We start from the raw sequence: 72,089 nt of genomic DNA on the forward strand, positions 1-72,089 counted from the left end.
TGACTCGTGACAGTTTTGCGCCAAGCTCGCCCGCCAATTCATGAAGGTATGGGGCGCTAACCTTGGGCGTGACCTATGCGAGCGCAAAAAGGCCCTCCTGCTGGCTATCCAAGCCCTGGACGCCCGTGCCGACACCTCCGGGATCTCCCCGGATGAATGGATGATGAGATATGACCTCGAAGACCAGCTCTCGACCATTTACACGGATGAGGAGGCCTACTGGAGACTGCGCGGTACCCAATGGTGGATGCTTCGCGGTGACGCTAACACCGCCTATTTCCAGGCGGTCGCTAACGGGCAGCGGCGGTGGAACTCCATCCACTGTTTGTGGGATGGAGACACGCCTCTCGTTCGCCCCTCGGCCATCCGTGCACATGTTGATAGCTTCGGTGAAGAGGTGGGGCTAGCCTTGCTCCCGACATTTGGTCGGGTAACCAGTTCGTCTTTGGTGAGGCCAATGCGGCATTGGTGACCCCTTCGCCGAAGAAGAGGTCTTTGCCACCATTAAGGGGATGAACCCCTCCTCGGCCCCGGGGCCGGATGGTCTGCCCGTAACGTTCTTCAAAACGTTCTGGCGGACCATCAAGCCGGAGGTCAGGGCCCTTTTTGAGGAGTTCTACTCGGGGTCCATGGATCTTGGGTGTCTTAACTACGGGATCGTTACCCTCATCCCCAAGGTCTCGGGTGCCTCCGATATCCACCAGTTTTGTCCTATCACAGTGATCAACGTGATATTCTCGATCCTGGCTAAAGGGTACGCCAATAGGGTGACCCTGCTTGCTGACACGGTTACCCATCCTAACCAATCCGCCTTCATCCAAGGACGATTTATTCTGGATAGGGTGTTGGTCCTCCACGAAGTCCTCCATGAGGTCCGGGTGAAACACCATCGTGCAGTCTTCCTGAAGCTCAACTTCCACAAAGCGTACGACACGGTCCACTGGCCCTTCGTGCGGGAAGTTCTGCTTCGCAAGGGCTTTGACGACCGATGGGTGACTAGAGTTATGCAGCTCGTCTCCTGCGGTCGGACCGCTGTGAACATTAACGGTGAGATCGGCCCCTACTTCTCCACCCTTTGTGGGGTCCGTCAGGGTGACCCGTTCTCGCAGTTCCTGTTCAACATGGTGGTTGATGCCCTTGCCACCATCCTTGATAAGGCCAAAGCTTGTCCTTGAGCGATGTGCCGCAGACATCTTCCAGCACTCGCCCTTGAGCGATGTGCTGAACTCATTGAAGAGCTTGTCCTTGGCGGGGGACTCACAGCCGAACTATGTACGGTTCGAACTAGAAGCTGATGACGGGGAATTTAGCTTCCCACCCACCACCCACTTCATAGCCACTGTCGAGGATTTAACCGACATGCTTGACTATGGCTCCGAAGACATCGCCAGTACGGACGACGATGCCGACAAGGAGCAAGGCCAAAGCCCGCCATTCACTGGACGACGGACGGCCTTTCTACGACGTATACATGGTGGACACACCTGAAAAAACTAACAATGATGACAAAGAGGATCCAGTTGAGGATAAACCTCCTGAGAGACAGCCCAAGCGCCAGCTTCCTCGACGCCGTTCTAAGCCACGTCGTTCCAAAGACAGCAGTACGGGCACCAGAAAAAATAATACTCCGGACGATGCCGAAAATAATGAAGACCCCATCAAGTTAACCTCCGAACAGGGGGGACGGGAAAATGGGCAAGTTAGCCCTAATGAACAGGCCATACACGGAGACTCGGAGGACAGTAATTATCTTCCGCTCCCGAGGAAGAGGAGAGCCTCGGCGACGAGGATTTCATCATGCCTGAGGAACCTCTCGAGCAGGAGCGCTTCAAACGCCGGCTAATAGCCACTGCAAGGAGCCTGAAACAGAAGCAGTTGCAGCTTCAAGCGGACCAAGATCTGCTCAATGATAGATGGACCAAAGTCCTGGCCGCCGAAGAATACGGCCTTAGTGGCCCAGCCAAAAGCTACCCGAAGCGTAGATTGCTACCTCGGTTCGATGATGAGGCGCTGGTGCCCATACCATCATCGCACAATGCGGCAGGTCAACCACAACTTGGTACGGATAAAGCGGCAACTCAATCTGAACACCAGACCGCCCCACCTCGCCGTAAAGGCAAGAATCAAACAGCTCGGGGTTGTACATACGACCTTCGACGGGACTTGGACAGTAGAGCAGGACACGCAAGATCGATCTACGGATCGAGAGGATGTGCCTTGACACGCGACGACGGCTACCTATTCGGACATGACAAACCTAGCCGCGCCCGGGCCGAAAACCACAAATGGACTCCATCGGAGGTATGTCGCGGTGTGGCCCAACATAGAGGCGCCGCACACCCTCTTTGCTTCACAGACGAAGTAATGGAGCATGAATTCCCAGACGGTTCAAACCCATGAATGTCGAATCATACGACGGAACAACGGATCCCGCGGTATGGATCGAGGACTTCCTCCTCCATATCCACATGGCCCACGGAGATGACCTTCGTGCCATCAGATACCTACCATTAAAACTCAAAGGACCAGCTTGGTACTAGTTAAACAGTCTGCCGGAAAATTCTATTGGCAGCTAGGAAGATTTGGAAGACGCCTTTCGCGACAACTTCCAAGAAACATATGTCCGACCACCGGACGCCGATGACTTAAGTCACATTGTCCAGCAGTCCGGAGAGTCAGCCAGTAAGCTCTGGACTAGGTTCTTAGTTAAAAAGAACCAAATTGTCGACTGTCCGGATGCGGAAGCCCTTGCGGCCTTCAAACACAGCATCCGGGATGAATGGCTTGCACGCCACCTCAGTCAAGAAGGACCTAAATCCATGACGGCCCTTACCGCTCTAATGACTCGCTTTTGCGCGGGAGAAGACAGCTGGCTCGCTCGTAGAAGCAACAGCGCCAGCGACTCAGGCACTTCCGAAATCTGAGACGACAATGGCAAGCCACGACGAAGCAAACACAACAGTCGCGACGATAATGAAAGATCACTCGACACAGCGGTCAATGCCGGATTCAGCAATCCCAAACCCGGTCAACGGAAAAAATCCATTCAAGGCGAACCGAGATGGACCATCCAACCTAGACAGGATATTGGACCAACCCTGCCAGATTCACGGACACCTCGATAAACCAGCTAATCATACCAACAGAAACTGTTGGGTCTTCAAGCAGGCCGGCAAGCTCAACGTCGAACACAAGGGGAGGGGGCCGCTAGGCGATAGGGATGACAGAGAGGTTCACCAACCAAATACCGGGGGTCAAAAGCAATTTCTCCCCGAGGATCGATCAATCCTGGAGCGGAAATAGTAGTTTGTCTTCCGCCGCCCACCTCATATACCCGCAAAATTTGTACCGCGCATACATCACTACGCACTTAAGATACCATGGGCATTGGCGGAAGCACCATACGGACAAGCCTGCAAGCATTCCCATAACATTTTTTTTCTACTTTCCTTTTTCTTTCTTTATTATCTCTTAAAAACAGGTGATGCAAAGGACAAACATCTAAACTGACTCCATCGGAGTTCGGATATGTACACTCACCTAAGGGGCTACTTCCGTCAAGGATTCCCCTCGTTGAGGACAAGCGGCGCAGACGTGCGACAGGAGGTCCAAAATAAACTTTTTGTAGACCACACTCTTTACTTCGAGCCTGTAATATGCCCTTTTCCTCCGCCTTCGACCCCGGGCATGTCAAATAGCCAGGGTTGAGGTCTTTTTACATATAAAGTAATCACTGGCATACAGCTTAGATCCCAGTAAACATTATCCAAATTAATCATTTGTGTCTTTTCGCAAATGAATATGGCTCCTATGGTTGTTTCATAGATATACCTCGGCATAACCTGCCAAGGGCTCGGTATGGGAACAAATGAGTTGTCAACAAAGTCCGAACAGCTTTACAGCGTACTTCGGCATCGCGAGTCTGGCCTTATATGCATCAGCTCCGAATCATGTCTTCGGTCAATGGTTGGGTTGCCCGGCTCCTGTGCTTGCTACCTTACGTTCCGCTCTATCGGCTAGGGTAGTAAAGGGAGAACTACTACGATTGTACTTCCGGTTCATCTGGTCAAGCACCTTAGTAGAGAAAGCCGAAAACCGACTGTCATGATGCTGCGAGAGCTGGTTAACCACTCGATGACTTATTGGAATCTGTCGCGATTCCCTCCGTATCACACTAAGGACCCTTTTTCAGGTCATATATGTAACGCACCATATTGGAATAAGCCGTACGCATACCAGGGGCTATATTGTAGCCCCCCTATAAAACTCCTATGGCTAAGTGAAAGTGTTAACGCCCTATAGTTTGATTGTCTGGTTCGTCGCATTATCACCTCCTTCATGGACCAAGACGTTGGGTCAAGAGTGATCAAATGCTTTTCCGAACACCCCCGTACTTTCTATGAGGGGGCTGAAGCCGACGACTGGAAAACTTTCAGATTGTATTAAAATGGCCGCACAGAAGGAACACAAGATTTCGAGCAAAATATAAAAATAGATTAACTATAAAATTGTCTTTTACAATTTTCATACACCTCACTCGAACATTATGTCTTTCGAGCATTGACCCTCTATCAAGCGGGCGGCCTCTAGAACGTCTTCAAAATAATGCTCCGGCTTTTTCAGATTGTATTAAAACGGCCGCACAGAAGGAACACAAGCTTTCGAGCAAAATATAAAAATAGATTAACTATAAAATTGTCTTTTACAATTTTCATACACCTCACTCGAACATTATGTCTTTCGAGCATTGACTCTCTATCAAGCGGGCGGCCTCTAGAACGTCTTCAAAATAATGCTCCGGTTCGTAATGGTCCTTGCCCTTGGATGGACTCTTCACCGCAACATCGATGGCCTTCATCTTCCCCAGAATGTCTTGACTCGGGCAAAGGCCATCTGTGCACCCTCAATGCACACTGACTGCTTCACAACGTCGATACGTGGCACCGCATCAACAAGCCGCTGCACCAAGCCGAAGTAGCTATCCGGAACAGGCTCAGTTGGCCACAACCTGATTACGACGTTCTTCATGGCAGCGTCGGATATCCTATGAAGCTCGGCCCATTGGGACATCTGTTCATTCAGCAACAGAGGGCGCTTCGACGCGCTAAATTGTGACCAGAAAAGCTTCTCCGTTGCATACCCCTCTCGCGCCTGGTAAAACTACGCCACATCGGAAGAACTCTTCGGCAAGTCTAAAAACTCGTCCGGAGAACTTCACACTTGGTTAAACTAAGCATAGTTCGGATCGCTGAACTTAGTCTGTAGCAAAAGGGGCTTACCAGCCGCAATCTCCCCAGCTTGCCGGATCTCCTCACGGGCTGCTCTGGATTCAGACTGCGCTTCTCTCGCCTCTCGTAAGGCCTTGTCAAGTTCAGCCGTTTTGGTTTCATTATCCTTCTCAAGAAGTTCACAGCGGCTAGCAGCATTTTTTAGTTCGAGCGCCATCGTGGATATCTTCTCCTCGTCTTGGCGCCGAGCAGCTTGTTCGGCTTTTAACTCAGCCGATGCCTTTTCGGCAGCCGCATTACTAAACCGGGCCTGCTCCTTGGCCCGGGCCTGCTCCGCCCGAAGAATTTCAACGGCGGCAGCACCATCTGCAGCCATGCATATTCCAGTATATAACTTCCAGCGTCATGCTTATATCACAAAAATGTATGTGAAGGGACTGCCCCGAATACATACCTTGCGACTCGTCAAGACGCATATTGATTAACGCAATGTCATCCCCGGCCACATCAAGCTTCCGCTGCAGCTCAGCAATATCTGTAGTCTGGGAAGTAGCTAGAGGGGAAGCAGCCTATCTTTAAGTTAATCAGATTAGTCCTTGAATATTTCTTCTTGATCCTCCGTTCGCCTCCCATGGGAAGCCAACCCGAGTCTCAGGGGCTACTAGCTATACACAGGTGCATCTTTGCAAATAAAATATAGTTGAAAACATTACATCACAAACCTCGAAGCCTCTTAGCAGGCTCATGAAGGCTTCATTCAATCTGCTCTTCGCGGACAGAATCTTCTCAACCACCGTACCCATCAAGGTACGATGTTCCCCCGAGACAGATGCTTTTCGCGGCATATCCCTTAATATATCCGGCGCCGCCGGGTCTCCGGAAGCCGTTGTAGGCGCACGACCATCCTTTGAGGGAACCCGTTCAGCCGTCTCCAGAATCATCGTTGGCTAAAAACCGAACAGTCCGGGGACTTCATTATCGTCCCCTGAATCCCGAATGATCGGAGGTCCACCTTCGGGTACTGCCTCTTTCATCCCCTGCACAGCTTGTTGATCAAGAAAAACCCTTCGAGATGACACTTCGGAGTCGTCCGCCTTATTGGGCGAGGAGGTCAGGGGAGGCGTCTCGCTTTCCATCATCTCTGGGAGGAGATCTCCCGAAGAAGAGGATTGCCCAGAAAAACTCTCTGCCGAACTGTAAAAATACACAGGCACATTACGTATCTCTTCGGTAACAGGAAAGGAGCGGGACGCTATCAAAGCACCCCGGATTCACTTACGGTTTGGTTGAGGGCTTGTCCTCATGACGGAGCTGTTCAACGGCGTCGCCTTCCAGTCCCAAGCCGCTCGACGGTGGCATCTTGCCCCTCTTAGGAGACCGCCCCTCCCAATCTTCGGAGGCGGCCCTTTTCCTCCTAAATGGAGAAGGGATACTGGCTTCTCTTTCGCCTTTTTCTTCGTGCGAGGAAATGTCGATTTCTCCGGACTCAGTATCTAATTTACCTCCAAAACGAAGGTCCTCCCGGGTCTTCTCACTCTCCGCCTTGCCCTCCCCTACCGGCGCCTGGTGCGGTGCCGGTGCCAGCATCCTTGTTAACACGGGGTCTGCTGAGTCTTCGGGAAGAGGGGCCGGACACCTAATCCGTTCCGCTTTCTTTATCCAGCCCTGGAAAAGGATGGTTTGCTCAGTGTCTTACCACAGGATATCTAATTATGAGGTGTTCGCCGGGCGAGTACTTACCGGGGTGTCCAAATGGTTACAGTCTAGGCCGATATCTTCGGTGGTGTCCGGCCATTGTTTTCGTCTCCCGGAGAATAGTTTCCACATTCCTTCGTGCGTGGTGCCGAAGAAGCGCTGAAGAGTCCGTGGCCCTTCTGGGGTAAACTCCCACAGGAGGAGAGGCCGTCGCTGGCACGGCAGGGTCCGGCGGACTAGCATTACCTGAATAATGTTGACAATATTGATATCCTTCTCAATGAGGCTTCGGATGCGACTTTGCAGAGTCCGCACCTCGTCAACTGATCCCTAGTCCAACCCTTTATTAATCCACGATGCAAGCTGAATTGGGGGTTGGATCGAAACGCAGGCGCAGCTGCCCACTTGGAACCGCGGGGCTCGGTGATATAGAACCACTCCTGCTGCCATAAGTCAGAAGATTCTTTGAAAGATCCTTTTAGCCAGATAGCGCTGGTAAGCTTGCTCGCTGAGGCACCACCGCATTCCGCCTGCTCTCCCCTCTATCATTTGTGGTTTCACATTGAAGGTCTTGAGCCACAAGCCGAAGTGTGGAGGAGTTCGGAGGAAAGCTTCGCACGTGACGATAAACGCTGAGATGAGAAGAACGGAGTTCCGGGCGAGATCGTGAAAATATAACCCGTAATAGAACATGAGCCCCGGATGAAGGGATTGAGGGCGAACCCCAATCCTTGGAGGAAGTGGGAAACGGACACGACCCTCTCGCCGGATCTGGGGGTAGGGATAACCTGCCCCTCCGTGGGAAGCCGGTGGAGGATTTCTGCGGTCAGGTATCTGGCCGCCCGACGTGATATCCTCCTCTGTGACAGAAGAAGCCACCCACCAGCCTTGACAGCTGGATCTGGACATGACTGAGGCTTACGGAGGGTGAAACCTGGGTGTTGGAACTCGAGGTAGTAAGAGTCGAGGAAGAAGCAAGCGTGGAGAAGAAAGGCGGGTCTGTGCCCCTTTATAAAGGCCGAGAATATCGAACGCCTCCTCCCGGGCCTTAAAATTTGCCTATTCCCAAGGAGTTGTACCCTAAGGACGGTTGGGTTACCCACGTCTATGTCGATAAAAGAATCCCTTAATAAGGAGGCACGATCTCTACTTGGCTAAGACGTGTCAATGACAACCGCGTTTCGGAACGTGGGGACGCAGGCGAAACAACAGTTCGAAATAATGACCGGACTGACATGATGTCATGTTGTAAAAAGTTGCCAGAGGATTGGACTTATAAATTATTACGCCCTCTGTGGAAATATATGTTGCTCGTGCTGCCAAGCCGAACTCGCTCGTCCAAAGACCATTGTGGAGTATACTGAAAGAAGGGAACCCGCCTTGCAATGCCGAAGAGAAATCTGCGCACCGGACTCCTCGTCATTGAAGCCAGGTTCGGGGCTACTGAGGGAGTCCTGAACTAAGGGGTCCTCGGGCGTCCAGCCTGTTGGCCATGGGTGGGACTGATGGGCTGTGAAGATACGAAGACCGAAGACTGCACTCGTGTCCGGATGGGACTCTCCTTGGCGTGGAAGGCAAGCTTGGCGATCAAATATGTTGATTCCTTTCTTTGTAACCGACCTTGTGTAACCCTAGATCCTCCTGGTGTCTATATAAATCGGAGGACTTAGTCCGGAAACAGAGATACTCATTACCATAGTCATACAGGCTAAACTTCTAGGGTTTAGCCATTACGATCTCGTGGTAGATCAACTCTTGTGATACTCATATCCATCAAGATCAATCAAGCAAGAAGTAAGGTATTACCTCCATAGAGAGGGCCCGAACCTGGATAAACATCATGTCCCCTGTCTCCTGTTACCATCGATCTTAGACGCACAGTTCAGGACCCCCTAGCCGAGATCCGCCGGTTTTGACACCGACAACCGGGACGTCATCAACACTCTCCTCGCCGACCTTCGATCGATGGCCTTCTGCTTGGCGCCCCCGCTCCCACCCACCCCCCCCCCCCCCCCGGCCCTTAGCACTAACCCTTGGATTCCTCTTCTCGGTGTGACTTTTGTGTGTATGTGTGTTTGAACCTTCTTGGATGTTTGGCTTGAGCAGTTGCTTTATAATATAAAGCGAGGCGGAAGCCTTAAGAAGAAGAAGAAGAAGCAGCAAATAGCATAACCTAGCAAACTGACTGGAACAGGAAGGAACGATCAATACTGACTGGACGCTATATTTATTCTGCGAATAAATTGTCCACAGGCAGAGGCAGACAAAATTAAAATAACAAGATTGACATGTGCAAAACGCAACGTCATCACCAGCAGCCAATCCAACAGACTTACTTGATGATATTTGAATTCTTGTCTTGTTGTTCTAGTACAAAATTAGTACTACTACGATAGTACAGCAAGGAAGAAGAAACTAACTCAAGGGACCTCCCATTCTCAACCAAGCTGCAATATGATGGCATCGCTCGTACAGACTATGTTGCCTACTCCGTATTATACACACCGTCCATCTTGCATCAGGAGCATTCCCCAACCATTCATTGGCCTGTGGAAACACAAGACAATGTATATGTGAAGATTGACCTCCTGCAAGAAACTACTCCTACTCCTTAGCAGGCAGGGCAGGCAGGGAACACAACAGGTTAGGACAACAATACCTCGCTGCACTACCCCTCTGCCTTCACCTTCTTATGGACATTGCTGTGTGCCATAGAGCATTGTGCCCAGACTGCACCTCAAATATCAGCGACTGGCATCTTCCAGTAATTCCAGGTGTTGTAGTCCTCCTGGAGTCACCACCATCAGGTCAAGGTACAAAACACACTGATGAAACTCAAGTCAAGAATCAGAAAACACGACAGACAGACCTGCTCCGGTGGTGACGATAGAGGAGGGAACACCCGATTCACAAGAGCATGCAGGGACATGTATGATTTTGTATTTACCCGGCGATTCACAGCAACTTCACCCTGCACCAAACCACAAATATAAACAAACAAATGCCTTCACTTACTGGACTTTATTCACACTATGCAAATGCACATGCTTTTCATTTCTTACCTTGGGATTTATTATGAAGATCTTGCCCATGGGAATCCCAACCTTGAGGTAACTAAGCTCATCAGTATCTCTATTCCCAAATCCCGCATAGAAAGGATGCGAGTCAGGAGGAAATAGTGCTTTGATATCCTGTATGTATGCAACACTTTATTACTACATACTTGTCTTTTCTTCTCGATTTTATGTGTCTTAGGGACTAGTCAGTTACTCACCGCTAGGCATGAGATCTTGAATTCATGAGGAGCTCTTCTGATAACTGCAAAACAATGTCAAACAACGGTGGTTTCAATACTTAATTCACTTGGCACAGATCAAACAAAATTCAGCAGCCTCCAGATTCTTCAGGTCCTCATCACTTCAGAAACTCAAACTTGGCACTAAAGAAAAACTGTGCTATACTAGTTTTTTAAAGTCTGTCCCTAATATAAAAGGCTAGTGCTCACCTTCTCTGTACAAAGATGGAAAGAGGCCATCAGGAGATATCACGACAGGGCCATCAGGAAGTGCTTTTCCGTCCTGAAATCCATATTGACACGTTGGTAGAATAAGATAGATCAACACTTGGCACTCATTATTAGATAATTGGGTATTCAACATATAAAGTATTATCACCACTTGTGACTTTAGGGCACAAACAGATGAACAAAGGGTGGGAGAAATTTTTAATACCTGCTTTAGGTTGAAAAGGAACTGTCTTGTTAGGTGGGCCTGTGAAATAGAGCGTGCACTTAGAAAAAGCAGGTGATATCCATTTTCCTGTGGAAGGCCATAAGAACAAACACAATTAAAAACATTTTAGGGGCAGCTTGCTGCAAAAATTCACACAGAAAAACAAACATATGCAATTCTTCAGGCATTTGGAGAATCTTCTGTGGTTGGAGAAAAGATGATATATAATGGATCAATTGCGACTGTCTTGAGCTATATCTGGGAATGAACTTTAATACTTCTGTCTTGCTGCATACCTGTATTGCAGAAAATAAATGAGCAACTCCATTTTGAGACCAGTCAACACCAACCATTGGCATGAACTGACCTAGAACATCAGACCTGCATTTATAGTTACAGTTATAAATATTTGAATGTATGGAATAAGAACAAAATGCCCCTATTTTGTAGTGAACAAAATGCATATTTGAATGTTTGGAATAAGAAAAAAACTCATGTTCTTCCCTCCCTCTTGTAGGCAGATAGGATAAGTTCCATCAACCAAAAAACAGGACGTTATTTTTCCAAACTCTTTTACTTATATAGTACTACTTTTCATTTAACACAAAATGTCGTTTTAAAACTGAAAAGGTAATAAGAAGTTAATCAAATCAAATGGAGTATTTATAAATCATTATGTTCCTGGCATTCAGGAGACAGATTCAAAAAAAATGCCAACTGGATTTGCCCAACTCACTTGGTGATAGTTCCATCAACATCTGATATGACAATGTGTGCATTCCATTCCCATAAATATATGTGAGCATCTACCTGTCAAAAAGGCGGGGAGGATGAGAAACTGCATGGGCAAATCAAGTGTGATGATGAAAGAATGGCAACTAACCTGCTGTGTCCCAAGCATAGCAGTGGAGAAGGTAAATGTCACAATGTTCCTGCCCTCTCTGAGATGAAGAGACGCAAGCTCCTCAGATGTTGGAGTGAGCGATCGCACCTTCCCCTCCATCATCTTTGCACTGCGTTTATTTCTTTCTCCATCTGACTCGCTAACAGGAATGGACAAAGTACTCGCGACTGTGCTCTCACAAACTGGCTGGATGCTGTTAATAGTCCTCGTTCTTTTGAAACTAAATGGCCAGATTCTCCAGCTGCCACCTTGTGTTGTGCTTGGCTCAACTCGCTCCACCTTTATCATACCTTGGTGTTCAAAGAGCTGTTCCTCTCTAAAAGAAACCATCCCCCGTACGACAGGTGCAGCTACATCCCAGGGAAAGTAACGGCCAGAAATCCTAGCAACTAGCTTGTCGTTTCTTATCAATGACTGCTCCATGGCACGGAACTTCTCTAAGGTTATCTTCTCAGCATCAAAGTTTTTGCGCGCAGCATCTGCTCCCATGCCTTCAGATAACAAGTGCCTGCATAGGGATAATTCTACAAAAATGACACAGCTAGCGATTATTACACTGACACATACAATATTGCAGGCAACTAACAAAAGTAAAAAAATGAAACTGGATCCAGTCCCCTGAAATTGATGAATATGAATATATCTACAAAATTCACTGCACATGCCGCAGAACAGAATTATTACTAAGATTTAAGAGATAGGCATCACATTTAATCTGCAGAACAAAATAAATATCATTAAAGCCTACTATAGCGCACAGACGTATTAGCTCATATAGTAAAACAAACTCACCCACAACAGGGTTGAACGAATTGTCTTTCAGGTCATCAGAGTGCTTGTTATCAGGCACTGGACTGTTGATGAGCTCACACAGGCCACTATTTTCTTTTGACTCACTAGTGCCTTCTAGTTCCTGCTCTGAAAAGCCAGAGTTCTTACTCTCGACTTGATCAACCCCACTATTCTCACCATTGTACAGTGAGCGACTTACTTGAAAACCATCAGATCTTTCAAGATCATTTATGTGAGGACAGAGATTTGGTGCAGATTTGGCCTCCAGATTACTATCACATAGATGCAACTCACTTCCAGGAATAGGAATAAGGATAATCTCAGGCCTTGACAAATCAGAATGTTTTTTGGATGCATTTTCGAGATCAGTGTCATTCCCTCCCTCTTCATCCGCATCACCATCAGCTTCATCATGCACTCCTTCACATGCTGTTTTATTAGCTATTATATCATCCAGGGTCTTTCTATCAGCAAAACTTGTAGTGTCACTAAATTGAAACTGAATTTCATCTACAAACTCACAGAACGGCACGATTGTTTCTGCTTTATCCCTTGGGGCACTATTTTCTTTTGACTGACTAGTGCCTTCTAGTTCCTGCTCTGGAAAGCCAGAGTTTTTACTCTTGACTGGATCAACCTCCCTGTTCTTACCATTGTACAGTGAGCGACTTACTCGAAAATCATCAGATCTTTCAAGATCGTGTATGTGAGAACGGATATTTGGTGCAGATTTGGCCTCCAGATTATTATCACATAGATGCAACCCACTTCCAGGAATAGGAACAAGGATAATCTCAGGCATTGAAAAATCAGGATTGTTTTCTGATTTATTTTCAAGATCAATGTCGTTTACTCCTTCATCTGCATCACCATCAGCTGCATTATGCACTCGTTCAATTGCTGCTTTATTAGCTATTATACCATCCATAGTCTTTCTGTCAGAAAAACTTGTAGTGTCACTAAATTGAAGCTGAATTTCATCTACAAACTTACAGGGCGGCACAATTGTTTCTGCTTTATCCCTTGGGTCCTCAGGCACAGGCACTAATTCAACTCCACTTGCGGAACTAGGTCTGTTTTCATTATCTTCCAAGTTGGCGTTTTTTGCTTCGACTGTGCTCAAATTGGAAAAATCAGAAATAATTGGTGAAAATTCATCTTCTAATTTATTATGGCAAGCAGATAAAGACACAAGTGCTTCTGCTTCGTCCCTTGGCTCGTCAGGCACAAGCTCAATGTCAACTCCACTTGCAGAACCAGATTGGTTCTCATCATGTTCTAGCTTAATATTTTCTGTGTCGACTTTGCTCAAACTGGAAAAATCAAAAACAGTTGATGAACCTTCACCTTCCACTTTGTTAGGGAAATCAGGTGTTTGGACAATGCACTCTCCGGGCTCGTCAGGCACAAGCTCAATGTCAACTCCACTTGCAGAACCAGATCGGTTCTCATCATATTCTAGCTTGATACTTTCTGTGTCGATTTTGCTCAAACTGGAAAAATCAAAAACAATTGATGAAACTTCACCTTCCACTTTATAAGGGACATAAGGTGTTTGGGCAATCCACTCTCCGGGCCTGTCAGGCACAAGCTCAATGTCAACTCCACTTGCAAAACCAGATCGGTTCTCATCATATTCTAGCTTGATATTTTCTGTATCGACTTTGCTCAAACTGGAAAAATCAAAAATAATTGATGAAACTTCACCTTCCACTTTATTAGGGAAATCAGGTGTTTGGGCAATGCACTCTCCGGTCACACTTTGAATTTTTGGTGGCTGATTGAAAGAAACATCATGTTCCCCATAGCATGTTTTAGTATTCACCGTGGAATCCTTTGCTACAGTGTCAGAATCATTTTCATGCACATAACTCAATATATCTATACCACCAGGAGCATCAGGAAATATTAGACCATGCTGACAAGCTAAATCATGAGATGAGCTGGTATTATGATCATTTGCAACAGTGTCCACAGAAATATCCATGTGATCATTGACAAGAGTACTGACAGAAATATCCTTATCAGGAAGATTAGCTTGGAAGGTTTGAGAACTAGAGTCATCAAAAACAGAAACTTCTGGAACACCCACGTTATACAAGTCTTCTTTATTGCTAGAACTATGATTTGACAGTGGCCTTTCCTTGACATATTCCTGTTCCAATCTTCCACTGGAGACTCTGGAACACTCTTCAAACTGTAGACCATCAGCCAATGAGATGCCTTCAGCATAATGAACTTCATCAGCCAAAATATTGGACACATCATATGAGCTCTCCAGAGTCTCCGAGGTACTTATAATGACCACTTTCTCTTGGCATGCCTCATGACCACAAGCAATCGATGAACCATCATGCGTTTCACTTGAAAAATATGTGGTTGTGCTAAAAGTTGGTGAATTCGCTTCAGTAAAATTTTGATTGAACTTGTCGGAATCAACAGTGACAAACTGTGAAACCACTTCACTTTTACAATCAGTAATGCCTGTTTCAATTGCATGAATTTCAAAAATGCCATTGGAAAAAACCTCCGTGTGCATTTCCCTTACTGTAACATCTTCAAGATTACCCTGCAACTCACCTTGAGTATCAACAGACTCATTGATACTTTTACCTGTATCCAAATCATTTGACAGATGTTCTGATCCTGGCCGGTCTATAGTTGACATGATCCCATCAGTCTTATGCGCACAAATGGCAACAATCTCCTCCTCGACACTAGTGGTTTGTATACAGTGCGCCTTTTCATCTCCTGAACTCCTCCTTCCTCCATGTGGGCTACCAACAGTGCTGTTCACATTCTCACAATTAGAGCCCATTGCTTTATAATGATCAAAGCTACAATCTGGCAATACCATTTTTGCGGTTTCCCCTTGATTACCGTTGCCAGCATCTCTCAGATGACTACTGGAAGGTTCATGATCAGAACTAGGAGCTTCCGAACCATGCGAGAGATTTGTCAACCACTTTGTATCAAGGAGTTCGGCTGCAATCTCCGCGCGCTCTAATGAGCACACGCTATCCACAGCAGGGGCATTATCCTTATTTGGTTTCCGTCCAAACATCCGCTCAAGTATGGTGCTCTGTCTTGAGACTGTCCTCGCAGGCATCTTCCCATCCCCAGCACTGGCCTCCATGGTTGAGATATCACAAGAAGTGCTCTTGGACTTCCTTAACTGTGCATCCTGCATCGTCACCTCCCGTTCATCCCCCAAAGATGAAGTGGACACAACAAAATCCCCTTCCGCAGTAATTGAGTCTGCATCCCTGAGAAAGTGAGCCTCACCATTGCTATCCAAGTACATGTGAAACCCGGCTTCGACACCATTCACAGCAATGTTTACCACCTTCTCCCTTGTCTTGAGAACCCCCTGGAACTTGCCAAATCGCACATACCATGGCGAGCTCTTGAAGCTGCCATCCTGCTGCTGCACAACAACTATGTCGACCGCACCACCAAATGGGTGGAATGGACCGGCGACACTGTACAAGACCTTTCCGACGGCATACATTTTGCCCACAATCTGGGAGCTTTTGCGCGGCACGGATCATCAGACCATGAAACACTGGAACCTCTAGCATGGGAATTCCGGGCGACCACGACCATCCATCTCAAAGAACAATCTTTTCACTCAATTAACAATCAGGAGAAATTATCAAGAATATGCACCTCCTAACCCTTATTGATTTCACCTCAAAACTCCAACCAGTTCTTCAAGAAATCGGGAACTTCCCAATGCCCCAATTCGGGATTGTCCCTGTCTACCTTGTGTCCCTGCTGAGAATCCGAACTTTACGACAATCCAACAAGCTAATGCCGCGGGATAAAATAAACAAACCACCTTGGCAGGATCGAAGCGACACCGCCCAAAAATACCTCTGATTTCGCCCCAGATTCGACGAATAAGAACACCCTGAAGAGATCAAATCTCATGGGTAATCTGAACCAGAGAAACAACAAACCAAGCTCACAAATCAGAGCTCGAAAAGAAAGGATCTGTCCACGATCCAAGCAAGAACCAAGATAACCGAGGAGGCTCGACAGAACTCACAGGGATTTGTGTATTAGGGATGGCTGATTACGGAGGTTCGTTAGAAGGAATTCGAGCGGGCGTGGGAGAGTATATCCCAGGATTAAATGATGCCGGAGAAGGGATAATTACACCCTTCACCGGCATAGAATTGTGTATCCTGATGACGTCGCCACTTTACTTATTTATATTAGGGAAACGCTTTATAGTCCGATCCCACGCCTCGTGTCAGACCTCTCAAAATCCAACGCTTCAAAATCCAACGCCTTGGAAGCAAAGCTATATATGAACCCCTACATTACCACAACCTTAGCAAGGGTAACGCCCATCGACGCTGCCTTCGCCGCCACCGCCGCCGACTACATGGATCATCTCATTGGTGAGTACGTCGACGGGAAGCGTCTCCCCGTAGATGGGGAGATCCTACTAATTTCTACGACGCGATGATGCTGATCTATGAAGGCGGTGATTCTCAACACTGTTGTGATCTTGATCCACCAAGATCAACAACAATGGAAGTGCACACATGCGCCGACGGTCGTAAGCGAGAGTTTGATGGTCAATCCCCTCGGTGAGCGGCCATGTGAGATCGATCATCTCACAATATCGACCTCCAACACTGCATCACTCTCTCCATAGCGCCGGCAACGACCGCCACCTACTTGAAGTCGTTCCAATTTTCGTCGGCATCATTTCATCATATGTGGCATGTTTCCAACTTATATATAATATGTTTCCGTGTATATGTGTGATTGATTCGTTCCTCCACACAACTACGCCCAATGCATCAATAGTACTTGGTTCACGCTTCAAGAATTATCAAATTATGTTTCCAATGGCTCACGAACACATGAAATGCATCAATATCTCATGTGACATGTTTCAATCATCATAAAATTGTGCTTTTAAATACAACCACACACGCTTGATAGCAGAAACTATAAAGTATGGTTTGTAGTGTCGAAAGCATGTTTATCTTAAGATGGAAGGAAGCACATGATTTAGGGAGCTGAGTGAAAATCCTATATATAGAAGCAACGGGATTAAAAAAAGTTTGCGAATATACTGGAAGCAAAATTAATTTGCAGTGCTTGAGATAGAAGTAAACTTTCGTTGCATTGGAGGTAGTGTCGACAAATACCAGAAACCACATATAGTGAAAATTATTGGGATAAAATAATTAATTTATTTCCCTAAAAGCTGTTATAATTAGTTTCAAGAAATTAGCAATTGTGAGTGATTACCGGAGGCAATCAATCGGTCAAACCCCACATATATGGTGGTTGGTTTTAAATTTGGAACCTTCCACGTTTTGTGGGTTGCATGCAACCATGCATAATCCACCACTCATCTAGCCTGAATCCAACGGCCTCCCACTAGTCTGATAGGTAGGAATTATCAGTAGTCGGATGCCTAGTGTTGCCCTATATTACTTCTTGGATTGGATTGGTCATTCTTTTTTTTACCCTTTGTGTATTGATGCTACAGATTTTTCCTTAATTTGTAGCGTCCTACCGTATTTGGCAGCTACTCCCTCTCCCCAAATATAAGACCTGATTACATTCAACCTTATTACATTGGATGTAATAAGGTCTTATATTTTAGGAGATTGGAGCTTCATCCCACAATCTGGGAGCTTTTGCGCGGCACAGATCATCGGACCATGAAAAGCTGGAAACTCTGCATGGGAATTCCGGGCGACCACGACCATTCATCTCAAAGAACAATATTTTCTCTTAATTAACAATGGGAGAAATTATCAAGAATAAGCACCTCCTAACCCTTATTGATTTCACCTCACAACTGCAACAAATTCTTCAAGAAATCGAGAACTTCCCAAGCCCCAAATTCGGAATTGTCCCTATCTATCTTGTATCCCTGCTGAGGTCCCTAATACACAAATTCGTGTGGGTTCTCTCGAACCTCCTTGGTTATCTTGGTTCTTGCTTGGATCGTGGACAGATCCTCTCTTTTCGAGCTCTGATTTGTGAGCTTGGTTTGTTGTTTCTCTGGTTCAAATTACCCAGGAGATTTGATCTCTTAGGAGGTTGGGTGTAATAAGGTCTTATATTTTGGGACGGAGGGAGTATTAATGTCGTGCAAAAAGCCAAGGCCAGCTTTTGTTTAACACATTGAAAATATACTGGTACATGATATATTGATTTGGTATTGTAGATATCGATATTTTTCTTAATAGTTTTAATCAACTTAGAAAGATTTGGTTTTTATCATTTATGCCAATTGTTGTGTCGCGCTACTCAGTTTTGCCATTAGAAGTTACAAGTGCTAAAATTTGTCATCGTTCATTGAGATGCATGCTCAAAATGCCATTACATACCTCATAAATGTCATCATTTTGTTAGATTTTTGCTCAAAAATGCCATCAAACACCATTATTGTTAGATCAAACCCATTGACCATCACTACAAGAAATATGTCAACTAGTGACCTTCTGTCAGTGACCCTGGAAGAATTGGTCATAGATCTATGACCATTTCAGACCAATTGGTCAAAAGCTGTTCGGGGGGCTCCAAACCCTAAACTATAACGACCATTTCGGTCAGAAAGGTCGTAGTTTCCTTACACGAAATGGTCATAAAGCAGATAGCACTGCTTCGCTGCCTTATTTCTAGCTGATCATGACCAATATAGATGGTCATAACCTTGTAAATTATGGTGGGTTGCTATGACTAGGCGCCACTTCATCAGTTTTGCCTATGTGTCATGTCCATGTGGCAGTTTTTGCCCTATGTTGTGAAGCAACCTATATTTCTGTCTTTCCCAAAATTCCCAAAAAAATCTCGTAAATTCTTTGGGTCATATCTTCATCAAATATGTAAAAAACCTTCCTTGCCTAGTTCAGAAATAATTCAAAAATATTCATTTTCCTATTCTGTTCAGAAAAACACTTTGTGAAGGAAGTACCACTTTGGCATGTCCAAATGGTATCCATTTTCTACAGTGCTTTCCTATGCCCAAATAACCATCCTCCACCAAATGCCAGCTCAATCCATTCATTATTTTGAGCCCAGCTTCAACATTCGTATTAATGTCCAGTGTGGTACTTTGCAAAGCAAGTACCACCTACGCTCCTCCTTTTGAGCTGAAAATTTGTGAAGACGGTCTTCTTAGTAACTGGTCATCCTCAGCCAAAACTCACGCCCATTAGCCATGTGCATTTCCCGTACCGCTAATCAAACACTTGGCTGCTTATTCATGTTTGAGCATCGATCGGTCTCCTCGTGAGAATCTTATGTTGTGATTTTCTTCGTAGCACCTACCTGGGGAGTGCCCAACCCACTAGACATGCCTAGGCCGCCCAGAACACATGGCAATGCCACAGTCACGCGGTGACCATGCAGCGGGCATGCGAGTTTACGCACTCTAGAGTTGGGGCCCTCCACCACCGTCCAAACCTCGACGTATCGCCACCAAACCATGTATTTATGATTAAATAGGTACTTCTGTAACTAGAAATGATTTTTGGAAAAAATAAATAGCAAACTATGAGGCAGCTGCAGTTCAAATTTGACCCGCTTCCTACTGAATCGGCGGGAATTTGTCTTTTTCACACAAGGTGGATCAAAACTTTTTACACCCAACCATTTTGCCAATTGTGCATTAAATATGGCCTAGTATTTTATAAAATTGATTTGGTCCAATTTTGCAACAAATATATGGTAGGCCCTTCACAAAAAAACTCATTTTAGGCACTCAGAAAATGGAAAATGAATTTTCCGTGCACAGAAAATGAAAACTTCCTTAGGCAACATTGTTTGCCATTCCAAGATGCACCCTTGTGCACAATATGAGATCATTTGAACAAACTATGCCATGAATGTGTCCATAAGATTGATCATTTTGGCTTGAAAGCCATGAATCTTCACGCATGACAGGTCATTTTTGAGAACACTTTTTAAAATAATTTCCGTATTACAAGTTTATTATTTTTATTGAAAACTTGGTCACATATAATGACACAATGCGAAGGTTTTCCAATTTTTTGATTTTTTTTGAATTTTTTATGCCCGTTTAAAAATGTGGTCAAAACGGCGGGCTTGATCGTTCCTAGCTAGTGGTTGAATCTTGGAAAAAATTTGATGTTTCTCTGATTAAATAGATACTTATGTACCTAGAAATGATTTTTTGAAAAAAATAAAGAGCAAACTATGAGGCGGCTGCAGTTCAAATCTGACCCGCTTCCAACTAAATCGGCGAAAATTTGTCTTTTTCACCAGAGGTGGATCAAAACTTTTTCCACCCAACCATTTGATCAATTGTGCATTAAATATGGCCTAGTATTTTATAAAATTAATTTGGTCCAATTTTGCAATAATTATTTGGTAGGTTCTTCACAAAAAAACCTCATTTGGGGCACTCGAAAAATGGAAAATGGCTCTTTTGTGCAATGAAAGTGAAAACTCCCCAAAGCAACATTGTTTGGAATTCGAAGATGCACCCTTGTGCACAATATGAGATCATTTGAACAAACTATGCCATGAATGTGGCCATAAGATTGATCATTTGGCCTGAAAGCCATGAATCTTCACGCATGATAGCTCATTTCTGAGAACACTTTTTTAAAATAATTTTCGTATTACAAGTTTATTATTTTTCCTGGAAACTTGGTCATATATAATGACACAATGCGAAGGTTTTCCAATTTTTTGATTTTTTTTGAATTTTTTATGCCCGTTTCAAAATGCGGTCAAAACGGCGGGCTTGACCGTTCCTAGCTAGTGGTTGAATCTTGGAAAACTTTTGATGTTTCTCTGATTAAATAGATACTTATGTACCTAGAAATGATTTTTGGAAAAAAATAAAGAGCAAACTATGAGGCAGCTGCAGTTCAAATTTGACCTGCTTCTAACTGAATCGGCGGAAATTTGTCTTTTTCACCAAAGGTGGATCAAAATTTTTTACACCCAACCATTTGATCAATTGTGCATTAAATATGGCCTAGTATTTTATAAAATTGATTTGGTCCAATTTTGCAATAATTATTTGGTAGGTTCTTCACAAAAAAACCTCATTTGGAGCACTCGGAAAATGGAAAATGGCTTTTTTGTGCAATGAAAGTGAAAACTACCCAAAGCAACATTGTTTGGAATTCCAGGATGCACCCTTGTGCACAATATGAGATCATTTGAACAAACTATGCCATGAATGTGGCCACAAGATTGATCATTTGGCTTGAAAGCCATGAATCTTCACGCATGATAGCTCATTTCTGAGAATACTTTTTTAAAATAATTTCCGTATTACAAGTTTATTATTTTTCCTGGAAACTTGGTCATATATAATGACCCAAAGCGAAGGTTTTCCATTTTTTTGATTTTTTTTCGAATTTTTTATGCCCGTTTCAAAATGCGGTCAAAATGGCGGGCTTGACCGTTCCTAGCTAGTGGTTGAATCTTGGAAAACTTTTGATATTTCTCTGATTAAATAGATACTTATGTACCTAGAAATGATTTTTGGAAAAAAATAAAGAGCAAAATAAAAGGCACCTGCAGTTCAAATTTGACCCGCTTCCAACTGAATCGGCGGAAATTTGTCTTTTTCACCAGAGGTGGATCAAAACTTTTTACACGCAACCATTTGGTCAATTGTGCATTAAATATGACCTAGTTTTTTATAAAATTGATTTGGTCCAATTTTGCAACAAATATATGGTAGATCCTTCACAAAAAAACTCATTTCGGGCACTCGAAAAATGGAAAATGAATTTTCCGTGCAAAGAAAATGAAAACTCCCTTAGGCAACATTGTTTGCCATTCCAAGATGCACCCTTGTGCAAAATATGAGATCATTTGAACAAACTCCCTTGATTTGGTTCAATTTTGCAACATAGATTTGTAGGCATATAATTTTTTTCAGAAATTTGGGTCCAAATTTTGGATATTTGAGTGTGCGCCAGCCAACCAATGAGAAGCGAGCAACCACGTCCACGCGGATCACCAAGTTGGACACGATCTGAGCCATCCATCACGCGCCCATCCAATGGATCTTCTCCTGAAAGACCAAAACCCTAACCCACCTACCCACCCACCCTTTCCTTCTCCAGATCCAATCGAGGCTACCGCGCCGTCCTCTCCCTTACCTAGTCTCCGCCACCGCCGCCATCCCCACCCACCACCGCCGCCCCCACCCCACCGCCGACCTTGTCTCCTCCATCCCCCTCCCCTCGCCTTCATCCGGCGTGCGTGCGTGCGTCCAACCGGACCCAAAAAATGAAGACACGGGGCTTGCTCCTCCTCGTCCCACCCAATCGCTGCCCCCGCCAACCTCCTCCCTCTCCCCCAATCCCAACCCCATCGGCGGCGAGCTCGTCTCCCCGAGGCCCATCCTCTGCCCTCCACCCCACCGCCGGCACCCTTAGTCTCTCCTTCATCTCCCTACGCTCCAGATCGGGGGGCCACGACCGTGCACCCAGATCGAGAGGGGAGGCCGTGTCGCTCCTGCCGCGTCCGGATCCAAGGTCAAGCCCGTGGGGTCCTGCTCGGGCTCCTCGCAGGGGCCACGGCGGCGGGATCCACAACCACGGCGGGTCCAAACCCTAGCCGCCGCAGTGGGTCACCGGCACAACCCCCGCACCTCCGACGGGCAACGGCACCAAGGGTCGCTCTACGCGGGCCTTCATCAGCGCCAGCTTCACCACCGGGACCTGCAGCCTCCTCCTCCGCCGTTCATCTGCATCAGGGCAGGTAACCCCGCCAATCCCCTTTCCTTGTGCTCTCTTGGTGATGCAAAATCTGATTCTTCTTGGCCACTGAAACTCGAGCAGTTCTTCAGTTAGTCAGTATGCACGCATTAGAAACAACCTGATTTTGTTCTTGTCCCCTGTATTCGGCGGCGGCGGTTAAGAGACAATGGGTTAATCATGCCAGGAAGGACACTTGCATCCATCCAACCGTGAGGGCTAGCTTGATACAAGCGCATCCATCATTCTCTTCTTCTGTTGAATAAAGTACAGGCCTGATACAAGTGCGATGGTTGTGTTTGATTCCTTGCTTAGCTGAACGATGCTAAAATTAGTAGGTGTTATATGCTGAACGATGCTAGCTGTTGTACCAATATGGATTATTGGCAGCAACTTAGGCTAGTTGGGTACTGTACTTTGGACAGTGTTGCTTCTCTGTCCATTCAATCTTCATTGATGGGGGACTACTGGTTTCAGATCTGTTCCTCTTGTAGTCTATATCATATATGATGTAATGCTTTGTGTATTGGTTAGTGCTGCTCTGTTGTATTGGTTAGTGCTGCTCTGTTGTATTGCTGCTTTGTGTATTGGTTTGTGTATTGGTTAGTGATGCTCTTCATGTTGGAAGTTATTAATGTGAGTTTTTTTTGCACAAAGTGTTGAGCTAACACAAGAATAATCTTGCAATTCCTGCAATTTCTATGGGAGCATGTCTTAGTCTTGTGTTAATTGCTGAATGTAAAACCTCCATTTATCTTTTGTTTGCTCATATTTTGTGTGCTTTCTAATGTTTGATTGTTCGAATTACCAGGATAATCTGAAGCACTCAAAAGAAGCGAAGGGCAGAAGAAGCTTCGTTTCTCATTAATGTTATGTGTGATCAACTAAAATTTGCCCATCTCGTCCAATCTTTGTAGAACTATGTTGTTGTGCGCCTGTGCACTTGTTGGGTCTTTTGCTGTGCACTTGCACTTGTAGCATTATTTTGCTGTGCACTTGTTGGACCTTGGACCTTGCTGTGTAGAGTAGTTAATGGATGATGTATTGTATTTCATGTGATGTGTTACTGAAATGAAATATACAATTTATCTACAATATTGTATTCTGTTGTACTTGTTTTCATACGTGAGATATGCATGCTTCTGAAAATAATGCATCAGCCCAAATAAATCAGACCATTTCAATAAAAAAAGGTATTGGGCCAGGCCCATGTAGACTAGATTGGTGGACTGGGCTATGAAATTTATGATGATTCCATTTGGTCACTAACAATGCCACGTCAGCTCAGCCACATCAGATCCTACGTGGCTCAGGCAAGTGGGTAGTGACCTTTCTGAAATTTTGGTCGTCAATCTAGCTACGACCAAAATTCCAAAAAGGTCAAGTTTGTTCGTTCTTGACGGCCAACTGTTGACCTTCTGAATTTGATCAAAAAAGGTCAATAAACGATAAATATGACGAATCAACGACCAAAATGAGGAGTCATAATTGACTGTATTTCTTGTAGTGCATGTTATATGACCAAAATATCCCTAGACCCACATGTCAGCTCTATCTCACATTGATAAGTGTAGGGCCCACTTGTCAGGAGTAAGCAAGCGAATAGAGAAAATAAGAACATCATTGGGGATCAAGTGTCATCCACACTTTTATCGTAGTAAGATAGAGGGAGAACTAACAAGTGGCTCCATGGGTATTTTGGTCATATAACATGGCAAATGGGCTTTGAGCTGACAATAATGGAGTCTAGTTGCATTTCTAGCAAGCGTCTAAAGGAGCAACTATTGGGAAACGTAGTAGAAAACAAAACGCACACTCAAGATCAATATGAAGATGCATAACGGCTTGGGATCACGATCGTTACCGTCACCGAGTTGCAGCGGGAGAAGAATGTGTCGGTGTAGATCATACTTGGAATCCCTCGAACCGTCGATGGACGATCCTGCGAACCGCCCACGAACAGTCCCTCAAACCGAAGATAGAAAGCACAACCCCTCTACTTGGTTGCAAGCATGCAACCTTCATGATCCGGCAGCGGTTCGCCGTGTAGAGCGAATCATCGTCGGAGAATTCAAGGAAGGAGATTAGAACCACATGGGGCTTTATTATGATGATTAGAGGATTAGTCTAGCTGTAATTAGTTAATTAGGACCAACTAGAACTAGAAGAACTAGAGGAGGCTCCAAAACTTGTATCACCAAAGGGTCGAATCCTGTGGTATATATAGGTTGGAGAGGGGAGAGGAGGTTGTCGGATTGGAGAAGATAGGTCTAGAGGGGGTGAATAGACTCTTAACCAACCAAAGGTGCAGTTTTTAGTTCCCTTGAAAATTAGGCAGATTTTGGCACTAGTTAAGATACCACCAAGACTTCCTACACATGCATATCTAGAGAAAAGGTAGCGGAAATAGTAAAGCATGCAATTGTGTGGAAAGTAAAGGGTAGAGATGAAAGATCAAATGCAATGAAGACATGAAGATTTTTGGCATGGTTCTGATAGGTGGTGTTATCATACATCCACGTTGATGGAGACTTCAACCCACGGAGGGTAACGGTTTTGTGAGTCCACGGAGGGCTCCGCCCATGAAGGGTCCACGAAGAAGCAACCTTGTCCTTTCCATCATGGCTTACGCCCACGAAGGACTAGCCTCACTCGGGTAGATCTTCATGAAGTAGGCGATCTACTTACCCTTACAAACTTCTTGGTTCAACTCCACAATCTGTTGGAGGCTCCCAAGTGACACCTAACCAATCTAGGAGACACCACTCTCCAAAAGGTAATAGACGGTGTTGTTGATGATGAACTCCTTGCTCTTGTGCTTCAAATGATAGTCTCCCCTCAGACACTCTCTCACAGATTTGGCTTTGGTGGAAGAGAGGATTGAATGGAAAGCAACTTGGGAAAGGCTAGAAATCAAGGTTCAAATGGTTGGATTAGAATCTCTTGATCTCAACACATGAGTAGGTGGGTCTCTATCAAAAAACGAGTAGTGGAAGTTGTGGTTTGTTTTGATGGCTCTCTTAAAGAGTAGGTGGTGGTGGAGGGGTATAAATAGGCAGCACCAAAAATCCAACAGTTACAAGTCTTTGACCCAACTCAGTGACACTGACATGGAAATCTCGGTGAGACCGATTAGTGCAAAAGTCTTGGCCATCAGGCTTTTCGGTCAGACCAAACAGAACGACTCGGTGTGATCGAAGTGCAATGGCTAGGGAAAGACTTCATTTTGGTAATCTGATCGTTTTAACTCGGTAATTCCAAAATGAAACAACTTCACTATAGAAACTTGGTCACACCATCTCGGTGGGACCGAGATCCATTTCGATTGTACCGGAACATTAGGGTTTGCATGTGGCAGTGTATGGGTCATCTTGGTGAGTCCGGATGGGAACTTTTTGGTGGGACCGAGATGGACTTTAGGGTTTTGGATGAAAGTGATGTGGAGAAATGGTTGAGGATTTTGGAGCAATGCCACTAAGCACTCGAGCAGTTGAGTCATGATCAGAACCTCATCCCATTTTAATAGTAATAGCTTTCCTATGGACTCAACATGATCTTGAATCACTTAACCAAAAATGTAGAGTCTTGGAGCTTTGCCAATCCTTGTCCTTAGCATTTTGAAGGGGTCCACATCCTCATGTCCTTGTCAGGCCACTGTTGAACTCATCTGAAACATACTAGATAAGATTGTTAGTCCAACAATATGTATGTTGACATTAATTAACAAAACCACCAAGGGAGCAAGTGTGCTTTCAATCTCCCCCTTTTTGGTAATTGATGACCACACACATCAAAGCTTCAAGTAAGAATATAGAAAATAGTGTGTTAAAGCTTTGAGAGAACATGTAACATGCATATGCTCCTCCTGCAAGTGTGCAGACACGTAAATGATAGTAGCTCATGAAATGTGAGTGCACAACAGGAAGGAATGAGTAATGATTTACATGTTTCTTGGCTATATACATCAGAGCAACAAGATGAAAGAGGTACCTTCATGTCCATGATTCTTTCTTGCAAACAATATGTGCAACAAGAGATCATCATGCACATGAGTGTGATGCATATATTTACCGTGAGGTTCTTGATCAAGTTCTTGAAGAAATAAGCTTGAGAAAACAAGGTTAGATAACACAAGATAATTTCTCCAAGATAGGATACAATCCTAACAAGAGTACCAAGATTGGCATGCCATGTATGAGGTAAGTATCACTAGATGAGTACTCCTTTAGATGCAGACATGTCCCCAAAAATATCAAATAAGATTTGCAATAGAATTTCAAGGATTTTTATACCCTAAACTTGAACTTCCTCTCCCCCTGAATCTAACATTGGATAATGGGAGTAGGTAGGGTGAGATAAAATCAGAGCAAGCTTTTCTAGCAAGCTGAGCTAGAGCAAAGACATGCAATTTCTAGCTTAAAGACTCAACTTGAATTGTTAACATGTGTCTCCCCTCTTAGAAACATATAGGTTCTCTCCTCTTTTGTAAAATGCATCTCTCTTCACTAGGATATTCCTTTTGATTATAGAAGAGATTTTTAATAAGCTTTGATGTGCATCTCTATTCCCCTTTGACATCAGTTCTGAGAAGGGTCTAGCTTCAAGGTTATGTGTCAAGTGGGTGTGGTCCTAGAGAGGCACAACTAGGCATGCTATAATTTTATATGCATGTAGAGGGAAAGAATCATTGACTGGAGCTAGATAAAGAAAATAAATAATTTGACAAAAGGTTCTTTCTACAGTGAAGTTGGTGGCTCCGATTTGTTTCAATCGATGACTCCGAGTTGGGATGTTCATAGATAGAGCACATCGGCTGGTCCAAGTTAGTCCTTTTTGGTTGCACCGATGAACTATGTGCAGGGTTTAGGTGCACTTCGGTTTGACTGATGTGTCCCCAGTCGGAAGAACCGAGTTCATCATAGCGAGAAAATTTTGTATACTTGACTCACTTGCACTTGAGTTCTCACAAGTATTTTTAGGGAATTCGAATAAGATTTGCAATGAATTGACTAGAAACTATCTAAAGAGAAGAACATGAATAGAAAGGGATCTAGATGAAGTTTTTCTTTGAAAGGGAAAGCACTCTAGCAAGAAGAAAAACAAAGTAAAGAGACATTAGAGAACATCATCTAGAAGGGGGGTCGGCTACTAGGTCACCTATGTTAGAGTATATTGACTTAGGAGTCAAGTGAGATCACTTGATCATAGGTCATACTCATCGTTAATCTTAAAATGGGGTTACCATTTTTTAAGCATTTCAATGTATTCACATCTTGTTGAGTTGCTTTGACTGATGTTTTTGAGTAACGCTTCTCTGAAATGTGAGGACTTACATTGGGTTTAGTGTAGATGTTCATCATGTAGTTGAACTTGAGGTGGGTGCTCATTGAATAAAGTTGAGAGCAATCCTTTCATTTGTAGTTCATCTTACTGCATGGGTTAGTTTTGCAAGGAACAACATATGAGTCCAAATTGACAAGAGTGGAACATAGAGTCATAAATTATCAAAAGGATATGTTTGAGTTGTCTTGTTCCTTGGGCACACCAAATACTATAGATACTTGTTTCAATTTCCCTTGCTCAATATAGGAGTTTTGAGAGCAAGCTTCATGGAATGATGTATATTCAAGCACCTATAAGGGTTAGGTGCAATAAAAGGGAGCAACGTATCCAAGATATGAAATGACCATCATAAGAGAAACATCAAGGATTAGCCATAATAGCTCGTGCCCTTGCATGTATCCAAGTGAGTGTCTAGTTCATGCTAGAAGCATCAATGACATTCAACTCACTTCTGAAGTGAAAAAATATCTTCTCATCAAGAGGTTTAGTGAAGATATCCGCCAATTGTTTATCGGTACGAACATGCTTGAGGTTAATGTCACCTTTAGCAACATGATCTCGAATGAAATGATGACGAACCTCAATATGCTTAGTTCGATAATGTTGCATGGGGTTGTGTGCAATCTTAATAGCACTCTCATTGCCACATAGCAATGGCACATGTCTCACATGTATCCCATAATCTTTGAAAGTTTGTGTCATCCATAGTAGTTGAGCACAACATGATCCAACTGCAATGTATTCCGCTTCAGTGGTGGATAGAGATACCAAATTTTGTTTCTTGGAAGACCAAGATGATGTCTACTATGCAACCTTCTTATTGTAGACTCTTGTTGGGCCTCCAAGCGCAGATTTTTGTAGGACAGTAGCAATTTTCCCTCAAGTGGATGACCTAAGTGAAGGAAATATGCCCTAGAGGCAATAATAAAGTTGTTATTTTATATTTCCTTATTCATGATAAAGGTTTATTATTCATGCTAGAATTATATTGATCGGAAACCTAAATACATGTGTGAATACATAAACAAATACCGTGTCCCGAGTAAGCCTCTACTAGACTAGCTCGTTGATCAAAGATGGTCAAGGTTTCCTAACCATAGACATGTGTTGTCATTTGATAACAAAATCACATCATTAGGAGAATGATGTGATGGACAAGACCCATCTGTTAGCTTAGCATTTGATCGTACAGTTTATTGCTACTGCTTTCATGTATGTCGAATACATATTCCTTTGACTATGAGATCATGCAACTCCCGGATACCGGAAGAGTGCCTTGTGTGCTATCAAACGTCACATCATAATTGTGTGATTATAAAGATGATCTACAGGCATCTCCGAAGGTGATTTTTTGGGTTGGCATGAATCGAGATTAGGATTTGTCACTCCAAGTATCGGATAGGTATCTTTGGGCCCTCTTGGTAATACACATCATAATAAGCCTTGCAAGAAAATGACTAATGAGTTAGTCACGGGATGATGTATTACGAAACGAGTAAAGAGACTTGCCAGTAACTAGATTGAACTAGGTATAGAGATACCGATGATCGAATCTCGGGCAAGTAACATACCGATGAACAAAGGGAATTGCGTATGTTGTCATAACGGTTTGACCGATAAAGATGTTTGTAGAATATGTAGGAGCCAATATGGGCATCCAGGTTCCGCTATTGGTTATTGACCGGAGAGGTGTCTCGGTCATGTCTACATAGTTTTCAAACCCGTAGGGTCCCCACGCTTAATGTTCGATGTCGATTTGGTATTATATGAGTTATGTGGTTTGGTGACCGAATGTTGTTCGGAGTCCCAGATATGATCATGGATATGACGAGGAGCTCTGGAATGGTCCGGATATAAATATTGATATATAGGACGATAGTATTCGGACTCCATAATGGTTTCGCAATGCACCGGAATGTATCGAGTCACCGGAAGGGTTTCTTGGGCTTAATGGGCCATATGAGGGGAGAAAACCAGCCCACAGGGGGCTGGTGTGCCCCCTCCAGGCCATAGCACAAGGAGAAGTAACGGAGAGGACTCCTTCCTTTTCTTCTCACAAGGAGAAGGAAAGAGAGGGGGCGCCTCCCCCTCCCCCCCGCAAAGATTTGGAAAGCGGGGGCGCACCTAGTTGGATTCGGCCAGCCCTTTGGGGGGGGGGCGCCCTAGGGCTGCCTCCTCCCCTCCCACTCCAATATATATGTGGGAGGGGTGCCACACAAAGGCACAGGATTATTCCACGTCGTGTGTCGGCACCCCTCCGCCTCTAGTTTCTCCTCCGTTCTAGATCATCGCAGCGCTTAGGCGAAGCCCTACGGTATCACTTCACCACCACCGTCACCACACCGTTGTGCTACCGGAACTCATCACCTCATTGCTACACTTGCTGGATCAAGACGGCGAGGATGGCACTGAGCTGAACATGTGCAGAACGGGGAGGTGACGCGTGTTTGGTACTTGATCGGTTGAAGCGTGAAGAAGTTCGACTACATCAACCGCGTTTTGAAACTCTTCGGCTTTCGGTCTACGAGGGTATGTAGACATATTCTTCCCCTCGTTGCTATGCATCTCCATGGATAGATCATTGTGCGTGCGTATAATTTTTTTTGTTTTCCATGCAACGTTCCCAAGAGTGGCATCTTGAGCCAGGTCTATGCGTAGGATATGCACGAGTAGAACACAATGAGTTGTGGGCGGTGATAGTCATACTGCTTACCACCAATGTCTTATTTTGATTCGGCGGTATTGTGGGATGAAGTGGCCCAGACCAACCTTACATGTCCACACACATGAGACCGGTTCCACCGATAGACATGCAACTTGTTTTGCATAAAGGTGGCTGGCAGGTATCTGTTTCTCCAACTTTAGTTGAATCGAATTTGACCGTGGACAGTCCTTGTTGAAGGTTAAAACAACAAATTTGATAAATCACCGTTGTGGTTTTGATGCGTATGTAAGAACGGTTCTTGGTAGAAGCCCGTAGCAGCCACGTAAAACTTGCAACAACAAAGTAGAGGGCGTCTAACTTGTTTTTGCAGGGCATGTTGTGATTGATATGGTCAATACATGATGTGATATACGTTATTGTATGAGATGATCATGTTTTTTAAAAGTTATCGGCAACTGGCAGGAGCCTTATGTTTGTAGCTTTATTATAAAAGTTATCGGCAACCACCAATGTATTATTTTGATTCTGTGGTATTTTTGGATGAAGCGGCCCGGACCAACCTTACATGACCACGTTCATGAGACCAGTTCCACCGACAGACATGCAACTAGTTTTGCATAAAGGTGGCTAGCGGGTGTCTGTTTCTCCTACTTTAGTTGAATCAAATTTGACTGCGGTCGGTCCTTGAAGAAGGTTAAAATAACAAACTTGATGAAACACCATTGTGCTTTGATGCGTAGGTAAGAATGGTTCTTGCTAGAAGCCCGTAGCAGCCATGTAAAGCTTGCAAACAACAAAGTAGAGGACATCGAACTTGTTTTTGTAGGGCATGTTGTGATGATATATGGTCAAGACATGATGTGATAAACGTTATTGTATGAGATGATCATGTTTTGTAAGATATCTGACAACCGGCATGAGCCTTATGGTTGTCTCTTTATTGTATGAAATGCAAATGCCATGTAATTGCTTTACTTTATCACTATGCGTTAGCGATAGTTGTAGAAGCAATAGTTGGCGAGACGACCATGAAGCTATGATGGAGATCAAGGTGTCGAGTCGGTGATGATGGAGATCATGATGATGCTTTGGAGATGGAGATAAAAAGCACAAGATGATGATGGCCATATCATGTCACATATTTTGATTGCATGTGATGTTTATCTTTTGTGCATCTTATTTTGCTTGGTACGGCGGTAGCATTATAAGATGATCCCTTAAAAAAATTTCAAGGTAAAAGTGTTCTCCCTAAGTATGCACCATTGCTACAGTTCATCGTGTTGAGACACCACGTGATGATCGGGTGTGATAGACTCTACGTTCACATAGAACGGGTGCAAGACAGTTTTGCACATGCGGAATACTTGGGTTAAACTTGACGAGCCTAGCATGTACAGACATGGCCTCGGAACACTAGAGACCGAAAGATCAAACGTGAATCATATAGTAGATATGATCAACATAGAGATGTTCGCCATTGATGACTACTCTATCTCATGTGATGATTGATGACCCACAAGTATAGGGGATCTATCATAGTCCTTTCGATAAGTAAGAGTGTCGAACCCAAAGAGGAGCAAAAGGAAACGACAAGCGGTTTTTAGTAAGGTATTCTCTGCAAGCACTGAAATTATCGGTAACAGATAGTTTTGTGATAAGGTAATTCGTAATGGGTAGCAAGTAATAAAAGTAAACAAGGTGCAGCAATGTGGCCCAATCCTTTTTGTAGCAAAGGACAAGCCTGGACAAACTCTTATATAAAGGAAAGCGCTCCCGAGGACACATGGGAATTATCGTCAAGCTAGTTTTCATCATGCTCATATGATTCACATTCGTTACTTTGATAATTTGATATGTGGGTGGACCGGTGCTTGGGTACTGCCCTTCCTTGGACAAGCATCCCACTTATGATTAACCCCTCTTGCAAGCATCCGCAACTACAAAAGAAGTATTAAGGTAAACATAACCATGGCATGAAATATATGGATCCAAATCAGCCCCTTACGAAGCAACGCATAAACTAGGGTTTAAGCTTCTGTCACTCTAGCAACCCATCATATACTTATTACTTTCCAATGCCTTCCCCTAGGCCCAAACAATGGTGAAGTGTCAAGTAGTCGACGTTCACATGACACCACTAGAGGAGAGACAACATACATCTCATCAAAATATCGAACGAATACCAAATTCACATGACTACTTACAGCAAGACTTCTCCCATGTCCTCAGGAACAAATGTAACTACTCACAAATCATATTCATGTTCATAATCAGAGGGGTATTAATATGCATAAAGGATTTGAGCATATAATCTTCCACCGAATAAACCAACTAGCATCAACTACAAGGAGTAATCAACACTACTAGCAACTGTGATGCCCCCTACTCAATCGTACACTAATCATACACGCAAACGTGTACGATCAAGATCAGGAACTCACGGGAAGATATCACAACACAACTCTACAAATAAAATAAGTCATACAAGCATCATATTACAAGCCAGGGGCCTCGAGGGCTCGAATACAAGAGCTCGATCATAGACAAGTCAGCGGAAACAACAATATCTGAGTACAGACATAAGTTAAACAAGTTTGCCTTAAGAAGGCTAGCACAAAAGTAGCAACGATCAAAAAGGTAAGGCCTCCTGCCTGGGATCCTCCTAAACTACTCCTGGTCGTCATCAGCGGCCTGCACGTAGTAGTAGGCACCTCCAGTGTAGTAGGAGTCGTCATCGACGGTGGCATCTGGCTCCTGGACTCCATCATCTGGTCGCAACAACCGAGTATAGAAAGGGGAAAAGGGGGGAGCAAAGCAACCGTGAGTACTCATCCAAAGTACTCGCAAGCAAGGAGCTACACTACATATGCATTGGTATCAATGAAAGGGGGTAGTATATGTGGACTGAACTGCAGAATGCCAGAGTAAAAGGGGGATAGCTAGTCCTGTCAAAGACTACGCTTCTGGCAACCTCCATCTTGCAGCATGTAGAAGAGAGTAGAGGGTAAGTTCACCAAGTAGCATCGCATAGCATAATCCTAACCGATGATCCTCCCCTCGTCTCCCTGTGAGAGAGCGATCACCGGTTGTATCTGGCACTTGGAAGGGTGTATTTTATTAAGTATCTGGTTCTAGTTGTCATAAGATCAAGGTACAACTCCAGGTCGTCCTTTTACCGATGGACACGGCTATTCGAATAGATAAACTTCCCTGCAGGGGTGCACCACATTTCCCAACACGCTCGATCCCCTTTGGCCGGACACACTTTCCTGGGTCATGCCCGGCCTCGGAAGATCAACACGTCGCAGCCCCACCTAGGCACAACAGAGAGGTCAGCACGCCGGTCTAAATCCTATGGCGCAGGGGTCTGGGCCCATCGCCCATTGCACACCTGCACGTTGCGAACGCGGCCGGCGAGCAGACCTAGCCTCCCTTATACAAGAGCAAGCGTTCCAGTCCAACCCGGCGCGCGCCGCCCAGTCGCTGACGTCAAGAAGGCTTCGGATGATACCACGACGTCGAGTGCCCATAACTGTTCCCGCGTAGTTGGTTAGTGCATATAGGTCAATGGCCAGACTCAGATCAAACACCCAGATCTCGCTAAGCGTGTTATTTTGAAATAACCGCGAACGCCGACCAGGGCCAGGCCCACCTCTCTCCTAGGTGGTCTCAACCTACCCCGTCGCTCCGCCACAAAGATCCACTCAGAATGTCGTCGGGACAAACGTCCTTTCGGACCCAATCCGTGAATCACTCGCGGGTACTCTACGAGCCGACCCGACTTTAGTCACCACAAGTATCATGTATAAGATATATAATATATACCCGTGATCACCTCCCGAGTGATCACGACCCGATAGTATAGCATGGCAGACGGACAAGAATGTAGGGCCACAAATGGAATACTAGCATACTATACTAAGCATCTAGGATTGCAGGTAAAGGTAACAACAGTAGTAGCAAGGACAGGCTATGCATCAGGATAGGATTTACGGAAAGCAGTAACATGCTACACTACTCTAATGCAAGCAGTAGAGAGAAGAGTAGGAGATATCTGGTGATCAAGGGGGGGCTTGCCTGGAAGCTCTACTGAAAAAGAAGAAGTGTCGTCGACGTAGTCGATCATAGGGGAAGCATCAGTCTCGGAGTCTACCGGAGAGAAGAGGGGGAAAACAGTAAATACAAAGCAAACAGATTCATGACAAGACAACAAGCGGTACTAGGGGTATTCTAACGCGGTGCTACACGATACTGGCGAAGGGGGATAACATCCGGGAAAGTTTTCCCGAAGTTAGGCATTTTCGGACAAACGAATTGGAGGGGAAATTTTTGCATGTTTGCTATGCTAGGGACATGTGGCGGATGAACGGACCGCGTATTCGGATTCGTCTCGTCATTCTGAGCAACTTTCATGTACAAAGTATTTTCATCCGAGTTACGAATTAATTTATATGATTTTTCAAAGTTTTATCAATATTCTAGAAATTATTATTAATTCAAAAATAAATAGGAAATTGCTAGGTGTACCCAGCCTTGTGTACACAGATTGTACACAAAGGCTGACAAGTGGGCCAGGGGGTCCCTGTTGACCAAGTCATCAGAGACTAGTCAACCAGTGAATAGTAGAAGTGGGTGCACATGCCATTGACTCTAACTTTAGCAGTTTAGGTAGTTTTGCATAATTAACAGCAGGGCCCATCTGTCATTGAGTTATTTTATGTTAATTACCTAATTAAGTAATTAATTAATGTACTAATTATTTTACTTATTATTTATTTTACCTACTAACTTTTATTTATTTTTTAGTAAAGAAAAGGGGATGGGCCACACAGCTCAGTGGCACAAGGCCATAGCGGGGGTTGGATCTGGGCACGGCCAGCGGTGGGGCACTCCCCTCCTGGCCCGGACCAGCACAGCGCAGGAGGGCACCGGCGGCCACAGCGAACAACGACAACGGGAGACGCAGGGCGAGCGAGGGGGACGCGGCCGCGGGCGTGGGCCGGTGAGGCCGAGGTGGGGGAGCACGGGGCCGCAGCAGCAGCGCGCGGGCAGCCAGGCGCCGGCCGAGGCGGTGAGCGGCGTGGGCGCGGCTAACGGAGCGGCGCACAGTAGCGGCAGGGACCACGGTGGACGGCGCGGGCGAAGCGACGCGCGGTGGTGGCAGGGGGAAGCATCAGCGGTAGCAGACAATGGGCGGAGCCGGTGCGGGGCAGGGGCGGCGGTCAGTGGACGAGCGCGGCAAGGCGAACGGCAGCAGCCAGCGGTGAGCGGGCAAGCGCGGTCGCAGGGGCCGTATGGGGCGGAAACGGGGCGGCGCGACGACGGGCGCGACCACACGTGGGCGAGCGTGAGGAGCACAGAGCTTCGGCCAGAGCTCCATGCGGGCGCAGGAAGGAGACGACAACGGCGTCGGGACGGAGGGGTAGAACTACACGCCGGACGGGAGCACGAGAGGGGTCGGGGAGGAAGGGGAGCTCACGGGGAAGGGCACACGGTGGCCCGGTGGCAACTTAGTAGCAGCAGAGTGGTCGGATCGACCGCGGCGGATGACGATGCCCGATGGGGAGGCGAGCTCGATGCAGACGACGTGGGGCCTCCCCGGCTCCAGCTGGTGTAGGCCGAGGGTGAGGTCGAGGCCGGCGGAGTCCTTGGACGCTTCGGAGAGATACGGGGGGCGGCGGTCGTTGCGGCGAAGCGAGATGCACAGCGATGATGGGGCGCGACCGGGGTGGAACTGGGACAGGGGGAGAGGAGAGTGTGGGGAAAGGGTTGAGTGGATGAGATGGGGAGGGGAACCCGAGGGGGCGCTGCGTCGACATCCTTGTCCCCTCGTCGGCGTGGCCGACGAGGTGGTCGGGCAGGAGCACGTCCCTGTTGCGGTCTGAGACCGAGGAACATGAAGCAGGGAGAGGGACAACCGGTGCGGGGGTATTGGGCTGGATGGGTGGGAGTGGGCCGAGGCCCAGGGGGAGCCAGGGGGTTTCCTTTTCTCTCCTTGCCTTTTATTTTTTTAGCCACTAAAAGGTTTTTATTAAAAAACAACTAGTCCCATAAATGACACTACAATATGTAGCACTGCCAGGAAAGTTTAGGAGGCATTTGAAAAGCTTTGGAATTTTTATAATTTCAAAAGCGATTAAGATATTATTTTGGCCCCTGTTTTAGGACATTTAATTATTTTATAAAAGGTTGTCTCCAACACCAAAATTATCTAGGGATCATTTGCCACATGATGATCATTTTTGTTTTGACAATTGAAAACTTTTAAAGTTTGACTTGAATTTAAATTTGAATTTTAGTGGGGTTTGAATCAATGCGAGTTTATCAACAGTAATCTTGGTGATGTGGCATCATTAGCAGAGGGTTACTGTAGCTTAATTATCCGGGCGTCACAGCAACCCACAGGTACCAATCTGAGGTTTTGAGACAAAGATTGGATACAAGAGATGAACTAGGGTTTGAGAGGAGATGGTGCTAGTGAAGATGTTGATGGAGATTGACCCCCTCCCGATGAGAGGATCGATGATGATGATTTCCCCCTCCCGGAGGGATGTTTCCCCGGTAGAACAGCTCCGCCGGAGCCCTAGATTGGTTCCGCCAAGGTTCCGCCTCGAGACGGCGGTGCTTCGTCCCGAAAGCTTCCTTCTGATTTTTTCCAGGGCGAAAGACCTCATATAGAAAAAAGATGGGCACCGGAGGCCTGCCAGGGGGCCCACGAGGCAGGGGGCGCGCGCCCACCCTCGTGGACGGTGGGTGGCCCCCCTCTGGTGCTTTCTTCGCCCAATATTTTTATATATTCCAAAACTGACTTTTGTGGAGTTTCGGGACTTTTGAAGTTGTGCAAATAGGTCTCTAATATTTGCTCCTTTTCCGGCCCAGAATTCCAGTTGTCGGCATTCTCCCTCTTCATGTAAACCTTGTAAAATAAGAGAGAAAATGCATAAGTATTGTGACATAATGTGTAATAACAGTCCATAATGCAATAAATATCGATATAAAAGCATGATGCAAAATGGACGTATCAATGATCGGATATGGTTTAGTTGATTTGGATCACGTATCATTTAGATGACTTGAGGGATGTCTATCTAAGTGAGAATTCTTAAGTAATTTGATTAATTGAACTTAAATTTATCATGAACTTAGTCCTGATAGTATTTGCATATCTATGTTGTGTACCTCGCGATGTAGTTCCCCTATTTTTTTATATGATCCTAGGGAAAACTAAGTTGAAAGATGTTAGTAGCAATGATGTGGACTGGGTCCGTGATATGAGGATTATCCTCACAGCTGCACAGAAGAATTATGTCATTGATGAACCTCTAGGTGACAGACCTATTGCAGGAGCAGATGCAGACGTTATGAACGTTTGACAAGCTTGATATGATGACTACTTAATAGTCTAGTGCACCATGCTTTAGGGCTTAGAAGAGGGACTTCAAAAACGTTTTGAACACCATGGAGCATATGAGATGTTCCAAGAGCTGAAATTGGTGTTTCAGACTCATGCCCATGTCGATAGGTACGTATGAGACCTCTGACAAGTACTTTGCCTACAAGATGGAGGAGAATAGCTCAGCTAGTGAGCATGTGCTCGGAATGTGTGGGTAGTACAATCACTTAAATCAAGTGGGGGTTAATCTTCCAGATAAGATAGTGATTGACAGAGTTCTCTAGTCACTATCACCAAGCTACTAGAACTTCATGATGAACTATAATATGCATGAGATGACGAAAACGATTCCCGAGCTCTTCGTGGTGCTGAAATCGGCGAAGGTAGAAATCAAGAAATAACATCAAGTGTTGATGGTTAACAAGACCACTAGTTTCAAGAAAAGTGCAAGGGAAAGAAAGGGAACTTCAAGAAAAACGGCAAGCAAGTTGCCACTCCAGATAAGAAGCCCAAAGCTAGACCCAAGCCTGAAACTGAGTGCCTCTACTACAAAGGAAATGGTCACTGGAAGCAGAACTACCCCAAATATTTGGCGGATAAGAAGGATGGCAAAGTGAACAAATGTATATTTGATATACACGTTATTGATGTGTACTAGTGCTCATAGTAGCCCCTAGGTATTTGATACTTGTTCCGTTGCTAAGATTAGTAACTCGAAATAGGAGTTGTAGAATAAACGAAGGCTAGTTGAGGGTCAGGTGACGATGTGTGTTGGAAGTGGTTCCAAGATTGATATGATCATCATTGCACACTCCTTATACTTTTAGGATTAGTGTTAAACCTAAATAAATGTTATTTGGTGTTTGCGTTGAGCATGAACAAGATTGGATCGTGTTTATATCAATACAGTTATTCATTTAAGTCAGAGAATAATTATTATTCTGTTTACATGAATAAAACCTTCTATGGTCATACGCCCAAGGTTAATGGTTTATTGAAATCTCGATCGTAGTAATACACATATTCATAATATTGAAGCCAAAACATGCAGAGTTGATAATGATAGTGCAACATACTTGTGGCACTACCATTTAGGTCATATTGGTGTAAAGCGCATGAAGAAACTGCATGCTGATGGGCTTTTGGAATCACTTGATTATGAATCATTTGATACTTGCGAACCATGCCTCATGGGTAAGATGACTTAAACTCTGTTCTCCGGAACAATGGAGCGAGCTAATGACTTATTGGAAATAATACATACCGATGTATGCGGTCCGATGAGTGTTGAGCATGTGGCGGGTATCGTTATTTTCTCACCTTCACAGATGATTTGAGTAGATATGGGCATATCAACTTAATGAAACACAAGTCTGAAACATTTGAATAGTTCAAAGAATTTTAGAGTGAAGTAGAGAATCATCGTAATAAGAAAATAAAGTTTCTACGATCTGATCGCGGAGGCAAATATTTGAGTTACGAGTTTGGCCTTTATTTAAAACAATGTGGAATAGTTTCACAAATCACACCACCTGGAACACCACAATGTAATGGTGTGTCCGAATGTCGTAACCGTACTTTATTAGATATGGTGCGATCTATGATGTCTCTTATCGATTTACCACTATCGTTTTGGGGTTATGCATTAGAGATAGCTGCATTCACGTTAAATAGGGCACCATCTAAATCCGTTGAGACGACACCGTATAAACTATGGTTTGGCAAGAAACCAAAGCTGTCATTGGGGTTGCGATGCTTATGTGAAAAGGTTTAGCCTGATAAGCTCGAACCCAAATCGGAGAAGTGCGTCTTCATAGGATACCAAAAGAAACTATTGGGTACACCTTCTACCACAGATCTGAAGGCAAGATCTTTGTTGCTAAAAATGGATCCTTTCTAGAGGAGTTTCTCTCAAAAGAAGTGAGTGGGAGGAAAGTAGAACTTGATGACGTAATTGTACCTTCTCTCGAATTGTAAAGTAGCGCATCATAGAAAACCGTTTCCATGATGCCTACACCAACTAGAGAGGAAGATAATGATCATGATCATGAAACTTCAGATCAAGTTGCTACTGAACCTCGTAGTTTAACGAGAGCATGATCCGCACCAGAGTGGTAGGGTAATCCTGTTCTGGAAGTCATGTTACTAGACCAAGACGAACCTACGAACTATGAAGAAGCTATGATGAACCTAGATTCCGCCAGATGGCTTGAAGCCATGAAATCTGAGATAGGATCCATGTATGAGAACAAAGTGTGGACTTTGATGGACTTGCCCGATGATCGGCAAGCCATTAATAATAAATGGATCTTCAAGAGGAAGACAGACGCTGATGGTAGTGTTACTATCTACATAGGTCGACTTGTCGCAAAAGGTTTTTCGACAAGTTCAAGGTGTTGACTACGATGAGATTTTCTCACTCGTAGAGATGCTTAAGTCTGTCCGAATCATGTTAGCAATTGCCGCATTTTATGAAATCTGGCAAATGGATATCAATACTGCATTCCTTAATGGATTTCTTAAAGAAGAGTTGTATATGATGCAAGCAGAAGGTTTTGTCGATCCTAAAGGTGCTAACAAAGTGTGCAAACTCCAGCGATCCATCTATGGACTAGTGCAAGCATCTCGGAGTTGGAATATATGCTTTGATGAGGTGATCAAAGCATGTGGTTTTATACAGACTTATGGTGAAGCCTGTATTTACAAGAAAGTGAGTGGGAGCTTTGTAGCATTTCTGATATTATATGTGGATGACATATTGTTGATCGGGAATGATATCGAATTTCTGGATAGCATAAAAGGATACTTGAATAAGTATTTTTCAATGAAAGACTTCGGTGAAGCTGCTTATGTATTGGGCATCAAGATCTATAGAGATAGATCAAGATGCTTGATAGGACTTCCACAAAGCACATACCTTGATAAAGTTTTGAAGCAGTTCAAAATGTATCAGTCAAAGAAAGGGTTCTTGCCTGCGTTACAAGGTGTGAAGTTGAGTAAGACTCAAAACCCGACCACGGCAGATATATAGAGAGAATGAAAGTCATTCCCTATGCCTCAGCCATAGGTTCTATGAAGTATGCCATGCTATGTACCAGACCTGTTGTGTGCCTTGCCATGCGTTTGGCAAGGGGGTACAATAGTGATCCAGGAGTAGATCACTCGACAACGGTCAAAATTATCCTTAGGTACCTAAAGAGGACTAAGGAAATGTTTCTTGGTTATGGAGGTGATTAAGAGTTCATCGTAAAGAGTTACGTCGACGCAAGCTTTGACACCAATCTGGATGACTCCGAGTCTCGATCTGGATACATATTGAAAGTGGGAGCAATTAGCTAGAGTAGCTCCATGCAGAGCATTGTAGACATAGAAATTTGCAGAATACATATGGATATGAATGTGACAGACCCGTTGACTAAGCCTCCCTTAGTACTCTTTGGGAGTTAATCACATGGCGATGTGAACTAGATTATTGGCTCTAGTAAACTCTTTGGGTGTTCATCACATGGCGATGTGAACTATGGGTGTTAATCACATGACGATGTGAACTAGATTATTGACTCTAGTGCAAGTGGGAGGCTGAAGGAAATATGCCCTAGAGGCAATCATAAAGTTGTTATTTTATATTTCCTTATTCATGATAAAGGTTTATTATTCATGCTAGAATTGTATTGATCGGAAACCTAAATACATGTGTGAATACATAAACAAATACCATGTCCCGATTAAGCCTCTACTACACTAGCTCATTGATCAAAGATGGTTAAGGTTTCCTAACCATAGACATGTGTTTTCATTTGATAACAAGATCACATCATTAGGAGAATGATGTGATGGACAAGACCCATCCGTTAGCTTAGCATTTGATCGTACAGTCTATTGCTACTGCTTTCATGTATGTCAAATACATATTCCTTTGACTATGAGATCACGCAACTCCCGGATACCGGAGGAGTGCCTTGTAGCTATCAAACATCACAATGTAACTGGGTGATTATAAAGATGCTCTAGAGGCATCTCCGAAGGTGTTTTGTTGGGTTGGCATGAATCGAGATTAGGATTTGTCACTCCGAGTATCGGAGAGGTATCTCTAGGCCCTCTCGGTAATACACATCATAATAAGCCTTGCAAGCAAATGACTAATGAGTTAGTCACGGGATGATGTATTACGAAACAAGTAAAGAGACTTGCCGGTAATGAGATTGAACTAGGTATAGAGATACCGACGATCCAATCTCGGGCAAGTAACATACCCACGGACAAAGGGAATTGTGTATGTTGTCATAACGGTTCGACCGATAAAGATCTTTGTAGAATATGTAGGAGCCAATATGGGAATCCAGGTTCCGCTATTGGTTATTGACCGGAGAGGTGTCTTGGTCATGTCTACATAGTTCTCGAACCCGTAGGGTCCGCATGGTTAACGTCGATGTCGATTTGGTATTATATGAGTTATGTCGTTTGGTGACCGAATGTTGTTCGGAGTCCCGGATGTGATCACGGGTATGATGAGGAGCTCCGGAATGGTCTGGAGATAAAAATTGATATATATATATAAGATTATAGTATTCGGACTCCGGAATGGTTTTGGAATGCACCGAAATGTATCGGGTCACCGGAAGGGTTTAAAGAGTGCGTCCTTGGGCTTAATGGGCCATAGGAGGGGAGCAAACCAGCCCACAGGGGGCTGGTGCACCCCCATCTAGGCCGCAGCACAAGGAGAAGGAAGGGAGAGGGCTCGTTCCTTTTCTTCTTACAAGGAGAAGGAAAGAGAGGGGGCGCCTCCGCCCTTTCCTTCCCCCCACGCAAAGATTTAGAAAAGGGGGGGTGCACCTAGTTGGATTCGGCCAGCCCTTTGGGGGTGCCCTAGGGCTGCCTACTCCCCTCCCACTCCTATATATATGTGGAAGGGGTGCCACACAAAGGCATAGGATTATTACACGCCGTGTTTTGGCACCCCTCCGCCTCTAGTTTCCTCCTCCGTTCTAGATCATCGCGTCGCTTAGGCGAAGCCCTACGGGATCACTTCACCACCATCGTCACCACGCCATTGTGCTGCCGGAACTCATCACCTTCTTGCTACGCTTGCTGGATCAAGACGGCGAGGACAACACCAAGCTGAACGTGTGCAGAACGCGGAGGTGTCATGCGTTCGGTACTTGATCGATTGAAGCGTGAAGAAGTTCGACTACATCAGCCGCGTTGTGAAATGCTTCCGCTTTCGCTCTACAGGGTACATAGACATACTCTCCCCCTTGTTGCTATGCATCTCCATGGATAGATCATTGCGTGTGCGTAGAATTTTTTTTGTTTTCCATGCAACGTTCCCAACACTAAGGTTTATCAATCCATGGGAGGCATGGGATGAAGATGGTCTCTCTCAAAAAACCTTGCAACCAAATAACAAAGAGTCTCTTGTGTCCCCAACACACCCAATACAATGGTAAATTGTATAGGTGCACTAGTTTGGCGAAGAGATGGTGATATAAGTGTAATGTGGATGGTAGATATAGGTTTTTGTAATCTGAAAATATAAAAACAACAAGGTAACTAGAGTTCGTATAAGTGTCACAAACAACCCTAGAGTTCATAGTAAAATAACACCATATAATACACACCAATCAACTCTAATGTCACCTAGATACTCCAATGTCACCACAAGTATCTGTGGGTCAATTATACGATATGCATCAAACAACTTCAGATTCATAATAGTCAATCCAACACAAAGAACTTCAAAGAGTGCCCCAAGATTCCTACCGAAGAAACAAGGACGAAAACATGCATCAACCCCTATGCATAGATTACCCCAATGTCACCTCAGGAATCCGCAAGTTGAGTGCCAAAACATACATCAAGTGAATCAATAGAACACCCCATTGTCACCACGGGTATCCCACGCAAGACATACATCAAGTGTTCTCAAATCCATAAAAGTATTCAATCCGATAATAGTGAAATCTCAAGGGTAAGGCTCAATTCATGACAAGAAGGTAGAGGGGGAGTGATACGCCTCCAATGTATCTACAATTTTTTATTGTTCCATGCTATTATATTATCCATCTAGGGTGTTTTATATGCATTTATATGCTATTTTATATGATTTTGGGGACTAACCTATTAACCTAGAGCCTAGTGCCAGTTTCTGTTTTTTCCTTGTTTTGAGTTTTACAGAAAAGGAGAGTAAAAGAGTTGGGCCAGAAGAGTCCCGAGCTGTCCATGAGGGTGGGGGCGCGCCCTACCCCCCTGGGCGTGGGCCCCTATCTCATGGATGACTCGGAGACCCCCCCTGACGTGAGACTGACGCCAAAAATTCCTATAAATACAGAAACCTCCAGAAAATAACCTAGATCGGGAGTTCTGCCGCCGCAAGCCTCTGTAGCCACCGAAAACCAATCTAGACCCGTTCCGGCACCCTGTCGGAGGGGGGAATCCCTCTCCGGCGGCCATCTTCATCATCCCAGCGCTCTCCATGACGAGGAGGGAGTAGTTCACCCTCGGGGCTGAGGGTATGTACCAATAGCTATGCGTTTGATCTCTCTCTCTCTCTCTCTCTCTCTCTCTCTCTCGTGTTCTTGATTCGGAACGATCTTGATGTATCGCGAGCTTTGCTATTATAGTTGGATCTTATGATATTTCTCCCCCTCTACTCTCTTGTGATGGATTGAGTTTTCTCGTTGAAGTTATCTTATCGGATTGAGTCTTTAAGGATTTGAGAACACTTGATGTATGTCTTGCATGTGCTTATCTATGGTGACAATGGGATATCACGTGATCCACTTGATGTATGTTTTGGTGATCAACTTGCGAGTTCCGTGACCTCTTGAACTTATGCATAGGGGTTGGCACACATTTTTGTCTTGACTCTCCGGTAGAAACTTTGGAGCACTCTTTGAAGTTCTTTGTGTTGGCTGAATAGATGAATCTGAGATTGTGTGATGCATATCGTATAATCATACCCGCAGATACTTGAGGTGACATTGGAGTATCTAGGTGACATTAGGGTTTTGGTTGATTTGTGTCTTAAGGTGTTATTCTAGTACGAACTCTTGAATAAATCGATCAGAAAGAATAACTTTGAGGTGGTTTCGTACCCTACAATAATCTCTTCATTTGTTCTCCGCTATTAGTGACTTTGGAGTGACTCTTTGTTGCATGTTGAGGGATAGTTATATGATCCAATTATGTTATTATTGTTTAGAGAACTTGCACTAGTGAAAGTATGAACCCTGGGCCTTGTTTCCTAGCATTGCAATACCGTTTACACTCACTTTTATTGTTATTTACCTTGCTGTTTTTATATTTTTCAGATTACAAAAACCTATATCTACCATCCATATTGCACTTCTATCACCATCTCTTCGCCGAACTAGTGCACCTATACAATTTACCATTGTATTGGGTGTGTTGGGGACACAAGAGACTCTTTGTTATTTGGTTGCAGGGTTGCTTGAGAGAGACCATCTTCATTATACGCCTCCCACGGATTGATAAACCTTAGGTCATCCACTTGAGGAAAATTTGCTACTGTCCTACAAACCTCCGCACTTGGAGGCCCAACAATGTCTACAAGAAGAAGGTTGTGTAGTAGACATCAAGCTCTTTTCTGGCGCCGTTGCCGGGGAGGTGAGTGCTTGAAGGTATAGCTTTAGATCTTGCAATCGAATCTTTTTGTTTCTTGTTTTATCACTAGTTTAATTTATAAAAGAAAACTAAAAATGGAATTGAGGGTGCCTCATATGCTTCATCTTTTTAATATCTTTCGTGAAAATGATGGAAAGGAAAATTGTGCCCAAGTGCTAGAAGAAGAATGCATTAAATTGTTTGGCACTAAATCTTTGAATGATGAGCATGATTGCAATGTTGTTAGTATGAACTCTTTGAATATCCATAGTACTAATGATGATTGCACTAGTCATGATGAAAATGTCTCTTATAAGCATGTCAATTTTTGTGGAGTGCATAGAGTTTGCAAGTACACACCAAATAGGGAAGATAGATTTTGCAAGTGGCATGAGTATTTAGAAACTAAATGGTTGCAAGAAAGGCTAGATGTTTGTGCTGAAAATTTAAATTTTCTTAGCCATCCTTGTGAACTTTGCAATGAACGTGGTCATTTAAATATCCAATGCAAGTTGTTTCATGATCGAATCGTGTCCAAAAATTGTGATGACTTGATTTCCCTTGCGCATCATAATCAACTTAGTTTGCTTCTGTGTTATGAAGAAATGTAACGTATAACTAAGGATATTCCAGAATTTGCCCTTGATAAAGTTCTTGATTTTGATCTAGAGGAAATTTATATGTATTGTGCGGTGAATTTCATTGAAAATCCTTATATTGACAATTACATAAAGGTAAGAAAACAAAAAGAAGATGAAGAGAATACTAATGAAAGGGAAGAGACTTCCCAATATCCTCCTATTATTTCTTATGATGAATCAGGTAACGAGGAGGAGCCTTCTATTCAACCAATCTCATTAATAAGGAGCTCCAAAAAGAGGATTAAACCCACACATAATGTGAAGAAGAAAAAGAAAAGACGGGGAAGCAAAGGTAAAAAGGTATCCATCCCAAATGATGTTGCTCGTATTACTCATTGTGATGATGATAATTGCTATACTATTGGTGCTATCCATACTATTAATGATGAGAGTGATTATGCTTGTGATATGAAAAGGCCCAAGCTTGGGGATGCTATGTTTGATGAGAATGACATGTTTGAGAATTTATTTGCTGCAATTAATGTTTGTACCAAGCTTGGGGATGCTATGTTTCATGAAGATATATTTAACCTCCCAAGTTTTGATATGCAAATTTATTATGATGATAACATGCCTCCTATTTATGATGGTTATATTGATGAAAGTGGGTTTGGAAGAGTGTCGACTTTAGGAAGTAATGATCCCACTATTTTGGAGGGTGTTGAATCTTATTTTGACAATTATGAGAGTGGATTTGGAGAGGTCATGACTTTATTTAGTGATGAATCCACTATTTCAGAAGAGGTTCCAATTGATTATGTGAACAAAGTTGCTATCTATGATGATTATTGTGATGACATGTATGCTATGAACAATAATGATAACCATGAAACTTGTCATCTTGATTTTAATTTTCAATTGGATTATGCCTCACATGATAGTTATTTTGTTGAGTTTGCTCCCACTATTATCCATGACAATAAATTTGCTTATGTGGAGAGTAATAAAATTTCTATGTTTATGCATCATGAAAATAATGCTTTATGTGATAGCTATATTGTTGAATTCATTCATTATTCTACTGAAAATTATTATGAGAGAGGAACATATGCTTCTACATATCTCAATAATATCAAGTTTCCTCTCTACATGTTGAAAATCTTGAAGTTATGCTTGCTTTACCTTCCTATGCAAGTTGATTCTTGTTCCCACAAGTTGTTTTCTCACAAAATCCCTATGCATAGGAAGTGGGTTAGACTTAAATGTGCTAGTAATATTCTTCATGATGCTCTCTTTATGTTACAATTCTTATCTTTTATGTGAGCATCATTGAAATCATCATGCCTAGCTAGGGGCATTAAACGTAAGCGCTTGTTGGGAGGCAACCCAATTTTATTTTTGTTCTTTGCTTTTTGCTCCTGTTTAGTAATAAATAATTCATCTATCCTATGTTTAGATGTGGTTTTATGTTTTATTTAGTGTTTGTGCCAAGTAGAACCTTTGGGAAGACTTGGGTGAAGTCTTTGCGATCTTGCTGTAAAAAACAGAAACTTTTGCGCTCACGAGATTAGATGACATTTTTTACTAGAGAGTGATATTAGGTTGATTCTTTTTGCATATGATTAATATACGAATTACTCAGGTCCACCAATTTATTTCAGAATTTTTGAAGTTAGATAAGTATTCGAATGATACATATTACTACAGACTGTTATGTTTTTGACAGATTCTGTTTTCATTGTGTTATTTGCTTATTTTGGTGAATCTATGAGTAGTATCGGAGGGTATGAACCATAGAAAAGTTGTAATACATTAGATATTGCAGCAATATTAATTTAGAATGAGTTCACAACAGTACCTAAGTGGTGGTTTTATTTTCTTATACTAACGGAGCTTATGAGTTTTATGTTGAGTTTTGTGTTGTGAAGTTTTCAAGTTTTGTGCAAAGATTCGATGGACTATGGAATAAAGAGTGGCAAGAGCCTAAGCTTGGGGATGCACAGGGCACAAGGTAATATTAAATGACAACCAAGAGCCTAAGCTTGGGGATGCCCCGGATGGCATCCCCTCTTTCGTCTTCGTTCATCGGTAACTTTACTTGGAGCTATATTTTTATTCACCACATGATATGTGTTTTGCTTGGGGCGTCATTTATTTTCTTTTGTTTTGCTTGCTATTTTAATAAAATACCAAGATTTGAAATTCTTAAATGTTAGAGAGTCTTCACATAGTTACATAATTATTCAACTACTCATTGATCTTCACTTATATCTTTTGGAGTAGTTTGTCATTTGCTCTAGTGCTTCACTTATATCTTTTTAGAGCACGGTGGTGGTTTTATTTTATAAAAATTATTGAAATCTCATGCTTCACTTATATCATTTTGAGAATCTTTATAACAGCATGGTAATTTGCTTTGGTTATGAAATTAGTCCTGATATGATAGGCATCCAAGATGGATATAATAAAAACTTTCATATAAAGTGCGTTGAATACTATGAGAAGTTTGATACTTGATGATTGTTTTGAGATATGAAGATGGTGATATTAGAGTTATGCTAGTTGAGTAGTTGTGAATTTGAGAGATACTTGTGTTAAAGTTTGTGATTCCCGTAGCATGCACGTATGGTGAACCGTTATGTGATGAAGTCGGAGTATGATTTATTTTTTGATTGTCTTCCTTATGAGTGGCGGTCAGGGACGAGAGATGGTCTTTTCCTACCAATCTATCCCCCTAGGAGCATGCGCGTAGTACTTTGTTTCGATAACTAATAGATTTTTGCAATAAGTATGTGAGTTCTTTATGACTAATGTTGAGTCCATGGATTATACGCACTCTCACCCTTCCACCATTGCTAGCCTCTCTTGTGCCGCGCAACTTTCACCGGTACCATACACCCACCATTACCTTCCTCAAAATAGCCACCATACCTACCTATTATGGCATTTCCATAGCCATTCCGAGATATACTGCCATGCAACTTTCCACCGTTCTGTTTATTATGACACGCTCCATCATTGTCATATTGCTTTGCATGATCATGTAGTTGACATCGTATTTGTGGCAAAGCCACCATTCATAATTCTTTCATACATGTCACTCTTGATTCATTGCACATCCTGGTACACCGCCAGAGGCATTCATATAGAGTCATATCTTGTTCTAAGTATCGAGTTGTAATTCTTGAGTTGTAAGTAAATAAAAGTGTGATGGTCATCATTATTAGAGCATTGTCCCATGTGAGGAAAGGATGATGGAGACTATGATTCCCACACAAGTCATGATGAGACTCTGGACGAATAAAAAAGAAAAAAAAAGAAAGAAAAAAGAGGCCATAAAAAAGAGAAGGACCAAAAAGAGAGAAGGGGCAATGCTACTATCTGATACGTCTCCAACGTATCTACTTTTCCAAACACTTTTGCCCTTGTTTTGGACTCTAACTTGCATGATTTGAATGGAACTAACCCGGACTAACGCTGTTTTCAGCAGAATTACCATGGTGTTATTTATGTGCAGGAGCAAACGTTCTCGGAATGACCTGAAACTTCACGAAGCCACTTTTCAGAAAATAAGAAAAATACCTGCCAAGATGAAGGCCAGGGGGGCCACCGTCTCTCCATGAGGGTGGGGGCGCACCCCCTACCTCGTGGGCCCCCTATTGCCTCTCCGACTCCAACTCCAACTCCATATATTGAGTTTCGGGGAGAAAAAAATCAGGGAGAAGAAATTATCGCGTTTTACGATACGGAGCCGCCGCCAAGCCCTAAAACCTCTCGGGAGGGCTGATCTGGAGTCCGTTCGGGGCTCCGGAGAGGGGAATCCGTCCCCATCGTCATCATCAACCATCCTCCATCACCAATTTCATGATGCTCACCGCCGTGTGTGAGTAATTCCATCGTAGGCTTGCTGGACGGTGATGGGTTGGATGGGATCTATCATGTAATCGAGTTAGTTTTGTTAGGGTTTGATCCCTAGTGTCCACTATGTTCTGAGATTGATGTTGCTATGACTTTGCTATGCTTAATGCTTGTCACTAGGTCCCGAGTGCCATGATTTCAGATCTGAACCTATTATGTTTTCATCAATATATGAGTGTTCTTGATCCTATCTTGCAAGTCTATAGTCACCTATTATGTGTTATGATCCGTTAACCCCGAAGTGACAATAATCGGGATACTTACCGGTGATGACCGTAGCTTGAGGAGTTCATGTATTCACTATGTGTTTATGCTTTGTTCCGGTTCTCTATTAAAAGGAGGCCTTAATATCCCTTAGTTTCCGTAAGGACCCCGCTGCCACGGGAGGGTAGGACAAAAGATGCCATGCAAGTTCTTTTCCATAAGCACGTATGACTATATTCGGAATACATGCCTACATTATATCAATGAACTGGAGCTAGTTCTGTGTCACCCTAGGTTATGACTGTTACATGATGAACCGCATCCGGCATAATTCTCCATCACCGATCCATTGCCTACGAGCTTTTCCTATATTGTTCTCCGCTTATTTACTTTTCCGTTGCTATTGCTATCATCACTACAAAATACCAAAAACATTACTTTTACTACTGTTACCTTTTGCTACCGTTATCACTACTATCATATTATTTGCTACTAAACACTTTGCTGCAGATATTAAGTTTCCAGGTGTGGTTGAATTGACAACTCAACTACTAATACTTGAGAATATTCTTTGGCTCCCCTTGTGTCAAATCAATAAATTTCGGTTGAATACTCTACCCTCGAAAACTGTTGCGATCCCCTATACTTGTGGGTTATCAAGACTATTTTCTGGCGCCATTGCCAGGGAGCATAGCTCTATTCTTTGAGTCACTTGGGATATATATATCTGCTTATCATTATGAAGAACTTGAGAGATCCAAAAACCAAGATCTATCCCTCAACTATGAGGGGAGGTAAGGAACTGCCATCTAGCTCTGCACTTGATTCACCTTCTGTTATGAGTAAGTTTGCGACACCTACACCTGCTTCTGCTATTCATTCTGATATGTCTGATGTTATTGATGATGCCACTTCTGCTATGCATGATACTTATGATGAAACTACCTCTATGCCTGATACTACTATGCCACTTAGTGATTTTCTTGATGAACAACTTGCTAGGGCTAGAGAGATTGAAAATATTGAATCTAATGATACTGATGAAAGTGATGATGAAGAATCACTTGTTATTCCTAAGGGTTATGTCTTTGATCAAGAAACTTCTTTAGCTATTTTAGCTTGCCAAAATAGAAATGAACTCAAAAGATTATTAGCTAAATGGAGTAAGCAATCTCTAAATGCTAGAATGAAACCTGACCCTGCTTTTGCTACTTCACCTATCTTTGTCACTGATAAGGATTATGAATTCTCTGTTGATCCTGATATAATTACTTTGGTTGAATCTGATCCTTTTCATGGTTATGAATCTGAAACCGTTGTGGCACATCTTACTAAATTGAATGATATAGCCACCCTGTTCACTAAAGATGAGAGAATTCGTTACTTTTATATCCTTAAAATATTTCCGTTCTCATTAAAGGGTGATGCTAAGATATGGTTTAATTCTCTTGATCCTGGTTGTGTGCGTAGTCCCCAGGATATGATTAATTACTTCTCTGCTAAATATTTCCTTGCTCATAAGAAACAAGCTGCTTTAAGGGATATATATATAATTTTGTGCAAATTGAAGAAGAGAGTCTCCCACAAGCTTAGGGGAGGCTTCTCCAATTACTTAATGCTTTGCTTGATCATCCTCTTAAGAAAAATGAAATACTTGATATTTTTTATAATGGACTAATCGATGCCTCCAGAGATTACCTGGATAGTTGTGCTGGTTCTGTTTTCAGGGAAAGAACACCGGATGAAGCTGAAATTCTATTGAACAATATGTTGACAAATGAAAATAATTAGACACCTCCGGAGCCAATTCCTGAGCCTATTCCTAAACCAACTCCGAAGAAGAGGGGTATTCTATTTCTCACTCCTGAAGATATGCAAGAGGCAAAGAAATCTATGAAAGAAAAAGGTATTAAAGCTGAAGATGTTAAGAATTTACCTCCTATTGAAGAAATACATGGTCTTAATTTACCGCCTGTTGAAGAAACATATAATCTTAATCCATTACCTATTGAAGAAACTCATGGTATTGATAACCCGACACAGGTAGTAAAGATAAACTCTCTCTATAGATATGATACAGCTGTAATCCCATTTACTAAATTTGCTAGCCCATGCTTAGATGAGTTTGATAAATTTATGGCTAAGCAATAAGACTTTAATGCTTATTTTGGTAGACAATTGAAATACAATTCAAATATGCTTGAACACTTGGGTGATTATATGGCTAATGTCAAAGGTGAACTTAAACTTATTAGTAAACATGCTTCTATGGTTACCACTCAAGTAGAACAAGTACTTAAAGCTAAAAATGATTTGCTCAATGAATTGAATATTAAAGATAATGATTATGCTGTTAGAGTGGCTACTAGAACTGGTAGAATGACTCAGGAACCTTTGTATCATGAAGGCCATCCTAAGAGAATTGAGCAAGATTCTCAGAGAAATAATATAGATGCACCTAGTTCTTCTAAAAAGAAGAAAAAGAAAAATGATAGGACTTTGCATGCTTCTAGTGATCCTATTGTTGAACCACCCGAGAATCCAAATGATATTTCTATTTCTGATGCTGAAACACAATCTGGTAATGAACCTGAAACTAGTGGTAATGTTAATAATAATGTTCATGATGATGCCCAACCTAGTAATGATAATGACATAGAAATTGAACCTGCTGTTGATCTTGATAACCCACAATCAAAGAACCAACGTTATGATAAGAAATACTTTGTTGCTAGGAAACATGGTAAAGAAAGAGAACCATGGGTTCACAAACCCATGCCTTTTCCTCCCAAACCATCCAAGAAAAAGGATGATGAGGATTTTGAGCGCTTTGCTGAAATGATTAGACCTATCTTTTTGCGCATGCGATTAACTGATATGCTCAAAACCAATCCTTATGCTAAGTACATGAAAGATATTATTACTGTAACATCCCAAAATTCTAAATTTTGGAATGTTATATTAAATAAATAGTTTTGATTGTTTGTTTGATTCTTTGGGTGATTGATTGATTGAAATTGAGTGGAATTTGAAACCTTTTGAAAAGTTGAATGAGAGGGAATGAAATGACTTTCCCAAACTTTCACTTTGCATTTTGATATAAAGAATTCAATTTCAATTCAAACACAAAACCCTAGAGTGAAGATGACATGACTTCTTCCATTTGAAATGAAAAGAAGGTTTTGAAAAGATTTGAATTCCATTTGGACATATTTCAAATTCAGAAGCTTTATGCAACTCGGTGATTTTCATGAGAGAAGATAAAATGACTTCTTCAAATTATATGAAATAGAGTTGGAAGTGGTTTGAAATTCAAATTCAAAACCATTTAGGAGTTATTTGGGTTTTATTCAAATTATTTTTCTCCAAAAATAAATTATTTGGAAATAAGGGTAAAATGATTCCCTACAATAGAAAAATGGATTTGAAATCATTTTGGTATTTTCAAATAATTTTATTTGCATTTTTAGTGCAACAGTAGCACTGTTTCCTTTATGTAATTTTTTATGGAATTTATTTGCCACTTAAAATATGTTCATATTTTAGAAAATCTTTTTCTGAAAATTTATATATATAATATGCCTATATATTTTATTTTTTATATATTGTGTTTATTTGTTTTTCTTCTTGCTGTTAAAAAAAGGCCAGGCCAGGCGCGCGGGCCGGCCCAACCCAAGCTAGCGCTAGGGCTAGCGCACACACGCACGGGAGGAACTCCCAGAGCGCCGCCAGCACCTCTCTCGCTCGCCTCTCTCCCTCATTTTTTTCTTTCCCTGGCGTTTGGACCCAACCTCTCTTTTCTTCTTCTCCATGAAGAACACAACCCCACGCGTTGACGCTCCGGCCGCCGCCGCGCCCGATCTTCATGGGAATCCTACCCCGAGTCCACCCCTTCCCCAAGCCTCATATCCTATAAATACTCGAGGCCATCCTCTCCCGTTTCCCTTTGAAAACCCACGCCCAAGACCACCTCTAGACGACGCCTTTGTTGTTCCAATCTAGGTCGGCCAAGCAGAGTTCATCGCTCGACTCCGACTGACGGTGAGCTTTCCGAGACCCCTCCTTCCATACTCTACTTTCCCTCGAGATTGTGCATCTATTTGACATAACCACGCCGCCCAGGGAACACCGGAACCTCGTCCTCAACGTCGCCCGCCGTCGCCGGAGCTCTCGGTTCACAGGAGCTTCTCGAGTCACCCTGCTCGCCTGGACGTCCCCAACCTCCACCTTCAAAACAAAATCGGACCCCCTCGAAGTTCCCCATCCACTGGACATCACCGTCTCCGCCGCCGGTCACCGGAGCCGTCACCCCCGATGACATCCACTTCCCTGCCTACACGAGCTCCTCTCTGTAAGCAACGAGCGCCTCCCTCCATTTGTTTTTTTGGTAATGTTAAGTGCAAAAAATATTAGATCAGTTTAGTAGATCGGTTTTCCTTATAGATCGGTTCCTCGGTTTAGATCGAACCGGCTCCCCGGTCTTCTGTTAAATAAACGCACGTGTACGTATTTATAAGTTTCACCCGAGCGTTTGGTAGCTACAGATCACACACCCCGTAGGCCCAATAGCGCATGTTTGTTTTTTTTTTCTGTATTTTCGTTTCTGTTTTTAAAACAGAAAAGTTTCAGTTTCGTAAATTCTATAGCTCTTAGGTTATTTGGAGTTTTTGATTGATTCTTTTTGCTCTAGTCCGCAATTTTTTTAATGTTTCTGTATAAAATAATTTCAGCCATGTTTGTAGTTTCAAAAATTGTTTTATATGGGTTTTAGTCAGATTAGTATTTCTGCTATAAAATGAGCTAGAATTAATATTTTTTGGCGATTCTTTTTGCCTCTGCTTTGTTCTGACCTTGCCTAGCAGTAGGATTAATTTGGGTATTTATAAATTTTTTAAAATTTTGTTTTTCACGAAAACAACACTGTGCTAGTTATTTTTAACTTGTTGCTATTTTTTGTTGTTTTAATTATTTTTAAAATTTATTTTTAACCTTTGTTATATTTTATTTCAGATTTGTTTCTATAGTTATAGAGGGTGAACTTTTATTTACAGAAAAATATAATGTTTATTTCTTTTTCTTGTTTTGTTTTAATCATAACTAGAGTTTAAAAAAATAGTTTTTAGGTGTTTCTTTTTGCTAATAAAAGCTTATGAAAAATACCTTCTGTTAACTTAATTGTTTTACTTTGTATTTTCTGTTAATTTATTAGTTTAGTGTTTTAATTGTTGTTAAGTTTTTACTTAGGACAAAACGGTTTTGTGATATGTCTTAGAGTTTTCTTTAGTAGTTTTGTTGTGTAGTTTTCCTTTGTTCTTATTTGGTGTCCCTTGTTGTTTTGCAATTTATTTGTTGGTTTATTATGAGTGTTAGAATTGCTTGCTAGTATGTTTGCTTATATGAATGCTATGTTTGAGTATATAGATTTTCAACGGAGTGACGAATAGTTCTACTAAGTCATTATTCTGAGAGCGTTGTTATCTTCATCAAGTAATACTAGGCAAGTTCACTTTGACCATGTTTTCCATACCTATGTTTATTGGCATGTAGTAGCACCCTTTCAACAATCTCTCAAGTAGTGTTACTGAATCTTGTAGTTGAGTAGAATGCATGAGGTAGAAACCCATCCATGTTACCAAACCCGGGACGTTACATAGTTTTAATGCTACGCTGTAGTAGACGGGGTTTGGTATGAGTGCATGAGTACGTCAATGGCGACAACTTCATGATGGCACCACCAAGGACTGCATCTTCAGGACACCTCAAGATTTCGAGACTCGAGACAAGAATTCAATACACACTACTGGGTGAAGGACGGTTGACGGGCACCCTGGAGAAACCAGTGGTTGGCCTGGATGCATGGAGAAGCGCCATGACATCTTGCGGAAAGCTTCACCCAAACTCAAAGAGACAGAAGAATACTTCATGCCCGGAAGCTTACCTGTGCAACCGCAAGTCACTATGGGATCTGGCTTGGTTGACCTTAGTTGTGACTCTGGCTGGGACGGTGCTAGTAGATGTAGAACTACGGTAGGATTGGATGAGCACCGGACAGTGGTCAGAGGAACTCTTCAGAAGACCATGTTTTGGTCATCTTGTTCTCAAACACCCTGAAGTGCGAGAATGTAAAGAGAGGGATCGAATCTTGCGGGTAAAGTGTACAAACCTCTACAGAGGGTTTAAACCTAATCGATTAGCCGTGTCCCCGGTTACGGACAACTTGAGCCTCAGGACTTGGATCTATCTTGAAACTCTCAACACTGGACTGATAACTTAATTGTGGGCAACTTATGATGATTGGGCTATGAGACATCGGTTGGCGGAACCATGTCATGATAGAAACCTCCGTAGTACAGACTCCGGTTAATTCCTTTGATGTAGGGAAAATAAAACCAGCTTTTATGCAAACAAAACTCAGATACAGAGCCACAAAGCCATATTGCATATAGTATAGTTTATCATTTGTTTTCTCTTATTGTGATCTTGCCGGTACATTCAATGTACTGACCTACAGGGCTGCAACATATCATGTTGCAGATATTTCTTCGACGAGTAAGAGTTACGAGACAGGGTTACGGTCTACACTCAACTTGCCGATGGCGTGATGGGACTCCACACCCGAATGTTTGTTTCTGCTGAGACTTATGAGGTATATATCAGTTTTACGTTATTTATACATGTGAGTGCACTTTGATATATACAGTGATGTACTGTGTGTGCCAGCATACCGATCCAGGGATGGCACAGATACACAGAGGCTTGACGGTCTGAGGTCGGGTCGCTACAGATATGGTATCAGAGCACATGTTGACTGTAGGACGTGACCCTAGAAATCGGAAAGCCCCAAGACAGGAGATCTATAAAAATCTTATTTTCAAAAAACATCCCTTACTTCTTATATTTTCTGATTTTATAAAATATCCTCTCTTACCTCAAATAGTTAGAATATACCCTTTTCCCTTTTGAGCACACGGAGGATCAACTGAAGCCGCTCCAAGAAGGACAAGATATCGGACAACCGATGACCATTTCAGAGTAAACAGGATTTGACCATGCATTAGAAGAGTTGAAGCTACACCAGTTGAAGACTCCGACAACTTGAAGAATCAGAAGAATTATTTGACCGTTAGAGGACCAAACCCCTGTTATACACTTACGTTAGATGCGACGATTTGTGAGCTATCATTTGTTTGATGTTTTTCCGACAGCCACAAAATAAAACTCGTTTCTTCAAAACTATTGTTTGTATTGTGTGTATCCCTCCCCACCTCTCTCTTATCTCACCCTAAAACCCTTAGACCCAGTAGATGATGAATGAAGTTGGACTGGTATTCTCTAGACCGAAAACCCAGCCGGAGGCAGAGCTATGGATTCAGAACATGGAGAATCCCTTCGGGAGCAATTTGGTTTCAAGGAAGAATGAAGTATCGTATGCTCTTCAGTACTTTGAAGGAAGTGCTGCAACATGGTGGCAGATGCATCAAGCTATACAGGGATGGAATGCAGCAAGGACTTGGGAAGAATTCAAGATGACTCTGACAAGATCCCGTCTTATCCGGAAGCACCATGATACCCCAAGAAATAAACCTTGTGCCTGCAAGATTTGCGGAGAAATAGGACACACCCAGGAGGAACACAAGGATGGATGTCCTCATTATGAGGAGAAACACCCAGCTGAGGAATGCCCAACTAGTGAGGTGACTTGTTTCTTGTGTGAAGGAACCACCCACTACCCAGCTCAGTGTCACATTTACCCCACAGTGCAACAAACTATTTAGAAGCAGGAAGAAGGAATGAAAGAAGCCCTCCGAGAAGTTATGAAAGAACCTGTGATTAAGGAAAGTGTTGAAGACCCTGATGGAGAAAGCCTCAACAGATTTTACTCCAATGCATGTTATTCATGTGGAGAAGGACATTTTTCGCAGTATTGCACCAAGGAAAGAAAAGAGTATCTGGGATACTTCCCGACAGAAGCAGTGGAGTTTGATCCACATGGAATAGAACGTTTGATCAGAATGAAGAAAACTAGGAAGAGAAAACAAAGACACCCTCAGAACAACCCAATTTCTGCAATGAGGGACAAGGGTCATATCACCTGTTTTGATTGTAAGGACGTCGGGCATTATGCCAATGATTGTCTCGAAAGGAAGCAAGGAACTCAAGGAGCAGGCACCATCACCAAGAAGCCTCGAGACATCCCGGAAGTTATTTATTTTCGTTGCAAGGAATCAGGACATTTTGCTAGGGATTGTACAAATCATGAGAAAGCTGGAGCTGAGTAGTGGAGATGTTGATATCAGTAATAAGGGTAGTATGGAAAACACTTTTTCATGAGAATGCGGGGTTGAGTTATGTAATAGAATACTCAGAGATTGTAAAAATTCATGACTCAATAAAGTTGATATGTCATATGCTGAAAGGCTTTAAGGAGTTGTTATGTTTTATCTTGGAAATTAATATTCTGGGTGAACATGGAAGAAAATGAGCTGTGATGCATAAACTGGATGTTGGAAATTGAGTTTGAAGTTTTGTTTGGATGATAGGAATGTGTACCCAAGGAGATATGTACCTTATTCTGAGCACCATTTTTGTTTTACAACTGCAGATGACGACCCTTTATGAGTCTTTCCTTAAGGGCCCGGAAACGATCATGACCCTGACAAGTGATCATGATTACCCGAAGATCCTGAAGGACATGATGAAGCATATTCACCTTGAAGGAGATGCAGTCTACAAAGGCTACCCCTTCATGCAAAAGGGAGTGGAACTTTGGTATGTGGAGGTACACCTCCACCGTATGAAAGGAGTTTTCCCAACGATGATGGGGCAGTACTTTTTCATCTCACGTGTACCACAAGCAACTTTCTTCGACGCTGTTCGTGAAGCAGCCATGGAAGCCATACGCCAGATCAGAGAAATACTTGAAGCAAGACTCCGTTATACTCAGGAATACCTAAGAGAAGTGCATGCAGAGATGATGGAGATGAAGCTCAAGGCCACCATGATGAAACAGAAGATTGAAGATTTCAAGGCACATGTCGCACAATTCCAGTGGGACTGAAGAATCCTCACGGAGAAAAAAATAATAAAGTTGGACGTAATGCCTGACCATACCAAACCATGTGGGTGGCAGCATTTGTAATAAAGTACTTTTTGGAATTTGGATTTACAAAAAATGGTTAAGGATGTAATAAAACATTTGATATGAAATAATATGATTTATGGATAAACTAGTGCATTTTTTGGTGTGGTAGTACTTCGTAAAGACACAGGATCAATGAAGAAAGAAATGTGTTATTCATGACAGTCCATAGAAGGGAGCTGGACCAAATAAGTTGGAGTTTTGTATGATCGTCACCACAAGGGTATGAAGGAAGAAGTACTATTGGATTTAAAGGAGATGTGATGTTGGAATATGGAATGATAATCCTCGAATAGATGAGTTAAAATTGTACAAGAGTTGAAGTGGGTCATAACCCACAGGCCCGGGAGTTAATAAGAAGCAAGCACACTCTTGCTGAAGGAAGATATTTTGGAAGAAAACTCTGAGTTAATCAGCCAACATTTTTAGGAGGATACGAAAACCCGAGAGTTGTGAAGAAACGTTAGATGTCTTGTTCAGCTTGCAGAAACAATGGATTTATTCGAACTCAGTTCGTTGACAAGAGAAATTCTGCAATGCTTGTGAGTATGCCCAAGTGTTAGAATACGTGATTCAATGTCTGCATAGGTAGTAATGGTTCAAGTACGGGATGGATTGGCCCCCATACTAGAGACTTCTATCATGAACTATCATATGTTGATGGAAAATCAGAGAGCCTTGAAAACCCTAGAAGTGTGTCGACACGATAAGCCAAAACCATAGAATGGTAGGATGATTGATCCATGTACCAGGCACCCGTTGCCAATCGTAGGATATACGGTGAGATTCAACCAAACCCATTCTTCTGCAGGAGAAACCATACATGGTTGACCACCATGAGAATTTCGATAGTTATTTAGTATTGGCGACAGACCAGTCAGCTAAGAAGACCCAGTCTCGAAAGAACGTCACCAGGATGAAAGGACACGTGTTTGAGGAAAAGGTTATGCCCCGACCGGAAGAGCACCCGTGAAAGAGCTATTCCGGAGTATATGAGAACACCGACACCAGTAACCCAAAAGGATGGAGTACATGAGTTTTGTCGGAACCATGCCCATGCTTTTAAGTGTGGTAGCACACTAGACCCTTTCGACCAAAATATTTGCTAGAAGACCCCCAACCCCTAACCTTTTCTTGCTAGCCTCTTCGAATCTCGAGGACGAGATTCATTTTAAGTGTGGTTGGTTTGTAACATCCCAAAATTCTAAATTTTGGAATGTTATATTAAATAAATAGTTTTGATTGTTTGTTTGATTGTTTGGGTGACTGATTGATTGAAATTGAGTGGAATTTGAAACCTTTTGAAAAGTTGAATGAGAGGGAATGAAATGACTTTCCCAAACTTGCACTTTGCATTTTGATATCAAACAATTCAATTTCAATTCAAACACAAAACCCTAGAGTGAAGATGACATGACTTCTTCCATTTGAAATGAAAAAAGGTTTTGAAAAGATTTGAATTCCATTTGGACATATTTCAAATTCAGAAGCTTTATGCAACTCAATGATTTTCATGAGAGAAGAAAAAATGACTTCTTCAAATTATATGAAATAGAGTTGGAAGTGGTTTGAAATTCAAATTCAAAACCAGTAAGGAGTTATTTGGGTTTTATTCAAATTATTTTTCTCCAAAAATAAATTATTTGGAAATAAGGGTAAAATGATTCCCTACAATAGAAAAATGGATTTGAAATCATTTTGGTATTTTCAAATAATTTTATTTGCATTTTTAGTGCAAGAGTAGCACTGTTTGCTTTATGTAAATTTTTGTGGAATTTATTTGCCACTTAAAATATGTTCATGTTTTAGAAAATCTTTTTCTGAAAATTTATATATATAATATGCCTATATCTTTTATTTTTTTATATATTGTGTTTATTTGTTTTTCTTCTTGCTGTTAAAAGAAAGGCCAGGCCAGGCCAGGCGCGTGGGCCAGCCCAGCCCAAGCTAGCGCTAGGGCTAGCGCACACACGCACGGGAGGAACTCCCAGAGCGCCGCCAACACCTCTCTTGCTCGCCTCTCTCCCTCATTTTTTTTCTTTCCCTGGCATCTGGACCCCACCTCTCTTTTCTTCTTCTCCATGAAGAACACAACCCCACGCGTTCACGCTCCAGACGCCGCCGCCGTGCCCGATCTTCATGGGAACCCTACCCCGAGTCCACCCCTTCCCGAAGCCTCGTGTCCTATAAATACCCGAGGCCGTCCTCTCCCGTTTCCCTTTGAAAACCCACGCCCAAGACCACCTCTAGACGACACCCTCGTTGTTGCAATCTAGGTCGGCCAAGCAGAGTTCATCGCTCGAGTCTGACAGACGGTGAGCTTTCCGAGACCCCTCCTTCCATACTCTACTTTCCCTCGAGATTGTGCATCTATTTGACATAACCACGCCGCCCAGGGAACACCGGAACCTCATCCTCAATGTCGTCCACCGTCGCCGGAGCTCTCGGTTCACACGAGCTTCTCGAGTCGCCCCGCTCGCCTGGACGTCCCCAACCTCCACCTTCAACACAAAATCGGACCCCCTCGGAGTGCCCCATCCACTGGACATCGCCGTCTCCGCCGCCGGTCACCGGAGCCGTCGCCCCCGACAACATCCACTTCCCTTCCTACACGAGCTCCTCTCTGTAAGCAACGAGCGCCTCCCTCCATTTGTTTTTTTGGAAACGTTAAGTGCAAAAAAAATATTAGATCGGTTTTCCTTATAGATCGGTTCCTTGGTTTAGATCGAACCGGCTCCCCAGTCTTCTGTTAAATAAACGTACATGTACATATTTATAAGTTTCGCCCGAGCGTTTGGTAGCTAAAGATCGCACCCCCTAAGGCCCAATAGCGCCCATTTTTTTTGTATTTTCGTTTCTGTTTTTAAAACAGAAAAGTTTTAGTTTCGTAAATTCTATATCTCTTAGGTTATTTGGAGTTTTTGATTGATTCTTTTTGCTCTAGTCTGCAAATTTCTTAATGTTTCTGTATAAAATAATTTCAGCCATGTTTGTAGTTTTAAAAATTGTTTTATATGGGTTTTAGTCAGATTAGTATTTCTACTATAAAATGAGCTAGAATTAATATTTTTTTGGCGATCCTTTTTGCCGCTGCTTTGTTTTGACCTTGCCTAGCAGTAGGATTAATTTGGGTATTTATAGATTTTTTTAAATTTTGTTTTTTCATGAAAACAACACTGTGCTAGTTATTTTTAACTTGCTGCTGTTTTCTGTTGTTTTAATTATTTTTAAAATTTATTTTTAACCTCTGTTATATTTTATTTCAGATTTGTTTCTGTAGTTATAGAGGGCAAACTTTTATTTACAGAAAAATATAATGTTTATTTCTTTTTCTTGTTTTGTTTTAATCATAACTAGAGTTTAAAAAAAAGTTTTTAGGTGTTTCTTTTTGCTAATAAAAGCTTATGAAAAATACCTTCTGTTAACTTAATTGTTTTACTTTGTATTTTCTGTTAATTTATTAGTTTAGTGTTTTAATTGTTGTTAAGTTTTTACTTAGGACAAAACTGTTTTGTGATATGTCTTAGAGTTTTCTTTAGTAGTTTTGCCGTGTAGTTTTCCTTTGTTCTTATTTGGTGTCCCTTGTTGTTTTGCAATTTATTTGTTGGTTTATTATGAGTGTTAGAATTGCTTGCTAGTATGTTTGCTTATATGAATGCTATGTTTGACTATATAGATTTTCAACAGAGTGACGAATAGTTCTACTAAGTCATTATTCTGAGAGTGTTGTTATCTTCATCAAGTAATACCAGGCAAGTTCACTTTGACCATGTTTTCCATACCTATGTTTATTTGCATGTAGTAGCACCCTTTCAACAATCTCTCCAGTAGTGTTATTGAATCTTGTAATTGAGTAGAATGCATGAGGTAGAAACCCATCCCCCTGTTACCAAACCCAAGACGTTACATAGTTTTAGTGCTACACTATAGTAGATGGGGTTTGGTATGAGTGCATGAGTACGTCAATGGCAACAACTTCATGATGGCACCGGCAAGGACTACATCTTCAGGACTCCTCAAGATTTTGAGACTCGAGACAAGAATTCAATACACACTACTGGGTGAAGGACGGTTGACGGGCACCCTGGAGAAACCAGTGGTTGGCAGGGATGCATGGAGAAGCGCCATGACATCTTGCGGAAAGCTTCACCCAGACTCAAAGAGACGGAAGAATACTTCATGCCCGAAAGCTTACCTGTGCAACCGCAAGTCACTATGGGCTCTGGCTTGGTTGACCTTAGTTGTGACTCTGGCCGGGACGGTGCTAGCAGATGTAGAACTACGGTAGGATTGGATGAGCACCGGACAGTGGTCAGAGGAACTCTTCAGAAGACCATGTTTCGGTCATCTTGTTCTCAAACACCCTGAAGTGCGAGAATGTAAAGAGAGGGATCGAATCTTGCGGGTAAAGTGTACAAACCTCTGCAGAGGGTTTAAACCTAATCGATTAGCCGTGTCCCCGGTTACAGACAACTTGAGCCTTTGGACTGGGATCTATCTCAGAACTCTCAACACCGAATTGATAACTTAATTGTGGGCAACTTATGATGATTTGGGCTATGAGACATCAGTTGGCGGAACCATGTCATGATAGAAAACTCCATAGTACATACTCCGGTTAATTCCTTTGATGTAGGGAAAATAAAACCATCTTTTATGCATACAAAACTCAGATACAGAGCCACAAAGCCATATTGCATATAGTATAGTCTATCATTTGTTTTCTCTTATTGTGATCTTGCCGGTACATTCAATGTACTGACCTACAGGGCTGCAACGTATCATGTTGCAGATATTTCTTCGATGAGTAAGAGTTACGATACAGGGTTACGGTCTACACTCAACTTGCCGATGGCGTGATGGGACTCCACACCCGAATGTTTGTTTCCGCTGAGACTTATGAGGTATATATCAGTTTTACGTTATTTATACATGTGATTGCACTTTGATATATACATTGATGTACTGTGTGTGCCAGCATACCAATCCAGGGATGGCACAGATACACAGAGGCTTGACCGTCTGAGGTCGGGTCGCTACAATTACAAATAAAAGAAAGATACCGAAAGCTGAAATTTCCAACATGCTTGCTAATTATACTTTTAAGGGTGGAATACCAAAGAAACTTGGAGATCCCGGTGTGCCAACTATACCATGCTCCATTAAAAGAAACTATGTTAAAACTGCTTTATCTGATTTTGGAGCCGGTGTTAGTGTTATGCCTCTCTCTTTATATCGTAGACTTGATTTGAATAAGTTGACACCTACTGAAATATATTTGTAAATGGCTGATAAATCAACTGCTATACCTGTCGGTATTTGTGAGGATGTGCCTGTTGTAGTTGCAAACGTTACTATTTTAATGGACTTTGTTATTCTTTATATTCCCGAGGACGATAGTATGTCTATTATTCTTGGAAGACCCTTTTTGAATACTGCAGGGGATGTTATTGATTGCACTAAAGGCAATGTCACTTTTCATGTTAATGGTAATGAGCATACAGTACACTTTTCGAGGAAACAACCTCAAGTTCATAGTATCAATTCTATTGGAAAAATTCCATCGATTATATTTGGAGGTTTTGAATTTCCTCTTCCTACTGTCAAGAAGAAATATGATATTCTTATTATTGGGGATGTGCATATCCCCGTTGAGGTAACATAGTGTTATTCGAAATTTCTCCGGTTCCATGTTATTCGGAATGAGTTCATTAACAAGACTTGATCAACCTTGTTAGTGGATTCCTTTTGATGACCATGAGATGGAAGAAACTAGAAGGCACAACCTTCTGTACCCCTCTTTTACTTTCTGTTATTTATATTAAATTAAATAAAAATAAATATTTTTCTGTCTGTTATCTGATTATCCGTGCAATATAAAAATACCTCGAAAATAAAAGTTCTCCAAATGCCCTAAAATTTAAATATGATTTTTTTCTAGAATATTTGGCACTGAGAACACAGCGGGGGGGGGGGGGGGGGGGGGGGTCAACCACCTGCCCACGAGGGTGGAGGGCAAGCCCTACCCCCTGGGCGTGCCCCCCTACCTCGTGGGGCCACGGTGGCCCTCCTCCACTTATTCCTGCACCCACACACTTCATCTTCCTCCCACAAACACGAATATCCAGCTCAAGCACGAGTTCTAGCTCACTTTGCTACCATTTTCGATCTCCTTGCTCAAAGCACCTCTCACAAAACTGCTTGGGGAGATTGTTCCTTGGTATGTGACTCCTCCATTGGTCCAATTAGTTTTTGTTCTAGTGCTCTATTCATTGCAAATTTTTGCTGCTTAGGTGACCCTGTTCTTGAGCTTGCACGTCAAATTTATAAGGTTCCAAGTAGTTTTGATGCATGATATAGGCCCTAGGCACTTGTAGGAGTAGTTGCTATCAATATTATTGAGTTTGGTTTACTTTTATTTCGAAGTTACTAAATATTCCAGAATTTTTCAGAGGAAGAAAAATGCTTAGGAAAATGTTCCAAGGTGGTTCCTCAAGAAAGCAAGGACCCAGGCTTGCAATGCGTGATGCTGATGAAGAGCCACCAAGAGATGCTCCAGTGCGTCCTTGTGAATGGCCTTCTAAGAACTTTATGGATTGAGCGGGAATTAAGGAAGAATTCAACGCATATTTGCGTAATGCTGATCTCGTGAGCTTCGAGGAAGAGAAGTGCAGCCAGTATCACAACCTCACCAGTACCTTTGTGAGGAGGTTTGAATTTTCAACTTCACGTAATTCTCCAACTGTCCTGTTTGATCTTTATGATAAATCTTACACTATGGACTTAGAGGATTTTACCACTGCTTGCAAACTTCCACAATGTGGTAGTATAAGGGATCCGCGCAAATCTGAATTTAGAGATTTTCTTGCTAGCATAACTGTAGGAGAATCTAGAGATATTACACAAGCTACCATAGGGAGCATTCACTTTCCTGCTATACATTATTTTACTCTCTTCATAGGTAGATGCATAAATGGTAAAGATGAGGCATGTCACATGTGTGTCCCTGACATCAGTATTCTTAGGAGTGCTGTGTTAGGAGACAAATCATATAATTTGGGAGCCATTATTGCACGTAGGTTGCATCTTAATAGACTTAATGGAGATTTCTTTGGTGGAATTTATGCAACCCGCATAGCTAATTTTCTTGGTATAGCCATACGCGAAGATGATATTGAATTACCTCCTGCTCATCTAGATTTTAATGCTATGGTTCACCACCAGTTTGTCGAGAGGAACGAATCACCTCTCCAGTATCGACTAATCTTTGACAAACGCCGTGATGTCCGTATTACTCTCCCTGCTCCTTCCTTCTTTGATTATCAGGCAAGATGAGGATATACTATTACCAGAGAGGAGGCAGATGAGTATGAGAGGAAAGAGGAGGCCGCTCGTCGCCACGTTGCAGCTCAGCAGGTGATAGCTGCTGCATCGCAGTACGACCCCAGCTACTATTATGGATACCCGCCAGGCCAGCCGTGGCCATAGACCAACTTAGGCCAAAAGCCTAAGCTTGGGGGAGTGCGTATTTCCCACCGACATTACATTTATGTCCACACACTCATTTCTAGATATCGGTGCTCATACTTTTTCATTGTATCATCCATGCTAGTTTATTTTCCTTTTTATGCTTTTCTTCTTGTGTGTTTAATAAACCGTAAGAAAAAACAAAAAAAATAGTTGTAGCTTTTAATCAGTTTAATTTCCATGCTTGTATTAGTAATTAAAAAGAAAACCCAAAAATATTTCCTGTTCTTCTTTTGCTTGTTGGGAGCTTTCCCGTGTAAATAGTTTTATTTCTTTTCTTTTCTTTGGGGGTCGATAGGAGAAGACCATAATTAAATTGTTGAAGTGGCTCGTATATGCATTATTGTTTATCTGACAAAAGAGCCCATATTGCCTTGTCTTCTCCTGTTTATTGAATGCCTGCAGATTCTAGCTTAGTCCAATGCACGTGCACTATTATTATTATTCACATCATTCGATCGTGCAAGTGAAAGGCAATTATGATGATATATGATGGACTGGCTGAGATGAGAAAAGCTGGTATGAACTCGACCTCTTTTGTTTTTGTAAATATGATTAGTTCATCGTTCCTGATTCAGCCTATTATGAATAAACATGTTTGCAATGACAACTAGAGATCATAGTTTCTTATGCCATGCTTGATTAGCTATGAGTTATAATGGTTTACCTTGCGTGCCAACATGCTATTAAAATGGTTATGATGTGGTATGATAGGGTGGTATCCTCCTCTGAATGATTTAAGTGACTTGACTTGGCACATGTTCACGCATGTAGTTGAAAAAAATCAACATAGCCTTCACGATATTTATGTTCATGGTGGATTATATCCTACTCATGCTTGCATTCGGTGCTTATTAATTTTAATGCATGTTCCTGACTGTTGTCGCTCTCTAGCTTGTCGCTTCCCAGTCTTTGGCTAGCCTTCACCTGTACTAAGCGGGAATACTGCTTGTGCATCCAAACTCCTTAAACCCCAAAGTTATTCCACATGAGTCCACTATACCTACCTATATACGGTATCTACCTGCCGTTCCAAGTAAACTTGCATGTGCCAAACTCTAAACCTTCAAATAAATATCCTGTTTTGTATGCTCGAATAGCTCATGTATCAACTAGGCCTGTCCGTATCTTCCATGTTAGGCGGGTTATTCTCAAGAGGAGTGGACTCCGCTCCTAACTCACGAGATAAATGGCTGGTCACCGGGATGCCCAGTCCCATGCTTAATGCAAACTAAATCAAAATAATTGCAAACAAAACTCCCCCTGGGACTCTTGTTAGTTGGAGGCACTCCTTGTTTCGAGCAAGCCATGGATAGATGCTTGTTGGTGGAAGGGGAGTATAAACTTTACCATTCTATTTGGGAACCGCCTATAATGTGTGTAGCATGGAAGATATCGCCATCTCTTGGTTGTTATGTTGACAATGAAAGTATACCGCTCAAAATATTATTCACCTCTGTTTCAAAACTGAGCTCTGGCACCTCTACAAATCCCTGCTTCCCTCTGCGAAGGGCCTATCTATTTACTTTTATGCTGAGTCATCATCCTCTTATTAAAAAGCACCAGTTGGAGAGCACCGCTATCATTTGCATTCATTACTGTTAGTTTACATTGAGTATGACTTGACTGGATCTCTTTTACCATGAATTACAATGTCTAGTCAGTCCTTGGTCTTTAAAGGTGCTTTGCATTTATGTTTTACGGTCTCAGAAAGGGCTAGCGAGATACCATCTTGTTATATCATATTATGATTGTTTTGAGAAAGTGTTGTCATCCGAGATTTATTAGTATGGCTCGCTAGTTGATTATGCTATTGATATGAGTAAACTTGAGACCTATGTGTTATTGTGAATGTGGTTAGGTATAATCTTTACTGAAAACTTGAATGCTGGCTTTACATATTTACAACAACAAGAGCAAACAGAGTTTGTAAAAGTTTTTCTTTATCACTTTCAGTTTGTCAACTAAATTGCTTGAGGACAAGCAAAGGTTTAAGCTTGGGGGAGTTGATACGTCTCCAACGTATCTACTTTTCCAAACACTTTTGCCCTTGTTTTGGACTCTAACTTGCATGATTTGAATGGAACTAACCCGGACTGACGTTGTTTTCAGTAGAATTACCATGGTGTTATTTATGTGCAGGAGCAAACGTTCTCGGAATGACCTGAAACTTCACGGAGCCACTTTTCAGAAAATAAGGAAAATACCTGCCAAAGATGAAGGCCATGGGGCCCACCGTCTCTCCACAAGGGTGGGGGGCGCGCCCCCTACCTCGTGGGCCCCCTGTTGCCTCTCCGACTCCAACTCCAACTCCATATATTGAGTTTCGGGGAGAAAAAATCAAGGAGAAGAAATCATCATGTTTTACGATATGGAGCCGCCGCCAATCCCTAAAACCTCTCGGGAGGGCTGATCTGGAGTCCGTTCGGGGCTCCGGAGAGGGGAATCCGTCGCCATCATCATCATCAACCATCCTCCATCACCAATTTCATGATGCTCACCGCCGTGCGTGAGTAATTCCATCGTAGGCTTGCTGGACGGAGATGGGTTGGATGGGATCTATCATGTAATCGAGTTAGTTTTGTTAGGGTTTGATCCCTAGTGTCCACTATGTTTTGAGATTGATGTTGCTATGACTTTGCTATGCTTAATGCTTGTCACTAGGGCCCGAGTGCCATGATTTCAGATCTGAACCTATTATGTTTTCATCAATATATGAGTGTTCTTGATCCTATCTTGCAAGTCTATAGTCACCTATTATGTGTTATGATCCGTTAACCCCGAAGTGACAATAATCGGGATACTTATCGGTGATGACCGTAGCTTGAGGAGTTCATGTATTCACTATGTGTTTATGCTTTGTTCCGGTTCTCTATTAAAAGGAGGCCTTAATATCCCTTAGTTTCCGTAAGGACCCCACTGCCATGGGAGGGTAGGACAAAAGATGCCATGCAAATTCTTTTCCATAAGCACGTATGACTATATTCGGAATACATGCCTACATTATATCAATGAACTGGAGCTAGTTTTGTGTCACCCTAGGTTATGACTGTTACATGATGAACCGCATCCGGCATAATTCTCCATCACCGATCCATTGCCTACGAGCTTTTCCTATATTGTTCTCCGCTTATTTACTTTTTCGTTGCTATTGCTATCATCACTACAAAATACCAAAAACATTACTTTTACTACTGTTACCTTTTGCTACCGTTATCACTACTATCATATTATTTTCTACTAAACACTTTGCTGCAGATATTAAGTTTCCAGGTGTGGTTGAATTGAAAACTCAACTACTAATACTTGAGAATATTCTTTGGCTCCCCTTGTGTCGAATCAATAAATTTCGGTTGAATACTCTACCCTCGAAAACTGTTGCGATCCCCTATACTTGTGGGTTATCACTATCCTTTTACCAAACTTGTGCTTCAAAGTAGCACCATGATCTTCATGATAGAGAGTCCCCTATGTTGTCACTTTCATATACTGGTGGGGATCTTTCATTATAGAACTTGGCCTGTATATTCCAATGATGGGCTTCCTCAAAATGCCCTAGGTCTTCGTGAGCAAGCGAGTTGGATGCACACCCACTTAGTTTGTTTTTTGAGCTTTCATACACTTATAGCTCTAGTGCATCCGTTTCATGGCAATCCCTACTCACTCACATTGATATCTATTGATGGGCATCTCCATAGCCTGTTGATACGCCTAGTTGATGTGAGACTATCTTCTCCTTTTTTGTATTCCCCACAACCACCATTCTATTCCACCTATAGTGCTATGTCCATGGCTCACGCTCATGTATTGCGTGAAGATTGAAAAAGTTTGAGAACATCAAAAGTATGACACAATTACTTGGCTTGTCATCGGGGTTGTGCATGATTAAATATTTTGTGTGATGCTCCATCTTCATCACACAAAGTACTAAATCATGCACAACCCCGACGAGAAGCCAAGCAATTGTTTCATACTTTTAATGTTCTTAAACTTTTTCAACTTTCACGCAATGCATGAGCATGAGCCATGGATATAACACTATACGTTGAATAGAATATGGTGGTTGTGGAGAAGACAAAAAGAAGGAGATAGTCTCACATCCACTAGGCATATTAACGGGCTATGGAGATTCCTATCAATAGATATCGATGTGAGTGAGTAGGGATTTGTTGGGTAACATAGCATGCAATTTAAAAAAATACCTACGATCACGCAAGATCTATCTAGGAGATGCATAGCAACGAGAGGGGGAGAGTGTGTCCACGTACCCTCATAGACCGAAAGCGGAAGAGTTAGTTCAACGCAGTTGATGTAGTCAAACATCTTCTCGATTCAACCGATCAAGTACCAAACGTACGGCACCTCCGAGTTCTGCACACGTTCGGCTCGATGACGTCCCTCAAACTCTTGATCCAACAAAGTTTCAAGGGAGAGTTTCGTCAGCACGACGGTGTGATGACGGTGATTGTGAAGTGTGATGTCTACTACACAACTTTATTCTTGTAGACTCGTGTTGGGACTCCAAGCGCAGAGTTTTGTAGGACAGTAGCAATTTTTCCTCAAGTGGATGACCTAAGGTTTATCAATCCGGGGGATGTGTGATACGTCTCCAACGT

At 42.8% G+C, this 72,089-nt stretch overlaps 1 protein-coding gene and 1 long non-coding RNA gene across 4 annotated transcripts; both read right to left on the minus strand.

The window, feature by feature from the left end:
- Nucleotides 1-9,121: 9,121 nt before the first annotated feature.
- On the minus strand, nucleotides 9,122-16,571 carry LOC125551674 (uncharacterized). Of its 3 annotated transcripts, XM_048714952.2 has the most exons (13): nucleotides 16,402-16,571; nucleotides 16,227-16,290; nucleotides 12,351-16,124; nucleotides 11,538-12,082; nucleotides 11,391-11,464; nucleotides 10,951-11,035; nucleotides 10,655-10,741; nucleotides 10,429-10,501; nucleotides 10,198-10,241; nucleotides 9,986-10,114; nucleotides 9,793-9,894; nucleotides 9,583-9,711; nucleotides 9,122-9,470 (listed from the first exon to the last, which is right to left on the minus strand). In XM_048714952.2, the coding sequence occupies exons 3-12, from the start codon at nucleotides 15,859-15,861 to the stop codon at nucleotides 9,661-9,663; spliced, it is 4,701 nt and encodes a 1,566-aa protein (XP_048570909.1). In that variant the 5' UTR covers nucleotides 15,862-16,124; nucleotides 16,227-16,290; nucleotides 16,402-16,571; the 3' UTR covers nucleotides 9,122-9,470; nucleotides 9,583-9,660. The 3 variants fall into 3 exon arrangements, with proteins under 3 accessions (XP_048570909.1, XP_048570908.1, XP_087374347.1); XM_048714951.2 differs by having other exon boundaries at nucleotides 12,351-16,290; XM_087518221.1 differs by having other exon boundaries at nucleotides 16,227-16,571.
- A 16,989-nt stretch (nucleotides 16,572-33,560) lies between these two features.
- Nucleotides 33,561-36,966, minus strand: LOC147975484 (uncharacterized). The gene is made up of 2 exons (XR_015602043.1): nucleotides 36,568-36,966; nucleotides 33,561-33,856 (listed from the first exon to the last, which is right to left on the minus strand). It is a non-coding gene; the product is annotated as an uncharacterized LOC147975484 (long non-coding RNA).
- Nucleotides 36,967-72,089: the final 35,123 nt, after the last annotated feature.

Source organism: Triticum urartu, chromosome 4A, assembly GCF_056163025.1.
Source record: "Triticum urartu cultivar PI428250 chromosome 4A, HENAU_Tu73, whole genome shotgun sequence".
Classification (NCBI taxonomy): Eukaryota; Viridiplantae; Streptophyta; class Magnoliopsida; order Poales; family Poaceae; genus Triticum; species Triticum urartu.

Bases quoted from the DNA above. Each gene is read 5' to 3' on its own strand.
- LOC125551674 (XM_048714952.2), bottom strand. From the start codon at position 15,861: ATGTATGCCGTCGGAAAGGTCTTGTACAGTGTCGCCGGTCCATTCCAC. The intron at 12,083-12,350 runs GTGAGTTTGTTT...TCATTTTTGTAG, and splicing joins TTCGTTCAACCCTGTTGTGG to AATTATCCCTATGCAGGCAC. The intron at 10,115-10,197 runs GTGAGTAACTGA...GCATACATACAG, and splicing joins TCAAGATCTCATGCCTAGCG to GATATCAAAGCACTATTTCC.